Source organism: Oryctolagus cuniculus, chromosome 5 (genome assembly GCF_051225735.1).
Source record: "Oryctolagus cuniculus isolate XC-2025 breed Fujian yellow rabbit chromosome 5, ASM5122573v1, whole genome shotgun sequence".
NCBI classification, from domain to species: Eukaryota; Metazoa; Chordata; class Mammalia; order Lagomorpha; family Leporidae; genus Oryctolagus; species Oryctolagus cuniculus.
This window is the reverse complement of record NC_142871.1, coordinates 135867720-135936763: the sequence shown is the minus strand read 5'-3', so window position 1 is coordinate 135936763 and position 69044 is coordinate 135867720. Positions and strand designations below refer to the sequence as shown.

Below are 69044 nucleotides of genomic sequence, written 5' to 3'. Positions count from 1 at the left end.
ATGTTCTGACTCACTCAGTCTGCAATGCAGCCTGCGCTCTGCTCAGCACGCCCCGCGCCCTGGCACCGAGCTACCTCCTCTCAAAGGGGATGCCTCTGTGTCATTCACACAAGACAAGCACAAGGCCAGGGCTGGGTTCCCCAGTCTTAGAAGGGAAGCAGAAGGAATGGTCACGGCCTCCCTAAGCCACAGACGATACTGCCATCCCCCACCCCCACCCCACCCCAAGACACATGTGGTGAACACAAGGACCAAGTCTCCAGACTTCACCCATCGGCTCCAGGCCTCTCCGAACACCTCTCCGCCTACCCTAACTCCCCAAATGACAGGTGTGGGGGACGTGAGCCATTGCTGCAGGAAATAACCCCTCTTCTCTGAAATGCCTATCCCTCCGACAACAGAAATCCCTCTACCCAGTTCCCAACACAGAACGACAGACATTTAGAGTAAGAAAGAACTTCAGGGCCGGCGCCGCGGCTCAATAGGCTAATCCTCCACCTTGTGGCACCAGCACACCGGGTTCTAGTCCCAGTCGGGGCGTCGGATTCTGTCCCAGTTGCCCCTCTTCCAGGCCAGCTCTCTGCTGTGGTCAGGGAATGCAGTGGAGGATGGCCCACGTGCTTGGGCCCTGCACCCCATGGGAGACCAGGAGAAGCACCTGGCTCCTGGCTTCGGATCAGCGTGGTGCACTGGCCGCGGCAGCCATTGGAGGGTGAACCAACGGCAAAGGAAGACCTTTCTCTCTGTCTCTCTTTCTCACTGTCCACTCTGCCTGTCAAAAAGAAAGAAAGGAAGGAAGGAAGGAAGGAAGGAAGGAAGGAAGGAAGGAAGGAAGGAAGAACTTCAGGGCCGGTGCCATGGTACAGCAGGTGTCAGAGCCCCGGCTGGAGTCTGGCTGCTCCAATTCTGCTCCAGCTCCCTGCTAATGCACCTGGGAAAGCAGCCAAAGATGTTCCAAGTGCTTGAGCCCCTGCACCCACTGGGAGACAGGACGGATGGAGAATGAAACAGCAGATGGAAGATCTCCCTTTCTGCCTCTCCCTCTCTCTGTCACTCTGCCTTTCAAACAAAGAGTCTTTAAAAAGGGGGGGGGGGGCAGCGCTGTGTCGCATTGGTTAAAGCCCTGGTCTGAAGCAACAGCATCTCATAGGGGCCAGTTCGAGTCCCAGCTGCTCCATTTCCGATCCAGCTCTCTGCTGTGGCCTGGGAAAGCAGTAGAAGATGGCCCAAGTCCTTGGGCCCCCACACCCCCATGGGAGACCTGGAAGAAGCTCCTGGCTTCGGATCAGCACAGCTCCGGCCGTTGAGGCCATCTGGGGAGTGAACCAGTGGATGAAAGACCTCTCCCTCTGTCTCTATCTCTCTCTGTAACTCTTTCAAATAAATGAAATAAATCTTTAAAAAAAAAAAAAAAAACTTCCGGGTTGGTTTTCCATTCTGCCCCATCCTTCACAGAGAGGGAAACCAAGAATCATGAGATGAGCTGACAGAGTGCAGGTCAGAAACCTGCCCCCCAGGAATGGAGATAATTTGCTTTGTTCAAATCCCAGCGCTACTGCTTTCCGGCTGTGTGACCTTGCACAGGCTACTTAAACTCTGAGTCCCATTTTGTTCCTCTGCGAAATGGGCAGAACACTCTGCTTCCAGAGACGGCTCTAAAGGGAACGTGCCAGGCACCTCCACTCGCTTCCGTAGACAGGAGCTCTCTGCCAACTCCACTCCCTCCCACTTGCTTCGCACCACCCTCAAAGCCTTGAGTTCTGCAGGCAGTGCTCAGGGCGTGCTCCCCGGGCTCCAAGGCGGCAGGATGCAAGGAAAGGCGAGGCGCCTTCTTACCTGCAGGGCCGGCCCAGGAGCGGGGCAGCAGCCACAGAAGCTGCAGCAGTTGCAGCCGTGCAGCCCCCTGGCTCTGCCCACGATCCATATCCTCGCTCTGCACCGCAGGTAGCAGCTGCCAACCCAGGTCCCCCAGCTCCGAGAGACTCAGCTCGCGTTGCGCCAGCACCTTACCAGGGATCGCCCTTGTCGTGTTGGTTCAGCCAATCACAGAAAAGCACTGTTCAACATCATCCGTCACCGAGAAGAGACCCGGGGCCAGCAACCTCCTGGAGCTTGGGCGCGCAGAAGTAACGGGACCGGCAAGGCGGGCGCAGGAAGGCGCGCGCCGGTGGGGCGCCCCCTGCCGTCGCGGGCGGGTGGTGAGGGCAGCGCCGCCTGGCGGCAGGAAGCCAGCTCGTCCGCCTCCGCGACCGCCGGGCTCTGCAGACCCCGCCTCCTCCCGCCCCGGGGCCCCTCCGTTTTCTCCCCCAGGCATCAGCTAGGATTCGTTCTGCAGACATGTGCTGAAATTTTAGTAAGTGCTGGGCATTGGGCCCCGTGCTGGAAATGCAGAGAGGGGTACAGACGCCGCCCCTTATCCGAGCTTTCACTATCAACACTTTCGCTTTCAGTGATCTGGGATCACTTGCGGTCAGAAAATACTGAACAGAAAATTCCAGGAGTGAACGGCGAGACTTACACTGGGCTCCGTTCCGAGTGGCGCGATGAGTTCTCCCAACATTGCGCTGCACTCTGCCCTGGACGTGAGTCCCCCCCACCTTGCTCCAGCGCACCTGCACCGGCTGCACTGCGCGACTGTCAGTCATTTAGTCGGGAAGTTGCCAGGGCGAGGGTTGTGGCATCGCAACGTCTTATTTTATTTTATTCTATTTTTAATTATGTACTTATTTATTAGAAAGGCAGAGGGAAAGGAAGAGACACAGAGATTTTCCATTCGCTGGTTCAGTCACCAAATGGCCCCAATTTTTGGAAGCCAGGAGCCCAGAACTCCGTCTGGGTCTCCCACGCAAGTGCAGCAGCCCAGGCACTCGCGTCAACTTCTGCCGCCTTCCCAGGAGCTGGGCAGGAAGCCGCATCCCAAGCAGAGCAGCGGGCAGCCCCAAAGCACGGGCGTAGTAAAGTTGTCATTCAGACATAACAAAGAGTAGTCATAAAGTGCTTCCTTTACGTGAAAAGGTGAAAGTTCTCAACCTAAAAAATGCGGAGGGGGAAAATCGTGGGCGATTGCTGAGCGACAAGACTTTGAGAGAAAGAGACAGGGAGCAGGAGGGAAGGGGAGGAGGAGAGAGTGAGAGGGGAGAGGAAAGGAGGAGAGCGAGAAAGAGGGAGGGTCAGTGCAGGGAGGGGAGGGAGGGAGGGAGGAGTGGAGGGAGGTGGGGCAGAGAAGGTGGGGAGGGAAAGGGAGCAGTGATGGAGAGGTGGAGGATGGAGACAGACCGAAGGGAGGGATGGGAAGAGAAGGAGGTGGAGGAAGTGAGAGGAGAGGGAGGGAATGGGGAGGGGCGATCACAGTCACATAACTGTCATTACAGTATGATGAGGTTATTCTATGCTATTATTAGTGTTGTCACTGTTTTACTCAGCCTGATTTATAATTAAACTGTATCATAGCTGTATATGTGTAGAAAAAACATGATCATGGTTTATATAGGATTTGGTACTATCTGCTGTTTCAAGCATCGCTGGGGGTGTAACTCCCAAGGATAGGAGGCTGAAGATGCATTCCAAGGCATGCTCCAGGCTTCAGGGCTTAAAGGAGCGGTGGGCAGTGTTGGTGAATAAGTAATTACACAACAATGTGACGTATTCAAATTGCTAAGCGCTTTGGAAGCAATAAAAATGTTATAAGGATGGAGAAACAGGTGGGACATAATCAGGCAGGCTCCTAAGAGTCTTGGCCAGCAGAATATGAGGGCAAAGAACAACCTTTCCAGGTAAAGGGTGGACACATGTGTTGCGATCACAGGCATCCACGGTTCTGGGCTAGAAATTCTGGCCAGAGTCAGATCACATCGGCCCTGGTACCCCTTGAAGAGGGCCTGGCTTTCACCTACCAGATGACAAATGTTAACTTGGGGAATGGGGGCCAGCATGATGGCGCACCTGTTCAAGTCCTGGCTGCTCCTCTTTGGATCCAGCTCCCTGATAATGTTCCGAGGAGGACAGCAAAAGATGGCTCAAGTACTTGGGTCCTTGCTAACCATGTGGGAGACCTGATGGAGTTCCTGGCTTCAGCCTGGTCCAGAACTGGCTGTTGTGGCCATTTTGGGAAGTGAACCAGTAGATGGAAGACAATTGTCTCTCTCTTTCCCTTTTCTGTGTTTCAAATAAACAAATCCTTTGTTAAAAAAAAAAAATACTAGGGAATGACACAATCATTTTAGCATTTTAGAAAAATTTTTCTGATAGTTAAAACAATGGACTTGGAAATAATTGAGGCAAATCTGCTGGTTAAAGTCTGTAGCATATTATGTCAGGATTGAAAAGTTGCACATGCACACACCACCCTCTTGCAGCAACACAGCAATGATTTAAGGGAGAGATGACAGGTGCCTGAATTAAATCACAGTCACAGAGATGGGAAAGCTAAGTTGCTGAGATAATTAGGAAGTAGAATCTAAAGGATCTGGCTACTTCTTACGTGTAGGAAGGTGAGAAGATGGATAATACCCAGGTTTTGTGAGAAATACCCTCATCTGTCCACTCAAGAGATGGACTCGAACTCAGGAATTACAGTGAAAGCAAGTTTACTATCGGTTTTGAAAGATCAGGTGTCTGATGAGCAGGCACACCCTGAGCAGTTACAGCAATTTATATCCTAGCATGCAGGTCCCTCCCCCAGTTCCTCACTGGCTGAGTACTAGGCTGTGTACAACCTTCCCAAATGTTGCCTCTGTTACAAAGTTTCCTTCCTCCTGCCTTCTCTGGATTTATTTTCTTCTTGTGAGTTGGCTACTCCATACATCCTCTTTGCCTAGTGAGTTTTGTGCATCTGCAGCTCAGCTAACAGTAATTTTCCATTCTGTGTTGAAAATGGACCACTCGACATTTTCCTAGAGGTTTCCAGCAGGGGTGACTGGGTGGGTGGTCAGTGACAGACTGGATTGGAGCAAAATGGAGGGCTTTATAAAGGAGGAGGTTTAAACGGGAAGAGAGTGAGCTTGATCCTGTACCTGTTGAATTAGAGATGCCAATGGAACAGCCAGCCCAAGCCACACCGGAAGCTGTGAGGTGTAGGAATACAGACCCCAGGTGCAGGCTGAAGAACTTGTCCTTGGGAGTCAACGGCACAAATGCTGAAGCAGAGGCCATGGATAAAATCACTCGATAGACCACGCAAAAAGAGCATGAAGTGGAGACAAGGACCTAGATCTGCAGGGTTCAGACCTCAAGTCTCACACCAGTTATCAACCGGGATCCAGTCAGGAACACATCACCACTCAGGTACTTAAGACGGGAGAAGTTAATAGAATTAGATACAAAGGTGTTATAAGGGCAAGAAGCACAAAAGGGAGAAGGGGACTTGGCTGGAAGAGCCAATGGAAAGGTGGAGCCGAGATCTGAAATCAGATGCTCCTATGGCCCCTTGCTAGAATCCCTGGGTCTACACCTGCTGCTGCCCTGCGGGAGACACCACCTGAGCAGCTCTGATCTACTGAAAAGGTGCCACTGAGGTTCGAATCATTGCAAAGATCTGGCTGGAGTCCAGAATCACCCCTTCTTCCAGGTGCTACAACTGCCAGCAACTGCCAGCGGCTGTCCCCGGGTTAGAGGCTGAAGCAGGAGGCCCCCAGGTTTCTCCTGCCTGCTGATCTACCAGTGCCTCCTGTGGGCAGACTCCAACAGGAAGTCAGCAGGCCAGGAAGTCTGGGAGGCCGTACCTGGCTGACTGGTCTTAGGCAGGGCAGTAAAGAACAGGGTACAAAAGGGTGTGTGTGGCACTGAGAGACAATAGACAATACCCAGTACAATGGAATATGCTAATTTGTAACAGTCTAGTGGCACCAGGAGAAGACAGAGCGCCAGCTCAGAGAACAAGGAGATCCGAGAAATCAAGAGGGCGATACGCGTTAGTGAATGCTGCTCACAAGTCCAGGAAGGACTGGAGAATGTCGCTGGGCTTAGAGATTATGCGACGACGGCTGACAAATTTACTGAGAACAGTTTCAGTGTTGTGGTGGGAGTCGACTCCAGATTGTGGTGGGCTGAGAAGTAAGTGGGAGGTGAGGAAGAAACTGTGGTGGATTTGCTCCAAGTTTGATAGGGAGGAGAAGACAGAAGGGTGGGGGAAGAGGCAGTGAGAAAGATCTAATGTGGCAATTAAGTAACCTAAGAAATTAATCTATGCACATGTGTTCCTCAGTTTTCCTGAGACTTTCAGAAACTATACCCCTTTAGTAAACAAGTGACAGCAGCAATAACAGCCAAAACAAGAAGCAAAAACAACCCCGTGCTCTTCTGCATACTCTGTAGCGGCAATGTGTATTTATGTGTGTGTGTAGCTGGGTAGTGGGGACAGGCGTCAGGGGAGAGGGAGGGCTTAGAAATCGTTTCAACATTCCAGAAAACCAAAGAACATCTTCCCTGTGGACTAACCCATCAGTAGTTCAACGGGGAGACTCCGGCCCTTTGGATATTGGACAGGAAGCCTAGGGCAGCCCCAGGGCAGTAGGGGAGACTGGGGCACACAGCCACCCCTGGTTCTGTAACAGGGGTCCGCCAGCTCGTTCTGTAAAGAGCCTTGAAGACTTGCAGGCTTTGTATGTTAGCCAGTCTCTGTCCTGAGTATTCACTGTGGCCAGAGAACAGCCATGGGCAACGTGGAAGTCGAACAGTGGCCATGTTCCTAGCTCCCTCCAAGCTTTCTCTCCCTCTTTGTGGGCAGCTCCTTATGTCTCTCTTCTCTCCGCTGTTTTTTTTTTTTATTTTTTTTTTTTAGATTTACTTATTTATCTAAAAGGCAGAGTGACAGAGACAGAGAGAGAGGCATGAGATCTTTCATCTGCAGGTTCACTTCTCAAATGTCTGCCACAGCCCCAGCCTCAGTCCAGGGTCCTGGACCTCCATCCGGATCTCCCATATGGTGGCAGGGGTCCAAGAACTTGGGCCATGTTCCTCTGCTTTCCCAAGCGCATTAGCAGGGAACTGGATGGGAAAAGGAGTAGCCAGGACTCGAACCGACGCCCCATATGGGCTGCCAGCATTGTAGGCAGAGGTTTAACCTGCTATGCCACAACACCAGCCTCTCTGCTCCTCTTTAAATATCGGTGTTCCTTGGACTTTTGTCTCTAACACACTTTTATCTGTGGATGTTCCATTTTAAATTTCATATAATCTCCACGTGTTATAAAATATTCTTTTTTCAACCATTTAAAAAACACGAAAACCATTCTTAGCTCTTAGGCTATGTAAAACAGGCAGTGGGCTGGATTTTGCCATAGCTTGCTGAGTGCTGTCTATGTGTGGTCAGAATTGGGATGGAAACCTAAAATAAACCCACCCTTCAAAGAGGAGCCCCGGGACCGTCAACTGGGTAATGAACACTTGGTGCCCAGAGAATGTGGGTGGGGTGGAAGGCCTTAGGAACAGGTGGAGCAGCAGACACTGTGATAGCTCGGGTCGGGGGAATGAGACAGAGGGCTGAGTTCTCCCAAGAGCAGAGTGTGAGGTGTGGTCAGCTCCCTTGTCTCCCTTCTATTGTCCCAGCTCAAGCATTTGTAAGTAGTTTTCTTTTTTTTTTTTCTTTTTTTTAAGATTTATTTGGAAGACAGAGTTACAGAGAGAGGCAGAGATAGAGAGAGAGAGAGAGGTCTTCTATCTGCTGGTTCACTCCCCAGATGGCTGCAACAGCCAGAGCTGCACCGATTGAAAGCCAGGAGCCAAGAGCTTCTTCCAAGTCTCCCACGTGGGTGCAGGGGCCCAAGGACTTAGCAGAGAACTGGATCAGAAGAGGAGCAGCCGGGACTAGAACTGGTGCCCATATGGGATGCCGGCGCTTCAGGCCAGGGCTTTAACCCGCTGCGCCACAGCTCCAGCCCCAGTAAGTAGTTTTCTGTCCGTGCGCCTCTTCCTCCAGCAGGACCTCCCAGCAACCTCCAGCCTAGATCTCTCAGAGAGGGGCTCTCATCAGCCTGGGGAAGTGATCATCGTGGGCAAGAGCGGAGCAAGGCAGCCAGTTCTGCATCTCGGAATTCGCTGCTTTTGCATTAGAAATGTGACTGCCCCCGCAATCCAGGAGGCTGTGACTATCAATGCTCAGCTCTCCTGCCCTGTTCTGGCACTGCCCCATTTTTTTCCCAGCAGAGCCAAATTTCTTGAAAAGGTCATGGGCAGCCATGACCCTCGTTTCACACTTGCCAGTTAATCCTCAACCCTCACAATGAAAACTGCCATGGATATTTTGTGTGGCTGAAGCAAACGGACTCTTGACAGCCTCTGCAATATGGCCACGGCTGGCCATGCCCTCTCTCCTAAAAAGGTCTGTTTGCTGGCCCGCGGACGGCACTCTCTCCCACTTCTTGAGCGTCCCTTTGTCAGGCTCCTCTCAGGAAGCTTTTCTTTCCCTGGGGTCTTGTCCTCAGCCTCTGCCCTCCTTGCACTGCACACTTCCCTGCTCCGTCTCCTTTACTCCCCAAGATGCCACTTCCTGACATCTTCCAAACCCACTCTTCAGCTCAGCCCTGTTCTCCACTCACACCACCCCAAGTCCATTGCGTCCCATCATCTCCGCCTGGACATTGTGCAACAGTGGTTCTCAAACCACATTCTCCACAGGAAAAGTGTTCCTCAAGCATTAAAAAATATGTAAGTTTGGGGCTGGCCCTGTAGCGCAGCAGGTTAATGCCCTGGTCTGGAGCTCCAGCATCCCATATGGGTGCCGGTTCAAGTTCCGGCTGCTCCACTTCCAATCCAGCTCCCAGCTAATGTGCCTGGAGAAGCAGTAAAGGATGGCCCAAGTCCTTGGGCCCCTGCACCCACATGGGAGACCCGGAGGAAGCTCCTAGCTCCTGGCTTCAGAATGGCATAGCTCCGGCCGTTTTGGAGATGGAAGACTCTTCGTGTGTGTGTGTGTGTGTGTGTGTGTGTGTGTATGTCTTTACGTCTCTCTCTAACTCTTTCTCTTTTTTTTTTTTAATTTTTTGACAGGCAGAGTGGACAGTGAGAGAGAGAGAGAGACAGAGAGAAAGGTCTTCCTTTGCCATTGGTTCACCCTCCAATGGCCGCCACGGCTGGCGCGCTGCGGCTGGTGCACCGCACTGATCCAAAGGCAGGAGCCAGGTGCTTCTCCTGGTCTCCCATGGGGTGCAGGGGCCCAAGGACTTGGGCCATCCTCTACTGCACTTCCAGGCCACAGCAGAGAGCTGGCCTGGAAGAGGGGCAACCGGGACAGAATCCGGCGCCCCGACCGGGACTAGAACTCCGTGTGCCAGCACCGCAAGGCGGAGGATTAGCCTATCGAGCCACAGCGCCGGCCTCTCTCTAACTCTTTCAAATTAATAAAATAAATCTTAAAAATGTAAATTTGATGGTAGTAATCTTGCATCTTAAAATCCATTTCAACATAGACAAAACACCAAACATTCATACAATGTTTTTTATTATGAAATAATTTATTACATTCAATATGGCAATTTATATGCAAACAATAGAAACCAATTCTGGCGAACTTAAATTTTTGTTTTGTTTGTTTGTTTGTTTGACAGACAGAGTGGACAGTGAGAGAGAGAGAGAGACACAGAGAAAGGTCTTCCTTTGCCGTTGGTTCACCCCTCAATGGCTGCTGCGGCCGGCGCACCGTGCTGATCCGAAGGCAGGAGCCAGGTGCTTCTTCTGGTTTCCCATGTGGGTGCAGGGCCCAAGCACGTGGGCCATCCTCCACTGCACTCCCGGGCCACAGCAGAGAGCTGGACTGGAAGAGGAGCAACTGGGACAGAATCCAGCACCCCAACTGGGACTAGAACCCTGGGTGCCGGCGCCGCTAGGCAGAGGATTAGCCTATTGAGCCGCAGCACCACCCTAAAATTTTTTTTAAAGATGTAAAGGCTTGGGGCTGGCACTGTGGCACAGCAGATTAAAGCCCTGGCCTGAAGCATTGGCATCCCATTTGGGTGCCGGTTCTAGTCCTGGCTGCTCCTCTTCCGATCCAGCTCTCAGCTATGCCCTGGGATAGCAGTAGAAGATGGCCCAAGTCCTTGGGCCCCTGCACCCACGTGGGAGACCTGGAAGAAGCTCTCGGCTCCTGGCTTCGGATCAGTGCAGCTCCAGCCATTGCACCCATCTGGGGAATGAACCTGCGGATGGAAGATCTCTCTCTGTCTCTACCTCTCTTTGTAACTGTCTTTCAAATAAATAAAATAAATATTTTTTAAAAAAGATGTAAAGGCAGAGTGACAGAGAAAGGGAGAAACAGAAAGAGAGAGAGGGAGAGAGAGGTCTTCCATCTGCTGATTCATTCCCCAAAAGTCCAACACATTTGGGGCTAGACCAGACTGAAGCCAGGAGCCAGGAACTCCGTCTGCATCTCCCACATAGGTGGCAGGGGCCAAATACTTGGACCATCATCTGCTGCCTTCCCAAGTGCACTAGCAGGAAGCTGGAATGGAAATTTTTCAATAGGAGTCATTAGAAAGAAACTGAGCTAGCTCCTGGATTCAGAATACCCACAGGGGCCTCAGCAGCTGGAGCTGTGTTGCCAGTGATACATTCCCCTGCAAAGGTTTCCAGCCTTTCTGTCCTTCAAGCTTCCCATTGCTGGGGGATAACTTGACCAGCTCAGCTTGTGCTAGGTGCATTCGGCTGCATCTATTAGCTGTGACCAGGGATGACGTCACCTCAACTTATCAGGGCTATTCCTAGAAAAGGGAGAATCGTTATCAACCAAGCAAGCACTCAGTGCAGCTGTCTTCAACAGACGGCATCCCAGGCTGTATGAGGTCATCTGAGGCACAAACGCGAAGCTGAATCTGTGTGAAGGTGTGGGCGTTTGCTCAGCGGTTAAGACACTGCCTGGGATGCCTACGCTGCCCATACCCCCACCAGAGTACCTGGGCTTTGGTCCTGGCTCCCGTCCTGATTCTGGCCTCCTGCTGACCATTAGCACCCCAGGAGGCAGCAGGTGATGGGCTCAGGTAATTGGGTTCCTGCCACCCTCGTGAGTGACCTGAACTGAGTCGCAGGCTACCAGCTTTAGCCTGGCCCACACGTGGTTGCTGCATTTGAGGAGTGAATCAACAGATAGAAGATCGCTCTCTGTCTTTCCGCCTTTCCAATAATAAAATAATTATAACTCCGTGTTTCAATGCCCAGATCACATTTCCCCACCAGCTGTTTGACCGACACATGTTATCTACTTGAGGATCATCGCTCTGTCATATCTCTTACCGCATGTTTAAAGTATATGTATTAGATGATTCAATATTAATTTAGTAATAAAATGAATATTTATAATCCACTAATTTGCTTTACATATATCACTAAAAGAAGTACTTTTTGTTTTTTTTTAATCATTTTGCTATGAAAAATTTCAAACATAGACAAAAGAGAAGACCCTCATAAACCCGAATGTATCTATATACATGGGTTTAATTTTTTTTGCATCAAAATAAAGTTATCTTTAAATTTCCACAAACTTTTTAGGTACCTTCATATTTTCACAAATTTCAATAATTGCCAACATTCTAATAATTCTTCCATTTTCACATATTCTTCTGTTCTGCAACTTTCTTTTTTTCTTGGCATATTTTAAACAAATTCTGTCAAGACATTTCAGCAGCAAATACTTCTAAGTGTATCTATAATAAATAATAATGTTTCTTTTAACATAACTATAATACCATCACCCCAACCAACAAAATGAAAAACAATTGCTTAACTTCATTTAACTCAATCTGTGTTCATTTCCCCTAATTATCTCAAAAATGTCAAAGAGAATGAAGTTTTAAATGAAAAGTAGCATCTTGTGGCTTTCAAACTCTGCCTTTGGTTAACAAACAGATTGATGCCTTTCAGCTGGAACCGCCATCTTCCAGTAACTCACCAAGACGAAAACTCAAAGAGGAGATGCACCCGATGCTGTTCCCCACAGAAAGCGTGGAGCTGTTCCTCTGGCCACACATACACACGCGTCTGCACTGCAGACACCAGGGGAACGGGCACTGCTCAGACAGGACTGCGCATGTTACCAGGGCAACACTGGCGGGGTCTTCCTTGAGACCCAGCATGCTGTTGGCCTTACTGGAAACAAACCAGTCAAGGGCAAGATTCTCGCCAAGAGAATTCATGTGTGTGTTGAGCGCATGAAGCACTCTAAGAGCAGAGACGGCTTCATGAAACGTATGAAGGAAAAGGGTCAGAGAAAGAAGGAAGCCAAAGAGAAAGCTACACGGGTTCAAGTGCAGCGTCAGCCTGCTCTACCCAGGGAAGCCCACGCTGTCAGAACCCATGGAAGGAGCCTGAGCTGCTGGAACCCATTCCCTATAAGCCCATGGCATAATAAGTGTAAAGGGGGACCCCGGGGGTGGGGCAGCAGGTTAGGCTGCTGCTTCTGATGCCTGCACCCCAGAGTCCTGGCTGCTCGGCTTCCTATCCAGCTTCCTGCTGTTTCACCTGGGAAGGCAGTGGGAGATGGCCCAAATACTTGGACCCCTTCCACTCATGTGAGAGACCATGATGAAGTTCTAGGCTCCTGGCTTCAGCCTGGCCCAGCCCTGGCTGTTGCTGCCACTTGAATGGAAAATCTATTTCTTTTTTTTCTCTCTCTCTGCCTCTCTCCACCTTTCAAATAAATAAATTTTTTTAAAAGATTTTTTTATTATTTATTTGAGAGGTAGAGTTACAGAGAGAGGTAAAGACAGAGAGGTCTCCCATCCACTGGTTCACTCCCCATATAGCTACAACAGTCAGAGCTGGGCCCATCTGAAGCCAGGAGCCAGAAGCTTCTTCCAGGTCTCGCATGTGGGTGCAGGGGCCCAGGCACTTGAGTCATCCTTGGCTGCTTTCCCAGGCACATTAACAGGGAGTTGGATCGGAAGTGAAACAGCCAGGACACAAACCAGTGCCCATATGGGATGCTGGCACTGTAGGTGGCAGCTTTACCTGCTACGCCACAGCACTAGCCCCAGATCTTTATTTTTAAAGTATAAAAACATAATAAAAGACCTCTTGGCTATTAAAGTAAAACCAAATTGGTGAGTTTTCTATTTTACACTATGTCTCATAAATCTTAGTTTGATAATAAATTCTAGTTTTAGAATTCCATAGGCAAGCAAGCTCAGGAATTGCTACCCCAAGTGTATCTCCAACTCAAGATTTGCAAAACTAAATTAATCCCTTTCCTTCCCCACATCTTCCAGCTCCTACTGTTAAGGCCTCTGTAAATAACAACTGTGTAACCAGTCACTGAGTTACAAATGTGGAAGTCATCCTTGATAACTCCACCTTCCTCGGGGTTCCCATCCAAACGGCCACCAAATCTTAACAATTCTGTCTCTTTAAAACCTGTCCTTCCTTCTCTTTCTTTTTCTAAGATGCATTTATTTAATTGAAGGGCAGAGAGTCAGAGAGAGACTTTTCATTTACTGATTCACTTCCCAAATGACCCCACCAACCTGGCCAGGCTGAGGCCAGCAGCCCGGAATTCCATCTTGGTCTCCCACATGGGTGGCAGGGGTCCAGGTACTGGAACCATCACCTGCTGCCTCCCAGGACACATTAGCAGGAAAACCGTATCAAAAGCAGAGTACCTAGAACTCAAACTGGTACTCTAAACCAATACTAGGGGCACAGCAGCGGCTTAACTAGCTGCCCTGAGACGCTGCTCTCAGCCTTCTTTTTCTTTCCAAACCCATCGGTCCAGGCTCTCATTTGTTTTTTCCTTGGATTCTTGCAACTTTCTTTCATTTGGTCTCTCAGCTTCAAGTTGCACTATTTCTCATATGCTGCCAGAGGTAATTTTCTACTATGCATATTTGGTAGGACTGTACTTTTACATGAACACAGTGATTCCCCACAATCTGCTGTCCTTGGCATGACCCTTAGTGATCTGGACCCTTCTCACCTACTTCCCTCCCCCAGGAAGCCTTCTGAGAACCCAGAGTTCCGATTAGGAGCCTCTGCAGTATGTTTCCATAGTGCTCTGTGCCTGACGCCATCATTCAAAAAAAAAAAAAAAAAGATTAGTATATTATTTCTTTGAAAGGCAGAGCGACAGAGAGAGAGTAAGAAGAGATCTTCCTTGGGCCGGCGCTGTGGCTCACTTGGCTAATCCTCCGCCTGCAGCGCTGGCATCCCATATGGGCACCAAGTTCTAGTCCCGGTTGCTCCTCTTCCACTCCAGCTCTCTGCTGTGGCCCTGGAAGGCAGTGGAGGATGGCCCAAGTGCTTGAGCCCCTGCACCCACGTGGGAGACCAGGAAAGAAGTTCCTAGTTCCTGGCTCCTGGCTTTGGATCGGCGCAGTGGCGGCCATTTGGAGAGTGAACCAACGGAAGGAAGACCTTTCTCTCTGTCTCTCTCTCTCACTGTCTAACTCTACCTGTCAAATAAAAAAAAGAAGAAGAAGAGATCTTCCATCTGCTGGTTCACTCCCCAAACGCTGCAACAGCCAGGTCTGGGCCAGGCTGAAGGCAAGAGCCAGGAACCCCATCCAGTCTCCCATGGGGGTGGCAGGGGCCCAAATACCTGGGCCATCATCTGCCTCTTTACCAGGTGTGTTAGCAAGGAGCTGGATCAGAAGTGGAGCTGAGACTCAAACCGGTGCTCTAATATGGAATGCCAGCATTGCAGGTGGTGGCTTAACCTACTACGCCTCGATGCCTCCCTGACACCATCACTGTTACTACAGCATTCTGTTCTGTGTATCAGTTTGCTTCACAGTCACCTCACCTCCACTGCAAGGTCCTAAAAGAACGGTGTTTGCTTTTTTGTATTCCTAGTAACTACCAAGCAGTGGCCATTTGTTTGGTGAACAAATGGATTGCCAGTCACTGAAGGTTCTGAGGCTGAGACAGGGAGAGTGTTAAGTATTAGAGGGTGGTGGACTGTCCCTTCTTCTCCTTTTTTAAAATATTTTATTTATTTGAGAGGTAGAGTTACATATAGTGAGAGGGAGAAACAGAGAGAAAGATCTTCCATCCACTGGTTCACTCCCCAAATGACAGCATAAGCCAGAACTGGGCCAATCTGGAGCCAGGAGCCAGGAGCTTCTTCTGGGTCTCCCATGAGGGTGCAGGGGCCCAAGGACTTGGGGCATCTTCTATTGCTTTCCCAGGTGATAGCAGAGAGCTGGATTGGAAGAGAAGCAACTGGGTCTCAAACTGGTGCCCATATGGGTTGCTGGCACTGCAGGTGGAGGATTAACCTATGAACCACAGCACCAGCCCCCAGACTGTCCCTTCTAACAGATGTTTCAGCAATGAACCTCAGTGGGTACATCTAGTGGCCACCTAAAAAACACCTTGTGGCCCTCACTGCATTCACAATGCACCCCACCACCCTTCCAATTCCATTCTAGCTCCCTCCCAGATTCCCAGTCCACTGCTATGCCATCTCCTACTTCAGAGGGCAAACCTAGCCACCCAGCTCCTCATTTCCAGTTCAGTTTCTTGCTCCACATTTGTATTCATCTTTCCTTTTTAGCTGTAGTAATATGAAGTAGCAATCTTCACAACTACTTTATAAGGTAAGAACGTATTATCCTCAAATAAACAAGAAAACTATGGGGCCGGCATTGTGGTGCAGCGGGGTAAGCCACTGCCTAAAATGCCAGCATCCCATAGGTGCACCGGTTCCAGTCCCAGCTGTTCCACTTCTGATCCAGCTCTCTGCTAATGAAGCTGGGAAACAGCAGGAGAGGCTCAAGTGCTTGGCCTCTACCTCCCACGTGGGCAACCCAGATGGAACTTCAGACCCCTGGCTTCAGCCTGGCCCAGCCCTGGCTGTCGCAACCATTTGCAGAGTGAATCAGCTGATGGAAGATCTCTCTCTCTCTCTCTCTCTCTGTCTCTCTTCTATTACTCTGCCTTTCAAATAAATAAGTAAATAAATATTTTTAGAAATCTGCAGCTAAAGAAGCGTCATTCACTTAGTTACTTAGTAAATACGTATAAGCCATGCTCTATGTGCCTGTCAGTATACTGTGCATCAGACACCTGCTACCGTCAAACTTGCATTCTTAGGGAAACAGAGACATTAAACATGTAAACACACACATCTATAATAGTAAGAGATACTATCAAGGAAAGGAACTGAAATCCTCAGACAGACTAACTAGAGTGGGGAGCCTAGGCGTCTTCAGGTGAGACCCGAAGGGTGAGCAGTGGTTAGCCTGGGGGAAGGTGGGCAGCAGAGTTCCAGCTGAGAGGAGGACACACGTGAGGCCCTGAGGCAGGGAGTGGACCAGCTCCTTTAGGGAAATGAAGGCAGACCAGTGCAGCTGGAAGACAAGTAGTGAGCAGGAGAGGACGGCAGATGAGGCCAGATAGGCAGAAACCAGGCCACGTGAAGCCTTAGGGATCACAGTGGGAAGTCTGGGTTCTCTTCTAAGCACAACTCATTTCAATGCTGTGTCTGTTGCTTCTCATCTCCTGGCTGAGTGCGCGCTAGGTTCCTACCTGACCAACCTGTAATCTCTCCAAAGCCACTCCACAGTTACCAATGAAAGGAAGAAATTCTACAAATAAAGTTTCCTGCTTTCATTTCCCCTCTCAAAAAATATAAATCCCCTTTTGACTATATTCAGCCTGAATGACTTAGCCTGGGTTTTAGGTCCTGTGTGTTTTGTTCTGGATTCTATCCCCACACTATAGAAATTGCTATTCAGGGGCCAGCACTGTGGCACAGAAGGTTAAGCCTCCACCTGCAGTGTCAGCATCCCATTTGGGCATCGGTTCAAATCCCGGCAGCTCCACTTCGATCCAGCTTCCTGCTAATGCACCTAGGAAAGCCGTGGAGGATTGCCCAAGTCCTTGGGCCCCTGCACCCATGTGGGAGATTGGGAAGAAGCTCCTGGCTCCTGGCTTTAGCCTGGCCCAGCTCCAGCCATTCCAGCCATTTAGGGAGTGAACCAGTGGCTGGAAGATCTGTCTTTCTCTCTTTCCCCTCATCTGCCTTCTCTCTCTGTATCTCTGCCTTTCAAATAAATAAATATATTTTTAAAAAAAGAAATTGCTATTCAGTATCAACAACGCCCCCCATTATGACCTCTCTTAATCTGTTTTTCTGTTGCTATAACCAAATGCCACAGACTGGGTAATTTATACAGAACAGAGCTTTACTAAGCTTACAGATCTGGAGGCTGGGAACTCCAAATGCACGACACCATCCTCTGCTCAGCTCAGCATCTGGTGAGGGCCTTTCACTGGGTCATGGCATGGCGGAAGCATGGCACCACAAGATAAAACAACACAGGCCGGCGGGGGCAGGGGGTTTGTTTTAAAAAAATTATTTATTTATTTGAAAGAGCTACATGGAGAGAGAAGGAGAGGCAGAGAGAAAGAGAGAGAGAGAGAGGTCTTCCATCTGCTGGTTCACTCCCTAATTGGCAACAACGGCCGGAGCTGCATCGATCCAAAGCCAGGAGCCAGGAGCTTCTTCAGGGTCTCCCATGTAGGTGCAGGGGCCCAAGGACTTGGGCCATCTTCTACTGCTTTCCCAGGCCACAGCAGAGAGCTTGATCAGAAGTGGAGCAGCCAGGATTCGAACAGGCGCTCAGAAGTGGAGCAGCCAGGATTCGAACAGGCGCCCAAATGGGATGCCGGCACTGCAGGCGACAGCTTTACCCTCTAAGCCACAGCGCCAGACCTGGTTCCACTTCTTAACACCTCACAGTGAGGATTATATTTCCACAGGAATTTTGGTGGGGACACTCAAAGCATGGCACCAACCCAGTGAGTTTTTCCTTTTTCTTTCCTTCACAGCTATCTATAGACTCTCACTTCCTCTTTCAGTCAGAACCGATCTTTTTTTCCCTAAAGATTTATTTGAAAGGCAGAGTGATGGGGGTTGGGGAGGCAGAGAGAGAGAGAGAGAGAGAGAGAGAGAGATAGCATCCATCTGGGAGCTCACTCCCAAATGGCCCTGACAGCCACCTCTGGCTAGACCCTGAAGCCAGGAGCTAGGAACTCCATCCTGGTCTCCCACATGAATGGCAGGGATCCAAGTACTTGGGCCATCTTCTGTTGCCTTCCCAGGTGCATTAGCAGGAAGCTGGATTGGGAATAGAGTGGTCAGGACTGGAAGCAGCACTGTGATAAGGGATGCTGGAACCCACTGTGCCACAACATTGACCCTAGAACAGGGATTTTTTTAACCTACAGTCCACACACCCTATAAACCAGAAGTTCATGAATTTAGATGGAATAAAAAATAAGTCATCTTTACTTTCAATAAACTGTAACTGAAATTAAATCTTGTGATGTAGAAAATAAACTTCAGGAGTACAGGCAGTACATATGACATTGTCATTGATAGCAATTACCATCAATTAATATTTTCAAATCACATTAAAGTTGTTAAAACATTTCAAAATATCTCTACTTTACAGTGATGGCAGAGTTAAGCCCATGATCATGACTTTAAAGTTTTATTGTTTTATTTATTTAAAAGGCAGAGATCTCCCATTCACTGGTTCACTCCCAAATGCCTCCAGCAGCTTTGGTTGGGCCTGGCCAAAGCCAAGACTTGGCAACTCGATCTGGGTCTCCCACGTTAAGTGGCAGGGACCCACTCTCTTGTACCATCAGCTTCTGCCTTCCAAGGTTTGCATTAGTGGGAAGCTGGATTTAGGAGGGCTAACTCAATCATGTTATTTAATGTTTTAGTAAAGAAATGGTACAGGCCGGCGCCATGTCTCACTAGGCTAATCCTCCGCCTGCGGCGCCAGCACACCAGGTTCTAGTCCCAGTCGGGGCGCCGGATTCTGTCCTGGTTGCCCCTCTTCCAGGCCAGCTCTCTGCTGTGGCCCGGGAATGCAGTGGAGGATGGCCCAAGTGCTTGGGCCCTGCACTCCATGGGAGACCAGGAGAAGCACCTGGCTCCTGCCTTCGGAGCAGCGCGGTGCGCTGGCCACAGCGCACCAGCCGTGGCGGCCATTGGAGGGTGAACCAACGGCAAAAGGAAGACCTTTCTCTCTGTCTCTCTCTCTCACTGTCCACTCTGCCTGTCCAAAAAAAAAAAAAGAAAGAAAGAAAGAGTACAATAGTATAAAAATGCATACTGCTAGATGAATACACATTTCTTTAAATATTGTGATAAATGTATTTTATATTTGATTTTATCCAAAGCTCAATCCCTGACCCTCAGTTAAATTATTGTATACTTCCTTATATCTCACCTACCTTCACTATCTCAAACACTACCTCGTAGATGACTCTCCAAGATACCTCTCCTAATTTTTTTTGCTCCAACTTCAGTCCTGGATCTTAACCTCCCTGCTGTGCTAACCAGGATAAGATGCTATGCAGCAGCAGTCTGCCTGGGTTCGAGTCCCAGCTCTGCCACTTACCAGACGCATGCCCCTGTGTAAATGATTTAACAGCTCATATTGCAGTTGCTTCATCTCAAAAGGAGTTAACAATAGTATCAACTCATTAGCATTATCAGAATTAAAAGTCAACATGTGCAAAACACTTAAAACAGTGCCTGATACATTTTAAGTACTCAATAAATGGTAGCTATAACAAGGCACATCTTCAACCAACCCGATATATTTTTCAAAGACATCTTTATTTGTGTATTTGAAAGGCAGGGTGACAGAGAGTGGGGAGAGAGTGGTGGGGGTAGGGAAATCTTCCATCTGCTGGTTCACTCCCCAAATGGCTGCAACAGCCAGGGGTGCACAGGCTGAAGCTAGGAGCAAAGAACTCCATCTGGGTCTCCCACATGAGTAGCAAAGATCCAACACTTGACCATGATCTGCTCTCTTCCCAGGACAGTAGCAGGAAGCAGGAGCAGATGGAAGCAGAGCAGCCAGGACTTCAACTGTCTGATATGGGATGCTGATGTCCCAAGTAGCAGCTTAACTCCCTATGCCACAACACCCACCCCAACATTTTAATTTGATGTGTATTAACAGGTACAGTGCTAGCCACTGGAAGACACAGTTCCAATCTAATGACAGAATTCTGATGAAGTTATTGCTTCAAAACTTTCAATGTCTCCCCTACCGGCTCCAAACTTGGTAGCCTTGGAGACCCTCCACAAATAAATCTGCTTTCCCATTTTCTCATCTCCTGCTCTACTTCTTGTAGCTGATGTTCTGGCCAGATTGGACTGCACTGCTTTGAGAATAACCTGTGTTATTCTATTTCTGTATTTCCTCACACATTCCAATGCCTCAAATATGTACCTGAAGGCAAAGATTTCTATGATTATTTCCTTGTGCTATGCACGATGCCGTAATACACATAATTGCAATCTTACCTAAGTCACATACTTGCTTCCTTCAACCTTTACTCAATTTGTGAGCACTTCATATAGGCCAGGCCCTGTGTCAGGTACTTTCAAAACAAAAAAAGAAGAAGAAAATGAGGGTACTTCAAAAAGTTCATGCAAAATGGAATTAAAAGATGTACATTTTAGTGCAAAAATTTTTTTTTTTTTTTTTATTTTTTGACAGGCAGAGTGGACAGTGAGAGAGAGAGACAGAGAGAAAGGTCTTCCTTTGCCGTTGGTTCACCCTCCAATGGCCGCCGCGGCCGGCGCGCTGCGGCCGGCGCACCGCGCTGATCCGATGGCAGGAGCCAGGAGCCAGGTGCTTTTCCTGGTCTCCCATGGGGTGCAGGGCCCAAGCACCCGGGCCATCCTCCACTGCACTCCCTGGCCACAGCAGAGGGCTGGCCTGGAAGAGGGGCAACCGGGACAGAATCCGGCGCCCCGACCGGGACTAGAACCCGGTGTGCCGGCGCCGCTAGGCGGAGGATTAGCCTAGTGAGCCGCGGCGCCGGCCAGTGCAAAAATTTTTGAAATCTATGCATATAAGGAGACTTCAAAAAAGTCATGCAGGGGCTGGTGCTGTGGCGCAGCAGTTTAAAGCCCTGGCCTGAAGCGCCGGCATCCCATATGGGTTCCAGTTCAAGACCCGGCTGCTCCATTTCCCATCCAGCTCTCTGCTGTGGCCTGGGAAGGCAGTAGATGATGGCCCAAGTCCTTGGGCCCCTGCACCCACGTGGGAGACCCGGAAGAAGCTCCTGGCTCCTGATCGGCACAGCTCCGGCCATTGTGGCCAATTGGGGAATGAACCATTGGATGGAAGACCTCTCTCTCTCTCTCTCTCTGCCTCTCTCTGTGTAACTCTGACTTTCAAATAAATAAATAAATCTTTAAAAAAATTATGCAAAGGGTATACTATGAAAAAACTGTGCATGGATTTCAAGATATTTTGCATCCAAATAAACTTATCTTTTAATTGCATTTTTCCACAAACCTTCTGAAGTACCCTTGTACATAAAACACAGCTGTGCTCTCAAGGTCAAAGTCCAGTTCTGGAGTAAAACATAATCGCATACATGTCCTTCCCTGTGAAAGGTATGATCAGAACAGGAACGGGCATCAAGAAATGAGCACTCAGGAGGCAAAACTAGCATTTCAGAGATGTTGGCGTTTGGGCCTAGATAAAGGAGAATATGTGTAAAAGAGAGGTATGAAACAACGTCTGGGGGCCAGCGCTGTGGCGTAGCGGGTAAAACCGCCGCCTGCAGTGCTGGCATCCCATATGGGCACTGGTTCGAGTCCCAGCTGCTCCACTTCTCATCCAGCTCTCTGCTATGACCTGAGAAAGCAGTAGAAGATGGCCCCTGCACCTGCATGGGAGACCCGGAAGAAGCTCCTGGCTCCTGGTTTCAGATCAGCACAGCTCCAGGCACTGTGGCCAACTGGGGAGTGAACCAGCGGATGGAAGACCTCTCTGTCTCTGCCTCTCCTTCTCCTTCTGTGTGACTCTTTCAAATAAATAAATAAATAAATAAATCTTTTTTTAAATGTCTAAAAAACAGTTCAATACAGCTGGAGTTCAAGGCTATACATGAAGCTGGAGAGGTAGCAGGGCTTTCTGGCAGGCACAGGAATTCGGACTTATCACACAAGTAATGAGGAAATGGGGCTTAACAACAGCGTATGGCCATTTGTTGTTTGGAAAGCTCACTCCTGGCAGTATCCTGGCAGAGAGGAAAGTCCAGAGCAGCAGCACTGTCCAACAGAACTTTCTGCGATGACAGGAACTTTCTATAATCTGTGCTAGCCCTTAGGAGAGCCACTAGCTAGCTGCATGTGGCTACTGGGAACTTGAAATATGGCCAGTGTCACTGTTGTCTGAACCAGAGACAAATTAGAGAAGCTGTGGCCCATCCAGTGAGATTAGCTAGAGGAACAGAATTAGAAGCAAACGGGCAGAATCTTGGCAAGTTTAAAGGCAAAGGAGGCTTGTGAGGAACAGTTTGACAAGTAGGTAAAGGAATGGGGGCGAAGGGTCACAGAAATCAAGTGTGACCTATGTCAGGAAAGAAGCATGATCAAATGTCAGATGCTTCTGTCGGGTCACGCAAGGTGAGAGCTGAACAAGTTGACTTTGCCAACTGGGAGGGCCCTGGCGATCTCTGCCAGAGCAGCCTGGGTAGTGGGAGCTGAAGAATGGGGACAGCGAGGGAAAGAGAGAACGTTTAGGTGAGTACAACTTTAATTCCAGGTCGTAGCTGTGCAAGGGAGCTGAGTCTATATGGAGGCTGTGAAATTGAGAGGGTTTTGTTTGGGGCTGGGAAAACAGAAAAGAGGTTACAAACGCCAAAGGGCAGCGAGCGGACAGTCTCTGAGTAATACAGGAGTGTCAGCAGGTCAAACCTAAGGGGATTTCCTTGAGCCCAAGGGAGGATCCCTCGTCAAAGGTGGCCCGTTCACAGGTGGGAGGTGGGCAGGGGCGTAGAGGTTAGGCAATGCGCAGTGAAATCTGGACCAAGCTCTGAGGGTTCCGGGAGAGGCGAGCGGCTAAGAGCAAATTAAAGAATTGCTTTCCCCGCAGTATCTCTGTGTGAGCGTGTGTGAATCACCATAAACTACCAGCACCTCTATTTTTATGGCGTTGATTCAAGATTGAGAGTAGAGGGCAAAGCTTAGTTAAGAGTTTCAACTTAAGTGTTCGGCCGCGGGATCTGTAGACAAGCCCAAGCCCTCTGTGGGGAAGGGGAAGCGTGCAGCGATTAGTGAAAGACAGGAGCACGGCGCCTAACAGGCCTCGACCGAGAGACCAGGGTAGGTGCAGGGGGCGGGAGCCCGCGCTACACTAAGGCTAAGAAGCCGGAACAAAACGCCCACGTCTACAGCGCGCACCTCCTCTCCCCGGCGCGGGCACCACCGGGGCGCAACACGCCGGGGAGAGGCCCCACCCCGCAAACCCCGGGCTCGCCGGTGCCAGGACCCGTTCTCCCTCTCTGACAACAGCTCCCAGGCGCGCGCTCCTGCTGGACCCCGGCCAGGACGTGCCAACCTGCGATTCACACCCGCATAGGCGGACCCAAGCCGGGCTGCCCCAGGCCGCCGACGAGGCCGCGGGCAGCGGGGGGAAGGGCTGCTCGACTGCAAGGTCGGCGCGCGCCGCCGGCTTCCGCCCCACCCACTGCGCGCGCTCCCAGCCCGGCCCCGGGAGCCGCGGCCCCGGCTCGGGCGCCTGCGCAGCGCGGCTCTGCCCGCGGCCTCTGGCACTCCTTTCCCCTCCCCCAATCCGGTCGCACCCTTGCGCCTGCGCTGTGCGTGTTCCGGGGCTGCGGCAGCCATGCTGAACCCGTACCGAGAGGCGAGTGGGGGGGATAGGGTCGAAGACAGCGGGCTAAGAAGCCGGGGATGTGGAGAAGCGGCAGCTTTAGAGAGCTCTGGGTCTCGGGATTTAGGCCTGGGCCACATGGCCCCCTTGGCCCCCTGCGCGACCCCCAAAAACGTACGGGAGACTGGCCCTCGTGGCGAGGGGGGGAGGAGGGGAAGCGGACACGTGACCGCGACCAGCCAATCTGGGTGCTGCTGACGTGGCCGCGCGGCCGGGGTGCTCTCCCCACCCCCCCAGCCCGCTTGGGAGGGGAGGGGCTGGGGGCTACGCCCCCTCCCCCAACACAGCTTCAGTTTCCGGGGGGGGTTGACACCCCGGATTACGTTCTCCCCCCGTACCAAGCCGCGGGCAACATTGGAGCCCCCCTGGAAGGTGCCAGGATCCAGGTGAGAAGGGGCCTTTGGGGAGGCGGGGATGTCAGTTCTTAGGTGCTTAACCAGTGGCGGGGAGTCCGGGAGGGGGGTTCTTGGGGTGCAGGATAATTCTGAGGGTGAGAAAGCCTGCCCATCTAACACTTCAGTGACAATGGGAGCGGGGAGGGGAGCGAGCAAGAGAGGGCCTCTGATGGGGGGAGGGGGACGGCCAATCTCATGCCACATGGCAATTGGAGGGCAAAAGGACGAGGGGGCGGTGTGTCCCCCCCTTCCAGTCCTCCCCTGGGGGTACGGGAGCCCAGAGCCAGGTGAGAAGGGATCTTTTGGGGTGGCTGGTGGGGGTGGCCTGGCAGGCTGAGGAATGGGAGTGGTGGCTGTAGTTGCTACCCTGGGATGTGAATGCTTTTACAGTTGGCAACCTCGGTTGTGAACTGGGAGTGTTCCCAGATGCCAACTCCCTTTTCCCCCGAAACTCTGGAAGGAGCATTTCTGAGCTCCCTTTGTGTTGGGGTAGGAAGCTCGCAGCCATCACATGGCATGCTGGAGGTTACGCTTCGAGTCGCTTATCGCATTGCTGTGCATTCACGTGGACACGGCCTGTGGGGCCTTCTGCGCAAACCCTCCTAGGGTCTTACCTTCACGCTAGTCTACTCCGAGCTAGAGGGGGGGTTACAGGCCGAGGCTGGGGTCTGCTTGGGGGTAGGAAGCAGGCCCAGCCTGGGTGCTGGGAGGGGGCTTAGAAAGCACGGCTCGAGTCGCGAGGGAGTCTGACTTGGAATGCTTTCACACTCCCAAGGATTCGGGTTTCTCCGGGGTGGCCTCTTCTCTGGCCGCCTCGGCCCCCTCCCCCAGTCCTGAACAGTCCTCTCCTTGTGTACTGCGGGGGAGGGAACGGAAAGGAGGGAAGAGTTACTTTTCCAAATTACTGAGCAGCAGTAGCCTCCCCTGTGACTCATGTAGGGGAAGGGAGGACGGGGAGGGAGCCGGGAGCGGTGATTTTCCGGAATGCGGGGACATAAACGAGAGTCATGTCTGGCTGCCCTTTCTCTTTCTGGGGCTCAGTATTTTCTCAGCCTCCCGAGTTTCTTCCCCTGGCCGGCCCCCTGATGGGCCTCTGTGCTGACCTGCGAAGCCCCGGGTGGAGGAAAGCGGCCGGGAAGGCTGGGCCGCTGGGGGGAGGGAGAAGGCCTCTGCAAAGCTGCTGTGTCATTGCCCTCCCCGCTGCAGCCGCCGGGCGGGGCCGGGCCCGCTCCCGCTCCCGCTCCCCGGCGTGGGGGCAGGGGACGGCCGTCCCCGAGGCGCGCTCCCCTCGCGCGGCTTGTGTGTGTTGGGTGGTCGAGAAGACGGAGGCCGGCGGCCATGTTAGATGCAGTGACCGAGGTTCGGGTTCAAGGCTCCTGCGACCGAGGGAGGGCGGCGAGGGTTGGAGTTCCAGGACCTAGGCCCTTTGAGACCTCCCGAGGGAAGGGAGAGCTTTTCTTGAGTTAGTTCATCTACAGGAACTCCTTTCTCAGGCACACGAGTCTGTTGGCTTCCTTGGGAGCGAGGGAAGGGGAAATGGGCGGCCGCCGCCCCGCCGAAGCCCAAGCATGCTCCAGTGGCGGGAACCCCTGTACTCTCTAGTTAAGGGGCTGCGGACGGCAGAGACGCTTTAGACTGCCTGACCTTGGCCTCTGGTTCTTTATTCATAGGCTGCTACCCTATTCAGATAACCAAATCGAGAGGAAGACTTAATAGCGAGTTGGGGGAGGGGGCGAAACGGCTCCCAAAATGGCTCCTGCCCCTCCTCGGAGGCGGACGGCCCGGGGGGAGGGGAGGAGGGGAAGAAGGAGGGGGAGGGCTAGTCTGAGCCGCAGCCGCCGCCTCCTCCGCTCGCCCTCCTCCCTGGCGCTGACCGATGGACGAGCCGCTCCGTGGGGAGGACTCCGGACCCTGGTGGGGGGATGGGGGCTCTCCCGCCCCTGCGACGGGGGGACCCTGCGAGGGGGGCGCGGACCTGCCTGGGGAGGGGGGCGGGGAGCATGGGGAAAGAGCCGAGCTCGCCGGCGAGGGGAGGGTGTTTCCCGATTCGCCCCTTGTAGGACCTGTTTTTTCCGCCCTGAGCCAGACGCCGGAATGAAGTTTTGGGAGGAGGTGGGTGACATTTTGTAGGGCAGGTGGGTGCGTGTGGCGATTCTGCCTCCACTTAAGGGCTGCCAAGGTTTTGCCGAGCGGCAGATGTGTGTTGGTAACTAAAGGCGTGATTGGGGAGGGACTGGAGAGGTGCTTGGGCGCACGAGTTGGAGAATGTAGTCCAGCTTTGGTGGCCTTGTAAAAAGCCTTTGGGAGTTAACAGAGTGTCTCTCTCTTTGTCTTTGGACTGTGTGGTTTGGGAGAGGGAGGGGAGGATTTTGAGACTCTGGCAAGCCGGTGTTGTGGATTGGGGAGGATGGTAACGTTCGAGCCCTTCGTCGCTGCATTCGGAGCCCTTAGCTGTCCGCAAAGACGAGCAGGCCGCGGCTTCTAAGATGGCGTCTTTCTCATTTCAGAATCTCCTGCAGCGGCCTCACTGCCGAGAACAACAGCCCGACGGGCGTCCTGCCGCCACGCCCCTGCCGCCGAGGCCGACTACGCCCACGCGACCCCTCCCGGCTCCCTGCGGTCTGGCCAATGGACGAGCTACGAATGGCACGACCTGCTCAGGCCCGGCAGTCGCCACTCGCACCGAGCTTGGAAGACTGGAAAGACTTTGTTGGAGGGGGAGGCGGGGAGCGGGTGCTGGAGGCTCTGGGGAGATGGCTTCTGCACCCCTTCCAGCCTCCCTCTTTCCCTGGAGTCGCCGAGCCGCAGCGCAGCCAATTGGCTCGGAGATATGGCGGGCTGCCGCTTCCCTGTGGGTCTATGCGGCACTCTTGCCTGGTGACTGACGCCTTGGAAAGGAGGTTTATGACGTCATTGCATCGGCCGACCAATGGAAAAGGCTCCCGCGGAGAGGTGTTCCTCCCCTTTCGACTTGGCCTCTTCACGCGCGTGAGCGAGCGAGTGCGCGCGGAGGGGGTGGGGGAAATCTCGGGCAGGGTGGCGCGCATGAGCGGCGAGGCTCCTCCCCCCCGCCTATATATAAAGGGCTGGCGCGGAGCTCGGCGGCGCCATTTCGCGCTGGAGTGGAGCAGCCTCTAGAACGAGCTGGAGGATTCTGCCTACAGAAACAGAGCTTTCGAGTCGTCGGGGGCCGCCATTACAATCCACGTCCATCCACTTGGAAATGGCCTTCGGCTCGGCCTATGACCGGTCCCGGCGGACAGTACAGACCCTATAGAAGCCCCCGGAGCTCCCCTTTTTCGGGCCCCGCCCAATCCTCGGAGTCTGTCCACCCCCTCTACTCCGCCCTCAAGAGGATTTCAAAGATGGAGGCGGCGTCTCCCTAAACCACTTTTCGTGTTCATCCGCCTCCATCCGAAGTCGAAACGGGACTTCGTCCATCCCGGACGATCCCGACAGGAAGCGGGGACCCCTGCAAACCAGCAGCGGGCTGTATTGTCGGCGGTGTCTGGGATCGGGGCCGTCTTTGGGTTTGAAGAGCGCGTCCCCCGTTGCTTGCCCGCCTAAGCTGAGGCCGCCGCCATTTTCTTGCTGTCTGCCGCCTGCGAAGCGCGCCAAGCTGCCGGGAGCTCTCCGAGAGGTAGCGGAGGAGACTGTGTGTGTGCCAGCTCGGCGGAGGGGTTATCGCCTGGAGGGCCGACGGCAGCGGCCTCCCCCCCACTTCCCGGGTTATGCCGGGCCGGGCGGTGAGGGGAACCGAGGCCACCCGGACTTTCTGCGGCTGAGGGCAGCGCCGGTTCCCCGCGGTCAAGATGTTGCAAAACGTGACTCCCCACAACAAGTACGTCCTGGCGAGCCGCGTGTGGGTCGGGGACGTTGGGGCGGCCGCTGCGGGGGGAGCACGGAACGACGCCGGCGCGTTGCTGGTCGGCGGCGCAGCTGTTGACTCGGGCTCGCGGCGGGTGGGGGTGGACGACGGTTTTGGAACGGGGGCGGCGGCGCGGTGGCTGCGGACGGGGAGAGTGCAGGTTGTCACTTTGTTCATTAGCTTCCCGCCGGGGCCCGGGTTTCTCCGAGGCCGAGGGAGCGAGCTTGGTGGCAGAGACGTGGGGATGGGGGATTTTAAGTGGGCGGCGGGCCTGGTGCCCAGCGACGGTTTGCCACCGTCTTCGGGGGGACTCACGGCCACCTCCAGTGCCATTTAGGGTTGCCATGGTGATGGAGCTTCGGGCACTGACAAGGGGGGTTCCCAGCAGAGGGGAGAGGGAGCACTCGGCCGGCTAGATTGTATCCTTAAGTTCCTGCTTGTCTGGGAGTGGCTGCATGGGATGTTTTGGGGGTTGCATTGAGAGTTTCATTCAGGGCGGGAGGGTGGAGCTAAGGTTTCCTTAGCTCTGCGGATGTAAACAGTGAGATTTCGGCGGTGGGAAACACCTGGTCCAGAGGAGCGCCAAAGGGACTGTAAACTGGAAGCATTATTGGTGTTAGGTAGCCGAAGTTGGAATCAGATTTTCAGCGAGGCGGCGATGGGGCTCTCACACACAGGGAGAGGAGACTTGCTGCCCTTGACTGTTGAAACTGTTCTTAATTCCTTGCTAGAAGGAGACTTTTCAGTTTGTGGGCTGGGGTTCAGGCTGTGGAGCCTGACAAACAACAGTGCTCTGGGGTCTGAATTTGAGTTGGTATGATTGTTGTGTTGGATTTTTGAGTCCATTTCCTAATGTGGAGTTAACTGCATCAGTTGGTGGAGGAGCTAATGACCCACCTAGTTCAGTTCTTGGGTATCTAATTTTATGAAAATTTCCTCCATTATTCTTCCTGTTTTCACCGGCTTCCCTCAGGTCCAACACCATGGCAACCACCAAACCCCTAGTGATGAAGCTTAGGCTTGAGTTTTTGAACTCCACCCATTTTATTTAAGCGCCATCCCCACAGGGCTGTAGTTCCCAGATGCTCTGCTATCCTGCAGCCCCAGTTTCAGCTGAGTGACCTTTCTAAGGTCCAAACACAGAATTGGGCATGTAGTGCAGATTACGATTTTTCCTGATGGTGTTTGTATGTGTGCGCGCGTGTGTGCGGGGGCGAGCGGCAGAGAGGGATTACTGCATGTAATTTTGTTTCCCATCTTACAGGCTCCCTGGGGAAGGGAATGCAGGGTTACTGGGGCTGGGTCCAGAGGCGGCAGCACCAGGGAAAAGGATTCGAAAGCCCTCCCTGTTGTATGAGGGATTTGAAAGCCCTACGATGGCTTCAGTGCCGGCTTTGCAACTGACCCCTGCCAACCCACCACCCCCGGAGGTGTCTAATCCCAAAAAGCCAGGACGAGTCACCAATCAGCTTCAGTACCTGCACAAGGTGGTGATGAAGGCTCTATGGAAACATCAGTTTGCCTGGCCATTCCGGCAGCCTGTGGATGCTGTCAAATTGGGCCTTCCGGTGAGTAGAGACGGGATTGGGGGGTAGGGAAGTGAGAAAGAATGCGTGTGAGTGGGGGTGGGTGGCCTAGTGTAGGTGCTGCGGCCCCTAGGGAGTCCCCATTTCACCCCTGTAGGGCAGCTAGCCACCAGAGCTTTGGATTCTTGGTCCTTTGTGATTGCTCCAGCGCTTGCTCTCTTATCTTGGCATCTCTTATTGTGCCCTCCATGTGTCCTTCCTTAACTTTTGTGCCCTGGCTCCATTTTACAGATTCCCACCCCAGGTTGGGAGAGGACCACGGTGGCCAAAATTCTTAGCTTCTTCCTTTCCCTCATGCAGTCCATGGATAGCCAGCCCCAGAGGTAATGTCACAGGATGGGAAGTTTCCAGAGTGGGAGGGAGGTGGGTGGTTAGAGAAAGGCAGTAGGGGCCTCCCAGTGGGTGTTAAAGAGTCCACCATTTTTCTTTCTGTCCTGTAGTTTTATTAGGGGCCGCAGTTTAGGAACTATATTCATTTGATGCATAGAGGGGAATGTGTGATTGAGAGTTGGCTGGTAGTTTCTGTAGGAAAGTAAGTTTTTTCATGGCTCTGATTTGAGATTTTTGTTGTTGTTGTTGTTTAGGACTATCACAAAATTATAAAACAGCCTATGGATATGGGTACTATTAAGAGGAGACTTGAAAACAATTACTATTGGGCTGCCTCCGAGTGTATGCAGGATTTCAATACTATGTTCACCAACTGTTACATTTACAACAAGGTGAGTATTTCTTGGTTTACTTAACAGGTGGAGAGGCAATATTGCTGTTGCTAGGTGTTTTGTCCATGTAGCGTTCTGTGTGTGTGTGTGTGTGTATGATTTAACTGTGGAAGGTGTTGCCCAAGTAGTCAGGGTTCTAAAAAACCTGAGATGCAGGTGGTAGCTACTAAACACAGTGGTTGTCTTCAGAGAGCCTACACTTAAAGGTTACTTAAGTAGAACACATTTTATACTTGGAGATGGTGGCCCTGTTTCTCAAAAAGCTCTGGAGACCAAAACAGCAAAATCTCTTTTCTGTCAGCTCTCAGTTCCCTGGTTTCTGAATTTTAAGGGGCAAAGACAGTGTGGCTTTGGGATTTGTTAGTGGCCTTGCGTAGGTAATTTTCAGCATTTGATGATGAAATGCTAAGAGGGTTGGTGACCTGGGACTAGGAATTCCTCAGAGATAAGTCTTTTCTGCAGACTTTGAACCTTATTTGTTTGTGTTTTAGCCCACTGATGACATTGTCTTGATGGCACAAACACTGGAAAAGATCTTCCTACAGAAAGTGGCGTCAATGCCCCAAGAAGAGCAAGAGCTCGTGGTGACCATCCCTAAGAACAGCCACAAAAAGGGGGCCAAGCTGGCAGGTAGGGAGAATGGGTTTTGCAAACAAAAACCTAAGCGTAGGAAGGAGAATTTTAAACTAAATTTTTCCTCCCTTTTTCTAGCACTCCAGGGCAGTATTACCAGTGCCCATCAGGTGCCTGCCGTCTCTTCTGTGTCCCACACAGCCCTGTATACTCCACCGCCTGAGATACCTACCACCGTCCTCAACATTCCCCATCCGTCAGTCATCTCTTCTCCCCTTCTCAAGTCCCTGCACTCTGCTGGCCCTCCGCTCCTTGCTGTCTCCGCAGCTCCTCCAGCTCAGCCTCTTGCCAAGGTATAGATCAGTGATTTCTTTGGGAGTGGGGAGGGAGAGGTTTTGAGTGAGATGGACCTGAGGTAATAGGCTTCTGTGTCATTTTTCTCTGCAGAAAAAAGGGGTTAAGCGGAAAGCAGATACTACCACCCCTACACCTACGGCCATCCTGGCTCCTGGTTCTCCAGCTAGCCCTCCTGGGGGTCTTGAACCTAAGGCAGCAAGGCTTCCGCCTATGCGCAGAGAGAGTGGCCGCCCCATCAAGCCCCCACGCAAAGATTTGCCTGACTCTCAGCAGCAACACCAGAGCTCTAAGAAAGGAAAGCTCTCCGAACAGTTAAAACATTGCAATGGCATCTTGAAGGAGCTGCTCTCTAAGAAGCATGCTGCCTATGCCTGGCCTTTCTATAAACCCGTGGACGCTTCTGCTCTCGGCCTGCATGACTACCATGACATCATTAAGCACCCCATGGACCTCAGCACTGTCAAGGTACCCACTGCATGGGGCAGATGGGATGCTCAGGCAGTGGTTGGAGCCTAGGGATCACTAAAGCAAAAGTCACACTTCGTTATGGGCACACAGCAATCTTTGAATCTTGGTACTTTATGAAAATGGTAGGGCAAAAAGAGGTCAAGTGCTTGGTGAGAGTCCATATTTCCTGGAGTTCGCTACACCAAGGATGGGTTTTATCTTCAGAGCAACACTACTTAACATCTACAATTAAGTTGTACTTATTTGGAAGTGTTTGAAATCAGGGAAAAGGGTGGGAAAGGGTCCAAGACCACCTCCCCCTCCCCTACACCTGATTTTTTTTTTCTAGACATAAATGTTTCTGCAACCCACCCAAATTCTTTTGACTTGAAACTTGAACTCCAGGGCACAGATCCTTAAAGTCATCCGCACTGTGCTCTCAAGAAGAGGGCTCCTCTTGTGGTGTCTGGGGTTGGCAGGGAAAGGTGAGTCTCTCTGCCTGTGCAGCTTCTGATGCTGCCTCCTTCTGCAGCGGAAGATGGAGAATCGTGATTACCGAGATGCACAGGAGTTTGCTGCTGATGTGCGGCTTATGTTCTCCAACTGCTACAAGTACAATCCTCCCGATCATGATGTTGTGGCCATGGCCCGAAAGCTACAGGTGAGTGAAGAGTTGGGCTTTGAAGTGTTAAATGGGTATGGGCAGAGATTTTGATTTCAAGTGCCTCAACCTAGCGCTGTGTGGAACTCTGCTCCCTGTTCTTTTGTAAATTGGAGCCATACCACTGGGTAGTTGGGTTTAGTCAGGCTGTGTATTGGCATAGTTTTAAGTCTACCTCTGTTTCCAGGATGTATTTGAGTTCCGTTATGCTAAGATGCCAGATGAACCACTGGAACCAGGGCCTTTACCAATCTCAACTGCCTTGCCCCCTGGCCTGGCCAAATCCTCTTCAGAATCCTCCAGTGAGGAGAGTAGCAGTGATAGCTCCTCTGAGGAAGAAGAGGAGGATGAGGAAGAGGAGGAGGAAGAAGAGGAGAGTGAAAGCTCGGACTCAGAGGAAGAAAGGGCCCATCGTTTGGCAGAACTACAGGAACAGGTATTTTGTCACTCTTCAGTCTTTACTGGGTAAGAGGTTAATGCCCTGCCTTTGTCCTAATTCTTTCTCTGAGTCTTACTTTACTGTCTACTTTACCTAACTTGTGTCTGATTTTCTTCAGCTGCGGGCAGTACATGAACAACTGGCTGCCCTATCCCAGGGCCCAATATCTAAGCCCAAGCGGAAGAGAGAGAAAAAGGAGAAGAAGAAGAAACGGAAGGCAGAGAAACATCGAGGCCGAACTGCAGTTGACGAAGATGACAAGGGGACTCGGGCACCCCGCCCACCTCAGCCTAAGAAATCCAAGAAAGCAAGTGGTGGTGGGGGTGCCGGTGCTGCTGCACTAGGCCCCCCTGGCTTCGGACCTTCGGGAGGAAGTGGCACCAAGTGAGTTCTGACAGGGTAGGAGGAGAAGCTAGCTTGGCTAATTTGCAGTCTCCAGAGGGTGCCATCTTAGATCCTTTGCATAGTGTTTCTCTAAACTAGGTTCAGTAGACTTTATGCAAATGGCCAGGTAATAGAACAGGCTTTGGCTCTCCAGGGTGGTATGAAAGCAGAATGTAAACAGGTGACCACAACTGAGGTCTAGTGAAACTATCGGAAGAACAAGCAGTAGTGGCACTTGTTTTCTGGGCCAGTTCACTGCTGCCACCTCTAAAATTAATAAAGTTAGACTAGTGTGTTAGTAGTGCTTTAGGGGACAAAAAGGTAAGAGCCATTCCAGTGTATCTATCTAAATTTAGTTTTCAAAGCCCAAAGTAAATATGAAACGATTGGCCTGCCAAGAGTTCAGTGAAATGCTCTGCTTCCCTAATAATGCTCAAGGAGCCCACCTGTGGTTCAGTCATTGTCTGAATGCAGTAACAGAAGCTCCCCCCTCTAAGCAGGAAAGGAGGACTGTTGGGTTGAACAGTGGGCATGTGTTAGGAGAGGCTCTTTCTCTACTTGACAATTTGCTTTTGCCTATAGGCTCCCCAAAAAGACCACAAAGACAGCTGCACCTGCCCTGCCCACGGGTTACGATTCAGAGGAGGAAGAAGAGAGCAGACCCATGAGTTACGATGAGAAGCGACAGTTGAGCCTGGACATCAACAAGTTACCCGGGGAGAAACTCGGTCGAGTTGTACATATCATCCAGGCCAGGGAACCCTCTTTACGTGACTCAAACCCAGAAGAGATAGAGATAGACTTTGAGACGCTCAAGCCCTCCACTCTGAGAGAGCTTGAGCGCTACGTCCTTTCATGCCTGCGAAAGAAACCCCGGAAGCCCTACAGTAAGTGTGATGAAGGGCAGTGGGTGTGTTTAACACTCGATGATCAGCTCCCAGGATGTAGGAACCCGTTGGCTGATTCTTGATCTGATGTTCAAGAAAGGAATTTGGCAACCCAGGGGCTGATTACACTAGGGTGCTTAAATAATTGTACTGAATCCTATTAAATTTTTTTTTCCTAGCCATTAAGAAACCTGTGGGAAAGACAAAGGAAGAATTGGCTTTGGAGAAAAAGCGGGAACTAGAAAAGCGGTTACAAGATGTCAGCGGGCAGCTAAATTCTACCAAAAAACCCCCCAAGAAAGGTGGGTGTGGTTTCAGGCTGCTGCAGACTGTGTTCTTCTCTCGACTGCTTTCACATCTTTAACCTTGGTCTTTGTCCTGCAGTGAGTGAGAAAACAGAGGCATCCTCTGCACAGCAAGTGGCAGTGTCGCGGCTCAGTGCTTCCAGCTCCAGCTCAGATTCCAGCTCATCCTCTTCATCTTCCTCTTCTTCAGACACCAGTGATTCAGACTCAGGCTAAGGGGCCAGGCCAGATGGGGCAGGAAGGCTCCGCAGGACCGGACCCCTAACCCACCCTGCCCCGCCTCTTTCCTCTTGGTGTGACACTTCATCTCACCTTCCCTCCCCCCTCTGTAGGAGAGCTGGCTCTGCAGGGGGGAGGGATGCAGGGACGTTGCTGAAGGAGGAGCATGGACAGCAAACTATGGAAATCCCAGCCCCATTGGGAGTGACCTCGGGCACAGAGGGCCCCCCTGCTCAGAATTCCTGGGATGGGGCAGGGCCGCAGGGTGGGAGTGGGCAACAGCCCTATTAGGGATTACCTAAGGTCATGGCTACCCTGTTCACTTCTAAGGACCCTGTTGTGAGGTTGATAGTTCTAATTTATTTTAAGCTAGGTAAGGCTGAGGGGGTTACGGCCATGATCCCCCTTAGCCTCCATGGGGAGGGGAGAAGGGGGAGCGCTTTTTTTTTTACGTTGACTTTTTTTTTTTTTTCTACTCTGTTTTCCCTTTATCCTTCCGCACCATTTGGGGCCCTGGGAGTTTCAGTCATCTCCCCATTTGGTCCCCTGGACTTTCTTTGTCTGTTGATTCTAACTTGTAAATAAAGAAAATATTATTCAAGTTTTGAGTTACCTTAGTAACAGATGTTTTCATAGTCTTTCTAAAGGATTGAAGGTTTGGATCTGATCTAGTTTACAAGAATACTTGACTCTTTGCCTTAAGAGTTTAAAATTCGAGGTTTGAGGTAGACTTTGAGGTCCTTACCAGCTGAATATGTGAATTGTCTCACACAAAAAGTGGAAGTGGGGTAGAGGTAGCAAATTTGTAACTGCCTTAAGGCAGTTGAGTCTACTAAGTTAAATTTCACTGCCTTTGCTTCACTTTGCATGTTTACAGAACACTTAGAACATAACTGTCATTTTGGCAACACCTGTTAACTTGTTAAAGGGACGAGACGGGATTATGTGGTTCAGCTAGCCAGGGTGCATGGATTCCGAGATTTCGGACTTTACGGCAGCTGTCTGACTGTAAGGGATGATAGAAGACCTAAATTTGGGAGGTGAGGGAGCGCTTAGTAGTGTTACAATACAGCAAATTGTGTGTCCTGCCATTATAAAGATTCATTTAATTGAAAGGCATAGTTTGAGAGGGAGAGACAGATTTTCATCCACTGGTTTACTCCCCAAATGGCTGCAACAGCCAAAAGCTGGGCCAAATCAGAAGCCAGGGGGCCCAAACACTGGGAGCATCATGGGCTGCTTTCCCAGGCCATTAGTGGAGAGTTGGAAGTGGAGCAGCCAGGACTCAAACCAGCCCCTGCACTAAAAAACTGCATGAGGGAGATTAGTGGGGTTGGTGGATTGTTGAGAATGGGTAATTAAGAAAGCAGTTTGTCCCGGCACAAGTCAGGATGGTGTTTAGCAACCAAGAGGCAGCAGGTAAGTGAATAAAAAGCATGGAACTTGTTCTCTAAAGGTTAACTTTGAATCTCTACATGCTGAAGGGTAGAATTTGTATAAGGGTATCCTGTGTCACATCTGTGTTTAGGATCCCTAACAGCTTTCCAGCAGTGGAAGCTTGACCATTGATGGGGTGCTGTGTTTAGTGGCTGGTTTCAATGCAACTCCAGCGGCTTGTACGTACAGGGTCAGGAGCCCTGAGGCTCCTGTGTGCTGGTGCCAGGACCTGCTGGACACGTAACCCACAACTTCCTCAATCTATTGTCATTTCCTTTAGATTTCTTTTCCTGTAGTCAAGGTGTGAGCTTTTTTTTTTTTTTAAAGATTTATTCATTTGAAAGAGCAAAGAAGAGGCAGAGAGAGGTCTTCCATCCACTGGTTCACTCCCCCAAATGACTGTGATGACCAGCGCTGTGCTGATCTGAAGCCAGGAGCTTCTGGGTCTCCCACGCAGGTGCAGGGGCCCAAGGACTTGGGCCATCTGCTGCTTTCCTGGATCGGAAGTGGAGCAGCTAGGACTTGAACTAGAGCTCATGGGATGCCAGCACTACAGGCTGCAGCCCCAGAGCCCCCTTTATTGTGATGCAGAGGATGCTGGAAGGACAGAAGACCTTTCTAGTCCTTGTCATCTCCCTTGATCTCACGGGGCCTGCCCAGGTTTCTCACCACTTCGCTAGTTCTTGTAGTTTTCAGACAATGCGGCCTTCACTGCTCTAAAGTTCCTACCTCAGCCTGCCTTGGTCTTTACCTTCTGTGCACCGTACTTCTAAGCAAGTTTACCCACTTCTCTGGAGACATCCCCCTCCTATAAAAATGTTTAGACCTTGTGCTGAAGTTTCAAGTCATTTTTCCCTAAGAAGGATCCCATAAGCTTGTCCAGAAAAGATCCTCTTCCCAAGTACATCTCAGTTCTCTACATAACACGTGCTTATGTTACACTTAACCATGTACCAAACACTCAGACACCTTTACAAAGTCCAGTTCTCAGAATCAACACATCCGCACTCATTCCTAGACAAGGAAGCGGGCTTGGAGACATTTAGTAACTTCAGCAGACCAGTAGCAGGGCCAGGGTTAGTAATGTGTCATTCTCCCAGTCACCCTGCCAGAGGCTGGAGATCTGCCTGGTCTTATCTTCAGTCCACCTCTCCCTGTTGAGCCTTGGACTATTACGTCTAGCTCTGTCCCCAACAAGCTGGACTGTCACCACTGTTTGACTAAGAAAATCTTGGGCCCATCACCCACTTTTTCCCTCATGCCCTGGCCCATCCTCACCATACCTGTAAAGAACCCTTCCTGGGGTACCAGCCTGTCCCTGTGAGGCCTCAACTTAAGTTGGTCAAGGTCAGGGATAGTTCCTCTAAATCTTTACTGACCTTTAAACTCCCCAAACTTTGTAGTAAGTAAATACTTGATGTTTCTGACATCTGTTTGCCTGCCAGTCTTGTTAGATAAGCTGATGTTTGAGGGTGGAGGACAAAAGAGGTTTATTCTCAGTAAGGATTTTTGCCAGGTTTAAAAAAAATTTTTATATTTAGAAGTGCTCTACTAGGGCGGGTGTTTGGCACAGCAGTCAAGTCCCTTCCTGGGATGCACACATCCCAAGGGGAAGAGCCTGGGTTCAAGTTCCATCTCCACTTCCCACTCTAGCTTCTGCTAATGCACACCCCGGGAAGCAGCAGGTGATGCACAGTCACCCACATGGGTGACCTAGAGTGAGTTTGGGCACAGTTGCAGTGGCTGTGGGCATTTGGGGAGAGAACCAGTGGATGGAAGATTGCCCATATCTGTGCCTTTTAAATAAAACGAAGGTGAGTTCAGTTGTTTCCTTTAAAAAGGACTCTCAATGGCTGCAGCAGTCCTATCTGAGTGGGTTGCTATTGTGATAGTGGAGAGGATGAGAAGTTAACACTTCTGTTCAACCCTGCAACTTGTGTGTTGCCCTGATCCCTGGAGGTGTCCTGAATGCTGCCTTTGGTCTCTCCGAGCCCTGCAACGATGGAACCAGTTATTTGACCAGTGTGTGCCCAAGAGAAAATGGAAGGCAGGAAAGAGTAGTGGGCAGCTGTGGGAGCAGCATGGGGTTGAGACAGTAGGGGGGGGGAGTGGCTGCTGCCACTGCAGGAGGGTGACATCTGTCCACAACTTCAGCCAGGGAGAGTGTGGAATTGCTGCCAAGCCTTGTTCTGCCAGGCATTTTGATGGTCCTTTTCATAGTGGCCTCTTCTCCATACAGTGTCCCTCCTACATGTGTAGCATTCCAGCTTTATAGATAGATTTATTGCTTATCTGAAAGGCAAAGTTCTAGAGAGGGAGACAGATCTTCGATCTGCTGGTTCACTCTCCAAATGACTGCAACAGACAGCTGGGCCAGCTGAAGCCAGGACCCTGGAGTTCCATCCAGGTCTCTCTCCCACATGGATGGCAGAGCCTACTTTCCCAGGTGCATTAGAAGGCAGGTGGGTGGATAAGTGGAGCATCTAGGACAAACACTGCACTACAATGGCCCCTCAAAGTTTATATTCTATAGCAAAGCTTTCTGGTTATATTGTGGACAGCAGAAAAGGAATTTAGAAGAGGATTAAAAGTACTGTTGACTCCATTAACCTAAAGAATGAGGCTGGGGACACAGATACACCCTTTTTTGTAGGAGAGCTTCAAAATGTGGAAAACAAAAGCTATAAATTTGCCTTAAACTTTTTACAGTTCTTTTTTTCTTGTTTTTTTTTTTTTTAATATTTATTCGAGAGGCAGTTACAGAGAGAGGTCTTCCATCTGCTTGTTCACTCTCCAGATGGCCGCAACAGCCAGAGCTGGGCCGAACAGGAGCTGGGAGCTTCTGGGTCTGCCACATGGGTACAGGGGCCCAAGCACTTGGGCTGTCCTCCTCTGCTTTCCCAGGCCATTAACAGCTGGATTGGAAGTGGAGCAACCAAAACAAACTGGCATCCATGTGGGATACTGTTGCCACAGGCAGAGACTTGACTGCTACGCCATAGCGTTGGCCGCAAGTATCTTTAGATTTAGCTTCTGCCAGAATTTCCTCCACACTATAAGGATTTGATTTTCACCAAGCCAAAGTAATTGAGCTTAGTGAAAACCATTATGGGGGCTGGTGCTGTGGTGTAGCGGGTAAAGCCACCACCTGCAGTGCCAGCATCCTATATGGGCACCAGTTCAAGTCCCGGCTGCTCCACTTCCGATCCAGCTCTCTGCTGTGGCCTGGGAAAGCAGTACAAGATGGCCCAAGTCCTTGGGCCCCTGCAGACTCCTGGCTTCGGAAGACTCTGCCTCTCTCTGTTCCATAGCATAGGTGAGGGCAACCCCAGTGGTGGCTTCTGTTGTACGAGGTGGAGCAAGGCTGATTGGAAATACCCTCTTTGGACTGAGAAGTAGCTGTGTGAACCTATTCATAGCTAATGTTCTAACCACAGCCTCAGGCAGGCCTTGGACCCTGGGGCTTTTGTGAAGGAAGAGGTGTGTGGGGACTTGGTTGCACCACATGGATGGTGAGAGAAAAGCTAGGCAGGAGCAGCAGCTGTGCATTCAGGCTTGAATGGACCATGTGAAGAATGAGAGCCAAAAATGCACCAGAAACAAAAATTATGCTGTGTACCTTCTCCATTTTCACTATTAATCACGTCTTCTGATTGGAATTGGCAATAAAATCTCTAACATGGGAAAGTTCAATTATAAAGGATCCTAACATGTTTACAGTTAAACTTTTTCTTGGTGCTTTGGGAGTGTTTATAGACAGTGGTCTATATATCTTATGTTACAGACTAACTTCTGACCACAGAACATTTTTTAAAGGATAAGATATTGATGAAGCAATTGTAGATCTGCCCAAAAAAAAGAATTTTGTGCTTTGAACCTATAGTTGAAGAAAATACTAGAAGAAATGGTCAAACTTGATGTATCTAATAATTAATGGAATAAGAAGGTATATATCCTGCTTATTAAAAGAATAATAAATTATAAAATGTTACAGAACAGTAGTTACTCAGTGGTGACATACATCAACTTAAAGAGTTCAGGATTCCAGTGGTCATTTAATTTCCTGCTATTTTCAAGTGTGGCATAGCATTACAAATATGCACATGCTTTTAATTATGACACTTACCAAACCTGGAAAAAGTACAAAGACGACTTGGATGCCTATCACCTACATTCAACAAATGTCAAGATTTCGCCATATTTGATTCAACTCCATGTATATTCTGAATCCATTTCAAAGAAAATTTACAATATAGAAGTTTATCCCAATTACTTTAGCATACAGATGTCTTCGACGTACCCATTATGCTGAACCAAACAACTCCCTGATATTTACCCAGTCTATATTCAAATTTTCCCATTTGTCCCAAAAATGTTTCCATGTTTTCCCCCAAAGGTATTGTTGAGGATCATCCATTTAGTTTGATTTTAATATCTCTTAATCCTGACCCTCACCACTACCCCCATCACCTAGAAACCTCAGTTACCTGTAGAAGAACCCATATTCTGAATTTGACTATTACTTCCTAGTTTAATTTGACTTACTCCTCTACGCATTGTATCTCCTATAGACTAGAACTTGGAGCTAAAGTTTTGATTGAGGCAGATTAAAGAATTTTGACAATGATTTCACGGTTGATCCATGTACTTCACATTTCATTTCATCAGGAAGAGATGATTAACATCTTGTCCAAGGCTTTGCTCATGGGCGACAGCCAGATCTTTTCCTCTGTAGAGGTAACTTCTCCCAGCAAACACTGTGGGCGTGATATTGTGGCACGAGGCGACTCCAGTTCCCCGTCTCCTGTCTTCCCAGTGGCTTCCATCCATCCGTGATGCCTTCCTTGAATCCATGAGCATTTGTTAGCTGGCACTCATACAGAGGAAGAGCTTTTCTCGTCAATGGAATACTAGTTCCTTCTGAAATGTCAGGATACGTCCTTGTGTTCCTTAAGTACCTATTTCCTGGGAATTGGGTATCAATATCACATCTAGAGGTGATAGGAAAGGGTTATTTTTGCTTGTTTATCTGATTGCTAATAGGAACTCACAAATATTTATATACTCAATGTGTTTATGTCTATTATAGTCATTTCTTTGGTATTCAAATTGTCTCAACATGGCCATAGGAGTCCCTCTGAGCTGGCTGCTCTGTTCTTTTGACATGAATCTATGAGTCTTTAAATATTGCCTTGTTTTCTGTTTTTAAAGATTTTATTTGAGAGGTGGAGTTACAGACAGTGAGAGGGAGCTACAGAGAGAAAGGTCTTCCTTCCGATGGTTCACTCTCCAAATGGCCACAATGACCAGAGCTGTACCCATCCGAAGCCAGGAGCCAGGAGATTCCTCCGGGTAGGAATCTGGGACAGGAACCAGCACCCATATGGGATGCTGGCACTGCAAATGGAGGATTTATCTACTGCGCCAAAGCGCCGACCCCACCTTGCTTTCTGAAACAAAAATCTATACTTGCTTTGGGTTTTCTCTGACCCAGACCTGGAACCAGTCACTCCTCCAAGAAGCTCTTTTTCCGTGGGAAATGGTACTTAAAACATCAGTCTGTGCAGTGAGGATGCTCATGGCTGCGGAGCTAACAATAGATGCTTTAATTTTCTAGAGCAAGGAGGCAGATACATTACTTAAACTCGACCTTTTTTAAAGATTTATTTATTCAAAAGGCAGGGTTGCAGAGATAATCTTCCATCTGCTGGTCCACTCCTCAAATGGTCACAACAGCCAGGACTGGGCCAGCCACCAGCACCCATATGAGAATGCCAGCACTGCAGGTGGTGGCTTAATTGGCTGCCCCTAAAGTTGATATTTCTAATTCAAATTTATTAGTAATATTGGCTACTTTTACCTCCTTTTTCTATACTAACAGTCTTGGTTCCTCAATATGTTATAATTACTGGTTTGTTTACCCTATAATACATATAACACAGTTTCAAATAATAATAGAATATTACTTAACAATGAAACTGTGGCACAGTGGGTTACCGCCCTGGCCTGAAGCGCTGGCGTCCCATATGGGCGCCGGTTCTAGTCCCAGCTGCTCCTCTTCTGATCCAGCTCTCTGCTATGGCCTGGGAAAGCAGTAGAAGGTGGCCAAAGTCCTTGGGCCCCTGCACCCGCATGGGAGACCTGGAAGAAGCTCCTGGCTGTTGGCTTCGGATTGGCACAGTTCCGGCTGTTGCGGCCAATTTGGGAGTGAACCATCGGGTGGAAGACCTCCCTTTCTCTGTGTAACTCTTTTAAATAAATAAATAAATCTTTAAAAAAAAAAAAAAAAAAGAATGTATTTCACGGGGCCAGAGCCGTGGCGCAGCAGTTTAAAGCCCTTGCCTGAAATGCCAGCATCCAATATGGGCGCCTGTGCGAGTCCTAGCTGCTCTTCCAATCCAGCTCTCTGCTATGGTATGGGAAAGCAGTAGAAGATAGCCTGTGGGAGACCCGGAAGAAGCTCCTGGCTCCTGGCTTCGGATCCACACAGCTCTGGCCATTGCGGCCATCTAAGGAGTGTACCAGCGGATGGAAGACCTCTCTCTCTGTCTCTACCTCTCTCCTCTGTAACTCTGTCTTTAAAATAAATAAAATAAGTCTTTAAAAAAAAAAAAAAAAGAATGGGGCTCAGTGCTGTGTGTTGCACAGTGGGTTAAGGCCCTGGCCTTGAAGCACCGGCATCCTGTATGAACACGGGTTCGAGACCCAGCTGCTCCACTTTCGATCCAGCTCTCTGCCGTGACCTGGGAAAGCAGAAGAAGATGGCCCAAGTCCTTGGGCCCTTGCACCTGCGTGGGAGACCCAGAGGAAGCTCCTGGCTCCTGGCTTCGGATTGACACAGCTGTGGCCATTTGGGGAATGAACCATCGGATGGAAGACCTCTCTCTGCCTCTCCTCTCTGTAACCCTGACTTTCAAATAAGTAAATAAATATTAAAGAAAAAATAATGTATTGCACTAAGAATATACAGTACTGTCTTTTATCAATTCTTACTAAAAATTATAAAGTATATGGTTTCAAATGTATCCCTGTTGCCTCAAACCCATTCCCTGACCCAGTCTCTTCCTCCCAATAAGTAACCAGCTTTGCTTGTTTTATATTTCCAGTATGACTTTTTGTTTTAAAGATTTATTCATTTATTTGAGAAGCAGAGGCTGAGAGAGAAAGAGGTCTTCCATCTGCTGGTTCACTCCCCAGATGGCAGCAACAGGCCAGAGCTGTGCTGATCCGAAGCCAGGAGCCAGGAGCTTCTTCCCAGTCTCTCACACAGGTGCAGGGTCCTGAAGACTTGGGCCATCTTCTACTGCTTTCCCAGGCCATAGCAGAGAACTGGATTGGAAGTGAAGCAGTCAGCCCCGAACCAGCGCCCACACGGGATGCCAGCACTGCAGGCAGCAACTTTACCCGCTACACCACAGCGCTGACCCCTCCAGTATGACTTTTTTTTTTTTTTTTTTTTTTTTGACAGGCAGAGTGGACAGTGAGAGAGAGAGACAGAGAGAAAGGTCTTCCTTTTTGCCGTTGGTTCACCCTCCAATGGCCGCCGCGGCCGGCGCGCTGCGGCCGGCGCACCGCGCTGATCCGATGGCAGGAGCCAGGAGCCAGGTGCTTTTCCTGGTCTCCCATGGGGTGCAGGGCCCAAGCACCTGGGCCATCCTCCACTGCACTCCCTGGCCACAGCAGAGGGCTGGCCTGGAAGAGGGGCAACCGGGACAGAATCCGGCGCCCCAACCGGGACTAGAACCCGGTGTGCCGGCGCCGCTAGGCGGAGGATTAGCCTAGTGAGCCGCGGCGCCGGCCTTCCAGTATGACTTTTTGCAAATATGTATCTCTTTGCTTTCTTACCACAAAGGTAGCACAGGATATAGTCATTCTTTTGCATTTTCTACTGCATTCCAGAGATTCCTCCACATCAGTTCAAAGAGCTCATCCCCATTCTTAACTGCTTTATGTCACCCACTCCGTTGTGTAGGTGTCACAGTTTTTTCTTGCTGGACAAGTTTCCAATCTTTGCTATTACAAATAATGGCAAATTTTAAAAGGCAGATTGCTGTATAATAAAGATATATAAACATGTTTAGCATACATAGTAAATTATTTTAGAAGGAAAAATTACTTGATTTTTAAAAAGTTATTAACACTTCTGAACACTCGGGTTTCAAGGAACAATCCAGGAAATGCCAGGTGTGCTTAGTTAGGGTGCTGATTTAGACAAAAGGAGGTGGCTGGACTCAGCCTGGCATGCCAGAAGTGCTCACTAAGTGAAAGGTAACAGCAACAGTAAATAATAACAGTAGGCCGGTGCCGCAGCTCAATAGGCTAATCCTCCGCCTGTGGCGCCGGCACCCTGGGTTCTAGTCCCGGTCAGCGCACCGGATTCTGTCCCGGTTACTCCTCTTCCAGTCCAGCTCTCTGCTGTGGCCCAGGAGTGCAGTGGAGGATGGCCCAGCTCCTTGGGCCCTACACCCACATGGGAGACCAGGAGAAGCACCTGGCTCCTGGCTTCAGATCAGCGCAGCACCACAGCGGCCATTGGAGGTGAACCAACAGCAAAGGAAGACCTTTCTCTCTGTCTCTCTCTCTCTCTCACTGTCCACTCTGCCTGTCAAAAATAAATAAATAAAAAATAATAACAGTAGGGAAATTTTAACGTATCTTTCTGTTGGACATGTCACCAAGGAATTTGACAAGATTCCTACATTTTATTCTTCACTCAAGTCTTTAGATATTTATTGAGCAACTGACCCTGGAGCAGCCCCACATACCAAGGGCCTAGGGAAGGAACCGAGGGCGATGCGGACCTAACCAGGCCTCAGGAGTGGTGTTGGGACCCCAGGGAAGAGGTCTCCAGGGGGCAGAACTGCCAGGCAGTCCCCTCCTTGGGAGACTTGGCCTGTCCAGAGGTGCAGTCAAACCACACAGCAGCGGTAGCAATATCCTAACACCGGGATGAAAGGAGAGGGAGAGACTGAGCGTGACCTGCCCCTCTGCATGCCGGGCCACTTCCCTGGGAGGTGAAGGAGAAAGGGAGGTGTGAGAAGAGGCTCAGGATGGCATCTGTAAGCAGAGCAGGGTATGTGTCGGAGCAGACCCGGAGCTGGACGTCTATTTAGCAAAGTTGGTCAGAGAAGCCCGTCTGAATGGACGCCGCGCCAACGGGCGTCCTGCCTCGTGTCTCACAAGCTGGTCTCCGTGTGCTGCTGAAGTTAACGATGGTGCAGTGGACAAGACGCGGGCTCTAGCACTGCACCGACCTTGCAGCCTCCCTCTAGCTCTCTGACCTCAACGTCCCCCTCTGGAAAATGGGGATAATTATGAGAGGATGCATGCACAGAGGGACAAAGCTTTCTGCTTCCTTGTAGTTAGGGTGGTGACACCAGGCAATGGCAGATGTCACCTCTGAGACCCTCCTGCGGCTTTGAATTTCCCGAAGCCTGAAGCGTGCTTGCCCTTGTGCCAGGTGTCCCAGACATTATACCTGGGGAGGCGGGGGAGGCCTTGGAAAGGCAGAGAGCGGAGGTTCTGCCAACGTGAGGAGGGGTGCATGGTCTGTGGGTCCTGAGAGAGCCCCGCTCCTTTGCAGCACCCAGGGCAACTGAGGAAGGCTTGTGGGGGGGGTATGGGTGTTGCATCTTTGCAGTGCTGCACCCAGGTACTGGGATCACCCAGCAAAGATTCCCTGCCTAGCCTGGTGCAGAGCAGCCGAGCTGCCACTCAGAAAGCACTGTGCCTTTAAGACCTGGGCATGCTTGCAGTAACCAGGCTGGACAAAGGGGCTTCTCCAAGGCTCAGCACCTTCAGATACTCACAAGAGACAGAGCCTCTTTTAAAACCAGCCTCAAGGCAGGAGTCCTGAACAGGTTTTGAGTCAGATTTAAGATTATTTAGGGCCGGCGCCGCAGCTCACTAGGCTAATCCTCCGCCTTGCGGCGCTGGCACACCAGGTTCTAGTCCTGGTCGGGGCGCCGGATTCTGTCCCGGTTGCCCCTCTTCCAGGCCAGCTCTCTGCTGTGGCCAGGGAGTGCAGTGGAGGATGGCCCAAGTGCTTGGGCCCTGCACCCCATGGGAGACCAGGAGAAGCACCTGGCTCCTGCCTTCGGATCAGCGCAGTGCACCGGCCACAGCGCGCTGGCCGCGGCAGCCATTGGAGGGTGAACCAACGGCAAAGGAAGACCTTTCTCTCTCTCTGTCTCTCTCTTTCACTGTCCACTCTGCCTGTCAAAAAAAAAAATTATTTAAAGAGGGCCCAGTGCTGTGGCATAGTGGATAAAGCCACCACCTGCAAGTGCTGGCATCCCATGTGGGTGCCGGTTTGAGTCCTGGCTGCTCCACTTCCAATCCAGCTCTCTGCTGTGGCCTGGGAAACCAGACCAAGATGGCCCAAGTGCTTGGGCCCCTGCACCCTCATGGGAGACCCAGAAGAAACTCCTGGCTCCTGGCTTCAGATCAACCCAGCTTCGGCTGTTGCGGCTATTTGGGGAAAGAACCAGGGGATGGAAGACCTCTGCCTCTGTAACTCTGCCTTCAAATAAATAAATAAATGTTTTTTTAAAAAAGAGATTATTTAAAGAAATCTGCTATTTCTTGCACTGCTTTATCGATTTTGTGGACCAAGACATAAGCCTACTACACATGAAAAGCACTTCCCACAAGGCCTGGCACATTTTACGTGTGCAGTAGACAGCCAATGTTATTGCAACCAGCTGCGGAGCCATGGGAGCAGCCTGTCTATAAAGCAAATGAAATAGAATGAAATAGAACTCTGCGAATGTCTCAGCACCTCTTATGTCCCAGGCGATACGACAGGCACTGGAAACACAAGTCACAGACTTGCCTTGCCCTGGAGGGGCAGTTACGGTGAAGGCAGACACGTGCATGCTTAACCCTGACACTCGGCACAACGTGGATTCTGTCATGAGCAGACAGAATGCTGGGTTGGGGGTTGGCATCTAATCCGCACCTGGGGAGGGACACGGAGAAATTTCAATCATTAGCAGAAGGCAGGGCCAACACAGAGAACAGGTTGTGTGAAGGCAGGGTAGGGTACACTGGTATGGGGAGTCCAGAAGCTTTGATGACTCTCAGGGGAGCTGTCACAGTAAGATTACAGGGGCTGGAGCTGTGGCTCAGCGGGTTAAAGCCCTGGCCTGCAGTGCCAGCATCCTATATAGACGCTGGTTCGAGTCCTGGCTGCTCTACTTCCGAACCAGCTCTCTGCTAATGCACCTGGGAAAGCAGTAGAAGATGGCCCAAGTGCTTGGCCCCTACACCCATGTGGGACACCCAGAAGAAGCTCTTGGCTCCTGGCTTTGGTTTGGCTCCAGCTCCAGCCATTGTGGCCATTTGGGGAGTGAACCAATGGATGGAAGACCTCTCTCTCTCTCTCTCTCTCTCTCTCTCCCTCTCTTCTCTCTATAACACTGATTTTCAAATAAAATAAATAAATCTTTTTTTAAGAAGAACAAATAATTAAATCTTTTCTAGAAAATCAACCAAAAGATTGCATTCCAAGTTTCAAGACCCTGAACATACCCTGGCTTATCGATGAGAAAACTGGGAGTGGAGAGACTGTGGACGAGAACCTTATAAAATCTGATGGGAGTGGTTTCAGCCTTGCACTTTATGCCCATGCAAGCTATCAGAGAACAGAATAAATGCACTTCCAGCTTTCACCAAGGGCAACAAGGTTGACTCCAAGGCACTTTCTCAGGGTGTAAAAGAACGAGCCTCACTAAAATAGCAAAAAAGAGTGGGAGCGAACCAGTGCACGGAAGAGACATCTCTCCCTCCCTCCATCCTCCATCAATAAATCAAGGAAAAAAATAAAATAAAATAACAAAAAGACCCCAAAAGGGTAATTACAGGGTGCAAGAAACAGGAGAACCAACACAGAGAACAGGTAAATCCTGACAAGGATGGTGGAAGGTGTTCCCAGAACGATAGCTGTGTCACTGAGGGAGCTACTTAAGACTGGGATGGGGGGCCGATGCTGTGGCATAGTGGGTAAAGCCACCACCTGCAGTACCAGCTTCCCATATGGGTGCCGGTTCGAGTCCCAGCTGCTCCACTTCTGATCCAGCTCTCTGCTATGGCCTGGGAAAGCAGTAGAAGATGGCCCAAGTCCTTGGGCCCCTGCACCCACATGGGAGACCTGGAAAAAGCTCCTGGCTCCCAACTTTGAAACAGCCCAGCTCTGGCCATCTGGGGAGTGAACCAGCAGATGGAAGACCTCTCTCTCTCTCTCTCTCTCTCTCTCTCTCTCTCTCTCTCTGTCTCTGCCTCTCTGTAACTCTGCCTTTCAAATAAATAAATAAACCTTTAAAAAAAAAAAAACAGCTGGGATGAGCAGGAGGTTCTGGGAGGGTTTCATTTGATGATAAATTTGCTAGAGCACCTGCTGTATCTGTTTGCACTGCGAGGAAATTTGTGATTTGTTAATGATAGGTATGAACCAAGTAAAAGGGAAGACAGGACCATGATTAACTCCAGGAGAAATGAAAAGTTGTCTAGGAAAGAAAGAACAAGTGTGGTATACCAGATGACACGCCACTTACGTGGTCATAATACTACAAACACTAAGCAGCAACCTAGCCAAAATTGTAACATAACTATCTTAAAGGGAGTGGGCGTGGATATCTTTGGAGAGTGAAGAAAAGCTGAGTCCCTCTTCCATAGTGGGAAGTAGAGACAGAGCCTAAAGCTGGAAACCAAGATGCAGCCACACAAGCTTAGAGCTGGACGGTCAATGCCAACAGTCCTGTGAACAGCTGAAAGCCTTTTTTTTTTTTTTTTAAGATTTATTTATTTTATTAGAGAGCCAGAGGCCAAGAGAAGAGTGTGTAAGAGAGAAATCTATCCACTGGTTCACTCCCCAGTTGGCCACAGTGGCTGGAGCTGCGCCAATTCAAAGCCAGGAACCAGGAGCTTCTTCCAGGTTCCAAACATGAGTGCAGGTGCCCAAGGACTTGGGCCATCTTCCACTGCTTTCCCAGGCCACAACAGAGAGCTGGATTGGAAGTGGAGCAGCCGGGACTCGAACCGGCACCCATAAAGGATGCTGGCACTGCAGGCGGCAGCTTTACCTGCTACGCCACAATGCTGGCCCCACAGTTTAAAGTTTTGAGGGCTGGCCGGCGCCGCGGCTCACTAGGCTAATCCTCCGCCTGCGGCGCCGGCACACCAGGTTCTAGTCCCGGTCGGGGCTCCGGATTCTGTCCTGGTTGCCCCTCTTCCAGGCCAGCTCTCTGCTGTGGCCCAGGAGTGCTGTGGAGGATGGCCCAAGTGCTTGGGCCCTGCACCCCATGGGAGACCAGGATAAGTACCTGGCTCCTGCCATCGGATCAGCGCAGTGCGCCAGCTGCAGCGCGCCGGCCACAGCGGCCATTGGAGGGTGAATCAATGGCAAAAAGGAAGAGCTTTCTCTCTGTCTCTCTCTCTCTCACTGTCCACTCTGCCTGTCCAAAAAAAATAAATAAATAAATTTTTTTTCTGAGAGCTAGCACTATGGTGTAAAAGGTTGAGCTACTGCCTGCTGTACCAGCATCCCATATGGTTGGCTGGTTCGAGTCTCAGCTGCTCCTCTTCTGATCCAGCTTCCTGCTAATGTGCCTGAGAAAGCAGCAGAGAAGATAGCCCAAGTGTTTTGACTCCTGCACCCATGTGGAAGGCCTGGAACAAAGCTCCTGGCTCCTGGCTTCAGCCTGGCCCTGCCCCAGCTGTTGCAGCCACTTGCAGCGTGAACCAGTGGATAAAAATTTCTCTCTCTTATGCCTCTCCTCCTCTCTCTGTGACTCTTTCAAATAAATAAATAAATCTTTTTAAAAAATGAAAACAAAGTTTTTGCCTCTTGGGCAAGGAACATAGTGAGAGAGGGGCTGGAGACAGGGACTTTTGTAGAACCATTGGACTCTAAACCACATGTGTAATGGAACTTTGTTAAAAATTATAACTGAAAGGGAGTGGTTAGGAGGATGCCGCAGCCCATGCCTGAGGGTCATGACGTGGAGACTGGAGCAGCTTGTCCTGGGGCTGGGTTACAGAACAGAGAGGAGCTGACTTTCCCCACCTGCGGGAGAGACAACACGTTTACTGTGGCGCGGGGCTCACAGGGAGGGAGAGTAGAAGAATGTAGAAGCACAATTCTTTTTTAAATAAGACTACATGCCTTGATACTAGAAGGGGAAAAAACATGAGTATGAGGGCATACACATAGATCTAAAAGATTCGGCACTGTTCCAAGAAGTTTCAGCAACTTCTGGTTAATCCATACATGGTGACAAAAAAAAAAAAAAAAACTTATTTCAGTCACAATTAGACACTTTCCATGACTTTATTAAGCTTTAGGACAGAACTCAGAGAAACACCTTAGCAATGGTGCATCCAGTTAGCTTTTAGGCAAAGGATCAGCAGAGACCAGGGTGTCTCGGGAACAGGAGTGTCCCATGGTGTCTCCTCAGAACCAACCCATCCTTCTCCCTCTGAGCATAACTGAACCTTCACTCGGAGGCATGGCTGGGCAGCCACGTGGGTGACATGAGATCCTGTACCCCTTCCCTAAGAGCGTTGGACTGGGAGGAACACCTGCCCCACACTTGGCCCAAGCCAAGCCTTGTACGTGGTAACGGAGACAGCCCCTGTGGGTGGGCAAAACAGAGATGCTGTGAACTCAGGAGTTGGAAGGCGCACCTGTTAGCAGGAAAGTCAGTCCCCAGAGAAGGTGGCCAGCATGCCCAGGTGTCAGAGGACACAGACCACACGACCCAGGGGTGCCCGGGAGGGGCTGTTCCAGGTGCTGCTGGCTTTTCAGCGGTAAGGTCTGTTCCCTGCACAGCCTGGCCAAACCCACCCTTGGTGTCTGTGCACCTCCCCTGTATCTTCAGTGCAAATGTCCTGCGCTTTGTGATGTATGTGACGGTTCTAAGGGGGTTTGTGTTACAAAAAAAAAAAAAAGGCCAGGAACCTAACATGGGCTCCTGCGATGCCCCCACACTTACTTGCATCTGATCAACTTCAACTCCGTCTCCCACTCAAGTTCTCCACAAAGCCTTCCTGGCCCTCCTCGGATCTCAGCTCCCCTGCCAAGGACCTCCAGCACGCCAGACCACACCAGGGGGTCCTGGTTACTAGACCTCAGCTTAGAACCATGGGGAGTATGTTAAAAATGACAGACTCCTGGGGCCACTGCTGTGGCGAAGCAGATTAAAGCCCAGGGCTGCAGCACCAGCATCCCATGTGGGCACCGGTTCAAGTCCCGGCTGCTCCACTTCCCATCCAGCTTCCTTCTAATGGGGAGGATGGCCCAAGTCCTTGGGCCCCTGCACCCATATGGGAGACCCAGAAGAAGCTCCTGGCTCCTGGCTTCAGATCAGCTCAACTCCTGCTGTTGTGGCCTTTTGGGGAGTGAACTAGTGGATGGAAGACCTCTCTCTTTCTGTAACTCTATCTTTAAAATAAATAAAATAAATCTTAAAAAAATAAATAAATGGCAGGCTTCTGCCACCACTACCCCCTGCCACAGGTGTCTCCTTGGGCAGCTCTGGGGGGCGCCTGTACTTACTGGAGGGCTCCTGGGTGATTCTCTTGTGTGTTCAAGGTTGACATACACCTCCCTGTATGATTACTCATCTCTTTGCGTGCATTTTTAATTTTGCTCACAGTAAAATTAAATCTTCCAGGTCACATAGTTAGAGCGCTCGGGGGGTCTTAGCCTCTGTTTCTGCCAGAGACCACCCTCCTACCTAAAGTGATGCCATCGAGGGGCGTCACCCCCTGCCCTTCTCACTGCCCTTTCTTTGGCATGCCTAGGACTCTAGGAAATGTAGCAAAGGGGGGTGGCACCCCAGAGGAAGGCTGGGTGGATCCGGACAAACACGAAATCCTCCAAACTGCCGTGGGGTGCAGGGGCTGCCACAAACCGGATACTCTGCCTCCCTCTCAAGGCCAATCTGAATTCAGCAGGGAAATCTCACACAGTCCTTGTCCAACACCCATTCACATCATACACTCAAGAAGCCGAGTGGAGCAGAGCACTGCTGGACTGGCTGGGACACGGCTGCCCTGCTCAGGGGTCGCCACCCAGAATCCCCTCTGCTGGGTCCCAGCGTCCCCCACACCCTGGGAGAATTAGCCAAGAGCTGGTAGAAAGAATATATTGCGAACAGCATGAAAGAATTCAGGGCTGCTAGCCAGAGCTTTGGGCGTAGCAAGAACGTGTGTGTGTGTGTGTGTGTGTGTGTGTGTGTTGGGGTGGGAATGGGAGCTAAGGGACGTGCTGGGGCTGAAGCAAAGGTAGTTCCCACTCAAAGCCAGCACAGCGGGGAGGGCACGCGCTCAGCAGATGCCAGGGCTGTCGGGAACCACAGGGGGTCTGTCCGGGGCCTCCCACAGTCTGTTTCTCTTGGGAGGGTCATGACCTAGAATAGGAAAAATCCTGTGACCGGTGTTGCTCCAGCACAGTCTGGGGATCCTATCTCATGGCGCCCCTCCCCCATCCTCACTCCTTCCCCGCCTCCACCTTTCTCATCCTCATCTGTGACTGTCACCCTTGCTGAACCCCTTCCTCCCACCGTACTTCCCCACCCCCATCCTACTCAGGGTCGTCCACCCTCCTCCCTCCACCCTGTAGCCTCCCAAGACCCCCGCACCTGGGGGCAGCTCTGGACACGCGTGTGCCAGTGATGATGAGGATGGTGCCCACAAGGAAGCCCAGCAGGCCGAAGGCGAGGCCCAGCACACAGACCAGGGTCTCCGTGGTGTCTGGCAGTGGGGTGGGCACCTGTGGCTCTGGGAGAGAAAGAGGGGTCAGAGGTACCGCCAAGGGGTCTCGGAGGAAGCGGGTCTGAAAGGATGGGGCGGGGCAGGGGCTCTGTGGGGAAAGCCGGTATGGAGGGGAAAGGTGCCGGGAGGAGCGGGCTCCGGGGGGAACAGGCAGAGGGCAGGGGCTCTGTACCCCAGTGCGTGAGGAGCGGGGCGTCCAGGCCCCAGTGCTCCACCCTGCAGTCGTAGACGTCCTCAGCTGAGGGCACGAAGGCCAGGTAGTGGAACTTGCGGAACAAGTGGTCGGGCCGGGAGTAGAAGCTGGTCTGGGTCACTCCCAAGGTGACCGTCTCGCCATTGCGCAGCCAGCTGATGTTGATCACAGGGGGGAAGATGTTGTCCACAACACAGATGAGGGTGTTGGGCTGGCCCAGCTCCACTGGAGACTTGGGGAAGACGGTCACGCTTGGGCGCACTAGGAAAGAATGAAGCCCTGAACGCCCAGACTTAGCTCTCGTGGCTGGGCCTCACTAGGAGTGGGATCCAGGGACACCTCCTCCTGGTTGGCATCTGCGGGCAGGGGAGCTCGGGCTGGTAGGGAGAGGCAATGACTAGAGGGAGGACTGCCGGCGGAGGGGTCTTTCCTCAAGGTGGAAGGGGGTGCTGAGGGCGTCTGGGAAGACTTGGAGCCTCCAGGGAAGGAAGGGGCTGAGCTGCAGATTCAGAGACAGCCTGCACTGGAGCATGAGGGGTGGGGGAGGCGGGGCAAGCTGGCTGGGTGGGGCAGGGGGTGCGTAGGTACCGCTGGTGGCTCTGGTGCGGTTGGAGCGTTCCACCAAGACATCTAGATGCATCTGGATCATGGCAATGCCGGCCAGCCCGCCCTGTGGGTCAAAGCGGGCCAAGTCGCCAAACTCAGGCAGACGCCACACTGCCTCCTTTTCCTTCAGGTCCACGGACAGCAGCTGCTCCCCGTCGAACTCATAGGTGAACTGGCCCGAGGCATCGTAAGACTGGTAGAAGGCTGGTCCGTAGGAGCCCATGTGGTCAGCTGCACAGGGTGAACACAGGGTCAGGGGGAGTGTGTGGAGTCGGCCTGGGCGCTGTCTGGGGTTCTGCTGGGGCGGGGGGTACAGAGCCCAGCTCTGACATGGAGCTGTGCCTCCCAAATCACCAGGGCTGCAGAGGAAATAAGGGAGCAGACGGAGGGAAACGGAGATGTGTCCAACACGTCGCAGCCCACAGAGAGGATGCCTGTCATCCAGCCTAGCAGGCTGGACAGAGGAGAGGTGCTGACAATCGTGCCTGGGGTTCCCAGTGTTAAATCCTGATGGGGGCGGGCCGCGCTGTGGTGTACCCAGTAAAGCCTCCGCCTGCAGTGCCGGCATCCCACATGGGCGCTGGTTCTCCTGGCTGCTCCATTTCTTTTTCTTTTTTATTTCTTTTTTTTTTTTTTTTTTTTTTTTTTTTTTTTACTTACTTACTTGAAAGTCAGAGTTACACAGACAGAGAGAGAACAGAACAAAAGAGAGAGAGAGGGAGAGAGAGAGAGGTCTTCCATCCACTGGTTCACTCCCCAGTGGCTGCAACAGCCAGAGCTGTGCTGATACGAAACCAGGAGCCAGGAGCTTCTTCCAGGTCTCCCACGCAAGTGCAGGGACCCAAGGACTTGGGCCATCTTCTACTGCTTTCTCAGGCCATAGCAGAGAGCTGGATCAGAAGTAGAGCAGTCAGGACTCGAACTGGTGCCCATATGGGATGCCAGCACTGCAGGCGGTGGCTTTACCTGCTATGCCACAGTGCTGGCCTCTGCTCCACTTTCAATTCAGCTCTCTGCTATGACCTGGAAAAGCAGTAGAAGATGGTCTAAGTGCTTAGGCCCCTGCACCCATGTGAGAGACCCAAAAGAAGCTCCTGGCTTCTGACTTCAGATTGGCCCAGCTCTGGCCATTGCGGCCATTTGGGGAGTGAACCAGCTGATGGAAGACCTTTCTCTCTGTCTCTCCCTCTCTCTGTCTGTAACTCTACCTCTCAAATAAATAAATAAATACCAATCCTGACGGTGATCATCTGCTCCAGCTGGGTCACCAGGGCCCATGTGGGAGACGAGGGCATGTGGGGGCAGAAGGAGGAGGCAGTGGTTGGGATAGGAGTGGAAGGGAAGCCTAGGGCACAGAGGACGGCGGCGGGGGCGGGGGGGCGGGCGGGCAAGGACTGGCAGGAAGAATGCAAATGTGTGAAATGTGTGACTCGGAGAGCAAGGGGCTTGAAAGAGGCAGCCCGAGGCATCGCACAAGAGCACTGGAGAAGAATCAGTAGCTCAAGGTTCCCATCCCAGCTCTTCCATCTGAGGATCACGCTGACTGTGTCCCCTCCCATAAAGGAGGCTCAGCTCTCTGGGAATTAGGGGCTGGGTTTTACTGGGTATGGATCCTTTAGCATCCAGGGAAGTTACTTGCTCAGCCCTCTGGGACTGTACTGTGTGCGCAGCATGATGCACCAGCAGGTGCCCATCTGCCTGGAACAGACCCGCAGCTAACCCGGCTCGGTGATAACCGCTGCCATAACTGCTGCAGTGGCACTGGACTTGAATGAGCCACCCCGAGCCAGGAAGTGGTAGAGAAATCCGGTGCAGGGCAGCAGTGGGGTGGCGTTTGGGTCTCAGAGAGAAGGAAGGCAGGGGGAGGAAGCTGAACTTGAAGGAAAAAAAAAAAAAAAAGCCAGAAGGAGACCCTGGCCCAGCTGGACTGAGCCGTGCTGCATTTAGATCCAGACCAGATGTGGAAGAGGTGAGAGGGAGGTGAGAAAGGTGAGAGGATCTGCAGGTTTTGGCGAAGGAAGTTGCACATAAACAGACCCTGGTCTCCCCTCCTCCCGCAGCGCCCTCTGCACTCACCCGTGATGGCACCTGCTCCCTTCGGGCTCAGGAGGATCCTCAGGGTGTGCAGTCCCAGGACCAGCCCGGCACGGAGGGCCATTGCCCTCTGTGCTTTAGCCAAGTAAGTCTTAGTCTGTGTGGGGAGTAAAGGAACAGGCGGAGATAAAGAGAAAAACAGACTCAGGGCCCAGGAGAGTCTGCTAGGGTCAGCCAATCAGAGCGAGCCTCTCAGTACTCCGTCTGTTGCCGGGTAAAGAAGTGAAGGGCCTGGGTCCTGCGCCCGGGAGACTCCATCTGCAGGGTGTGGAGGGAGTTTCCTTCTGGGGTGCTGGAGGGACTTGGGTCAATGTCCTCCAAGAAGGGGCCTCTGAGGGGGCGCAAGGCCCCCGGAGCGCCCCACAGCTGCGCTCACAAATCCTCTCACCCTCTTGATCCGTGATGGGGGAGTCCTAGCCTCCCTGGAACTTTGTGCAGACAAACTTGGAGGTGAGACAGGAAATACAGTTTATCAAGAGACGTTGAAAGGGAAACACTGGGCACGCAGTCCAGTGAACACCCTTCAAAACTTTAAATCAGTTTCAAAATGTTGTTTTACTTCACTGGGTAAGAAAAAGGCTGAGACCCTTGGAGATGCTCTGTGTGAAGACTCGTGAGGCCCTTCACTTCCGGGGACTGCTGTGTGGTGGGTGGAGGCCGCTGGCCACCTCCATCTGCCCACCCCACTGCCCCGGGGGCTGACGCATGGGGGCTGGGCCACCCTTGCCTCTGCCTTCTTGGCTAATGGGAGACCCTGAAGAATTTAGCTCAATTAAAAAAAAAAAAAAAAAACTCAACATTGTCTATCCAAATTCTAACCAAATATCTGAAGGCCATTTGTCAAAGATGATGAGATCAATGACTTTCAGCCTGCAGGGGATCTGACAAATCACTTGGGTCTGTGGTTTCAAACTTGGCTACTCACGAGTGTCTCTCGGAAGGGTCCCTGCTGACCCGATCAGTGAACCTCTCCAGGGCGGAGCCAGTAACCCATGTTTTCAGCAGGCTGGGTCTGTGCTGGGGCATTCCTGGGAAGCCTGCAGCCTACTCTCAGGTGGGAACTGCTCCGACACCCTTTCTCCCACGAATAAAGGATTCCTACCCTGGGTGAAGCAGAGCCCGGCTTCTGGCTGCGAATTAACCAAATTACAGCTGTTCACGGATTTGGGTGGCTCTGTCTATGGGGAGTCCTCACCTTTTTTCTTTTGAAAGATTTATTTATTTATTATTTGAGAGGTAGAGTTACAGAGAGAGGGGGGATATATATGTATTCATACACACACACACACACACACACACACACACACACATATATATATATATAGAGAGAGAGAGAGAGAGAGAGAGAAATTTCCATCTGCTGATTCACTCCCCAAACGGCCAGAGCTGGGCTGATCCAAAGCCAGGAGCCAGGAGCCTCCTCCAGGCCTCTGGGTCTTCCACGTGGATGGCAGGGGTCCAAGCACTAGGGCCATCTTCCACTGCTTTCCCAGGCCATAACAGAGAGCTGGATTGGAAAAGGAGCAGCCGGGACTTGAACCAGCGCCCACATGGGATGCTGCCGCTGCAGGCAGAGACAGCCTCCTACACCACAGTGCTGGCCCCGAGAGCCCTCACTTTGGCTACTCTGTTTCCGAGCCCCAGTGTCTAGAATGATACCTAGTGCACAGTAGGTGCCCAGTAGACATTTGTGCAGGAATGAACCTTCTCCTCACTGCCCAGGTCCTGCCCTGCTCAGGTGCCTCACCATCTTGTCTCTTCCCAAGCAGGGCGGGAGCTGAAGCCATGTTTGAGTTCCCAAACTATACAGTACTTGGAATTATGTTGTTTATGGCTATAGTGTTGGTAAAGCATGAACATGTAGGAAATAAAAGAATAATACAGTGAAATAAGAGAAACAATTGGATATTGAGTGGTTTTTGTTTCAAAATATAGGGAGCATTTAAAAAATGTTTTGTTATTAACTTAAAACATAATCACAGCCGGCGCCGCTGCTCAATAGGCTAATCCTCCGCCTGCAGCGCCAGCACACCAAGTTCTAGTCCCGGTTGGGGCGCCGGATTCTGTCCCGGTTGCCCCTCTTCCAGGCCAGCCCTCTGCTGTGACCCGGTAGTGCAGTAGAGGATGGCCCAAGTGCCTGGGCCCTGCACCCCATGGGAGACCAGGAGAAGCACCTGGCTCCTGCCTTCGGATCAGCGCGGTGCACTGACTGCAGCACGCCGGCCGCAGCGGCCATTGGAGGGTGAACCAACAGCAAAGGAAGACCTTTCTCTCTGTCTCTCTCTCTCTCTCACTGTCCACTCTGTCTGTCCAAAAAAAAAAAAAAAATTCAAAGGACCTGTCATTCTGATACATTGTCTTTGAAGCTTATCAAGACTTGTTTTATCACTTGGGATGTACTCAATTTCTATAAATATTTCACAGTGCTCTAATTATTTGGACACAGAATTTTTTTAAGATTTATTTATTTATGTGAAAGGCAAAATTACATATACATACAGAGAGAGAGAGAGACATCTTCCATCTGCTGGTTCACTCCCCAAATAGCCACAATAGCTAGACCTGTGCCTATTGGAAGCCAGGAGCCAAGAGACTCTTCCGGGTCTACCATGAGGGCACAGGGAACCAAGGACCTGAGCCATCTTCCACTGCTTTTCCAGGTGCATTAGCAGGGAGCTGGATCTGAAGTGGAGCAGCCAGGACTCAAGTCAGTTCCCATATGAGATGCCAGCACTGTGGACAGTGGCCTAAAGCACTAAGCCACAGCACCGGCCCAAAGCACTAAGCCACAGCACCGGCCCCTGCATGACAAATTTTATGCATGTGCATGTTCATTGGACCACAGGTGTTGAATTTGCCACTCTCGTTTATTATATATCTTTCCTTATTTGGGGACTGACCTATAACTAACTAAAAGTAGTATATTTAAATCTCTTTAGGTTTTTCAATACATTTCTATTTCCCTTTTGCATTTCAGTTAATTTGTTTATTTGAGAGGCAGACAGATGGAGAAAGGGAGCTCACATCTCCTGCTTCACTCCCCAAGCGTCCTCAGTGACCAGGACTGGGGCTGGGGGAAGCCAAGAACTGGAAGCTCAATCCAGCTCTCCATGTGGGTGACAGGAATCTGGATCAGACTGCTTGAGCCATCACCACTGCCTCCCCAGGTCTCAGCAGCAGGAAGCTCAAGTCAGACGCTGGAGCTGGAACTCAAACCCAGGTACTGCTACATGTGATGGGGATCTCAACCAGCATCTCAACCAGCAGGATAAATGCCCGCCTCCTGTTTTACTTTGGTTTTTTGATCAATTTTTGTCTACTACATATGTAAGTTATTAAGAGCTTCCTGTTTGGAATTATTATCTTGGTGAATTTAGCCTTTTCCCGAATCCTTCTGACTATCTTCCTGGGTTTTTTTTTAAGATTTTATTTTATTTTATTTTATTTTATTTTATTTTGAAAGGCAGAGTTACAGAGAGAGAGAGAGAGAGAGATCTTCCATCTGCTGGTTCGCTCCCCAGATGGCCACAACCACCGGATCTGGGCCCATCTGAAGCCAGAGCCAGGAGCTTCTTCCGGGTTTCCCACGCAGCTGCAGGCCCATCCTCCTGGCCCATCCTGGCCCATCCTCCGCTGCCTTCCCAGGTGTATTAGCAGGGAGCTGGATTGGAAGTGGAACAGCCAGGATGTGAACCAGCGCCCATGTGGGATGCCGGTGCTGCAGGCGGCGGCTTTCCCTGCGACCCCACAGCGTCAGCGCCTACCTTTCCGTCCTAAAGTCAGTTTTGTCTGACAACGATATCCACAGCATCTCTTTGGGTTGGTATTTGTTTGGCATATCTTTTTCTATCCTTTTGTTTTCACTCTTTCTGTGCACTTAGGCTGTAGATGTAGGTCTTGGAAATAAATGTCACAAGCGTGCTTCTGCAGCAAACACTGAAGTCGCGGTGGTTTAACAAAATACAGTTCAAAGCAGGCCGGACACTGCACAGCTGTCCCCCAGGCGCTGCCTCGCAGGCCCAGGCTAGCTCCGTCTTGCATCCGCTGTTGACAAGAACTTTGCTTTGAGCTGTGCTGGTAGGAGAGTGAGCCTGGGGAAAGCACACCTGCTGGTACGGCTTCAGACCAGACAGGACATGTCAGCCCTGCTCACATTCCACTGGCAAGCAGTAAATGATGACCCCAGATAGCAGCACGGGGGCTGGAAAAATGTCGTTTAGCTGTGTGCTCAGGAAAACAGAAAGACGCGGTGAGCACAAGACAATGGCTTTTCTCCATTCCTGCTTTATTTATTATGACTATTGGTGTATTTGGACTTGTTTGTAATGACTTACTTATTTCAATATTTCTGCCTTTAAGTTTCATTTCCCAGCCTTCATCATTCGTTTTTAAGTGTTACCCGTGCCTTCCCTGTCTTCCCTCTCCCTGGGGAAGAGCTTCAGCTTACAGAAACACCCACGTTCTCTCTCCCTCACCCAAGCACTTGGTCAACCTTATTCTGAGATTTTTTTTTAAGATTTATTTATTTATTTACTTGAGAGGTAGAATTACAGACAGTGAGAGAGAGAGAGAGAAAGGTCTTCCTTCCATTGGTTCACTCCCCAAATGGCTGCAATGGCCGTAGCTGTGCCAATCCGAAGCCAGGAGCCAGGTGCTTCCTTTGGGTCTCCTACACTGATGCAGGGGCCCAAGGACTTGGGCCAGCTTCCACTGCTTTCCCAGGCCACAGCAGAGAGCTGGACTGGAAGTGGAGCAGCCGGGACTCGAACCGGCACCCATATGGGGTGCCAGCCCTGCAGACGGCAGCTTTACCCACTACACCACCGCGCCGGCCCCTCTTGCCACGTTTTCAGTGTGACTACTAGAAAATCTGAAGCTGAGTGTGTAGCTCCTGCTGTGTTTCTCTCGGGCAGTGCTGTCCAGGTTGCTCTTGGTTGGCTTTTCACTGGACACTCACTCCTCTGAAGTTCTTCATTTTTCTTTTTTTTAAGTAATCTAAAAATATTTAATTCTGATATAATTTATTAACATATTTTTCATCTTTTAAATAGTAATTAATTTTTAACAGATTCGATATGATTTGTAAATACAAGAACATAATGATCGTCCCTGCCTCCCACCCTCCTTCTTTCTATCTTTCTTTTTTTAGATAACATATTCAGATAATATGTTTTAAATTTATATTATAGTAAAAAGCCTTAATACTTTACCGAATAATAAGTTTAACGAGTAAAAAGCAAAAAGACCCTAGTTTAGCGAGGCTCTTCGGTTTAACCAGCCTGTTTGCTAGTGACTTATTGTCCTTTCCTGTTACTTCCTGTAGACTCCACCAGAGGGCAGCCTTATCTTTGGATTATTTCAATTTTTAATGATTTATTTACTTATTTGAAGGCAGAGTGGGAGAGAGAGAGGGAGATCTTTCATCCACTGGGTCATTCTCCCAAATACCCCAGGGTGGACCTGGCCGAAGCCAGGAGCCAGGAACTCCATTTGGGTCTCCCACATGGGGATAGGACCCCAACTGCTTGGGCCATCTGCTGCTGCTTTCCCAGGCACATTAGCAGGGAGCTGGACTGGAAGTGGAGCAGCTGGGACTCCAACCGGCACTCATATGGGATGCCGGCACCAAGGCAGCAACCTAACCCCCTGCGCCACAACGCCAGCCCCAATATTTTAATTCTAGACTTTATTTTTTAAAGGTTTATTTATTTATTTATTTGAAAGGCAGAATTACAGAAAGGCAGAGAGAGAGAGAGAGAGAGAGAAAGGTCTTCCATCTGCTGGTTCACTCCCCAAATGGCCACAATGGCTGGAGCTGGGCCAATATGAAGCCAGGAGCCAGGAGCTTCTTCTGGGTCTCCCACATGAGTTCAGGGGCCCAAGCACTTGGGCCATCTTCCACTGCCTTTCCAGGCCATAGCAGAGAGTTGGATGGGAAATGGAGCAGCCAGGACCCAAACCAGCACCCATATGGGATTCTGGCAATGCAGGCAGAGGCTTAGCCCTCTACACCACAGTGCTGGCCCCTAAGTACCTACTTTTAATCTTTGTTGCTTCAACATTGTGTTAGGCTTGGACCACAGTTATGGTTCTTGCCATGAAGGATATTCCAGCTTATCTTGGAAATCTGTATATAGACCTAAACATGATGTTTAGAAAATCCATTATATTAACTTACTATGTAAATGCTTACTGGTCTTCAACTCCTGGGGTGATGTTTTCCTTAGTGGTGAATTAAGTGGTTTCAAGTGCCCAATTCATTTAACATCAGAATGTTAAGTGGCCCCGGTGCCTTCCCGAGAATCTCTGGGAATTCCGGGACAGAGCAGTGAGGCCAGTGTGTGCTCACCTGTGCCGGGTGGCTGATGTCATCTCTTGCTCCAGCCTCCGACTCTGGACGCGCTGTTGTGGTCATCAGGGCTCTTACTGGCCGTGAGCTTCAGGCTCTGCACATCTGCTGTTTCCTGAGGCTGCTCCCTCCCTTAGAACTTCCTCAGCCTGCCTCTTGACCTCTGACCCCCTGAACCCCAACCTCCACCTCCCAGGAGGAAATCAAAATTTCTAAGCTGAAAAGTACTGCTCCTTTCTATCTGTAGATAGTCTCCAATTTACACATTAAAACTCATATGTGGGAGGTGGGGAGTAATTATTTGAAAATTTATAAGACAGCTTCAATAAGTTGTGGGAAAATGTAATTAAAATGTTTAATTTGAGGCCGGCTCCGCGGCTCACTAGGCTAATCCTCCGCCTTGCGGCGCCGGCACACGGGGTTCTAGTCCCGGTTGGGGCGCCGGATTCTGTCCCGGTTGCCCCTCTTCCAGGCCAGCCCTCTGCTGTGGCCAGGGAGTGCAGTGGAGGATGGCCCAGGTGCTTGGGCCCTGCACCCCATTGGAGACCAGGAGAAGCACCTGGCTCCTGGCTCCTGCCATCGGATCAGCGCGGTGCGCCGGCGGCCATTGGAGGGTGAACCAACGGCAAAGGAAGACCTTTCTCTCTGTCTCTCTCTCTCACTGTCCACTCTGCCTGTCAAAAAAAAAAAAATGTTTAATTTGGTGCAAAAAATTTTGAAACACAAATGAGGAGAGTCTTCAAAAGGTCCTGGAAATGCATATCATGAAAAAAAAAAACAACTATGCACAGGTTTCACAGTTTTCTGCATAAACTACACGTACCTTTGAATTCCATTTCCTGCTTCCCTACAATCATGGGGTGACTTTTGATCCAAGGCTGTCTGTCCACCACTTTTTTTAAAGTGTGACCTTCAGGGCAGGTGCTGTGGCATAGTGGACTAAGCCTCTGCCTACCGCATCGGCGTCCCATATGGGCACCAGTTCACGTCCCAGCTGCTCCATTTCTGATACAGCTCCCTACTATGGCTTGGGAAAGCAGCAGAAGATGGCCCAAGTCCTTGGGTCCCTGCACCTGCATGGGAGACCCGGAAGAAGCTCCTGGCTTCAGATCGGCCCAGTTACAGCCGTTGCGGCCATTTGGGGAAGTGAACCGGCAGATGGAAGACCTTTCTCTGTCTTCCCCTCTCTGTCTGTAACTACCTCTCAGAGTAAAGCGTGTGTGTTCCTTTCACTTCTCATCCCTGTAGCCACAATTGCTGTCGCCAGCCAGCGGGAGGGGTCAACAGCACCACGTGCTCAGCCCGCGCTCTGATGCTGGCCCTGCACCCAGCAGCCTTGTCTCTGTTCTGCTTTCCTCGCATCAAGCAGTGATGCGTCAAGACCCTGACCACTTTTCTATCTCCATTTCCATACCTACACACATCCAAATACATCCTTGATAACGTCACGAAACTCGGGCCCCTCCTTCAAAGCAGCCAGGTGCTGCCTAGATGATGTCATTGATCCATAGCAATAGGAGGCGCGAGGTCTCTGCTACTATTTCCATCTTGTAGTCCTTGTAGTCTCTGGAAAGTCACTTCCAGTCCACGCTCTGCCCACAAATCACTCACAAATTTCAATGCCTAAAAGTAGCCCTTGTGTCCCTTTATTCACTCCAACTGAAAGCGTAACCTGAGATTCTCACTCCTGCAAACCCTCCCAGATAACATTTGTATCAGCTCTAGGGTAGGCATCTGTCCTTTGGACGCCAAGGGTAGGGGGCTTTAAAACAGTCAAGGACTGTCTCTGTCTCAGTAACTCTGCCTTTCAAACAGACACATAAATCTTTTTTTTTTTTCAAGATTTATTTATATATTTGAAAGTCAGAGTTACACAGAGAGAGGAGAGGCAGAGAGAGAGAAAGAGGTCTTCCATCTGCTGATTCACTCCCCAATTGGCTGCAAAGGCTGGAGCTCCCAAAGCCAGGAGCGTGGAGCTTCCTCTGGGTCTCCCATGTGGGTGCAGGGGCCCAAGGACTTGGGCCATCTTCTACTGCTTTCCCAGGCCATAGCAGAGAGCTGGATCAGAAGAGGAGCGGCCAGGACTCAAACCAGAGTCCATATGGGATGCCAGCACATCAGGCCAGAGTGTTAACCCACTGCGCCACAGCACTGGCCCCCAGATACTTAAATCTTAAAACAAACAAATAATAACAATTAAAAAAACAAGGGGCTCAGGTGGCACAGGTGAGTTGGGGTGGGAATTCTGAGGAATGCCTGATGCAGACAGGCAACTTCTGCCTGTCCTCAAGGGCTGTTCACAATCCTCCGCTTCCTCAGAGTGGGGGTAGCAGAGCCGGCAGGCAGGGAAGAGAGCAGAGGCTGATCCAGGAGGAGGCAGTGAAAGGTGAGCCCCTGAGCACCTGTGCCGTAGCCTTTCACGTCCTGTGCGAGTGTTTTTATCTCTGGAAAGTCACTTCCAGTCCAGGCTCTCACCACACATCACTCACAAATTTCAATGCCTGAAATCATTCAAAGTGGCAAGCGAGATGGCCACAAATTAACTTGTATTCTCTCTCTCTCTCTCTCTCTCTCTCTCTCTCTCTCTCTCTCCTCCCCCTTCCCATACCCCCATCGCAACTGACAAAGAATGGATACAGAAATGCATAACACTCCCCTCCCTCCCACCCCCTGCTACCTGGACTTTTAGAGGAGGGTGGGGGTTATGAGGTTAGCTTTCTTTTAAAAAAATTTTTTTTTATTATTTATTGGAAAGGCAGAGAGGCACAGAGAGCGAGAAAGTGTTCCAACCACTGCTTCATTCCTCAAATGGCTGCAACAGCCAGAGCTGTGCCAATCAGAAACCAGGAACCAGGAGCTTCTTCCAGGTCTCCCACATGGGTGCAGGGTCCCAAGGACTTGGGCCATCTTCCACTGCTTTCCCGGGCCACAGCAGAGAGCTGGAGCAGAAGTGGAGCAGCCGGGACTTGAATTGGCGTCCATATGGGATGCCCGCACTGCAGGTGGTGGCTTTACCCACTATGCCACAAGTTTAGCTTTTAATTGGAGAGAGAAAAATGGCCAGCAGAACTCCCCAGAACAGAGTTTCTTTAAATCTCCTCCACGGGGGCAGGGGCAGGCATTTGACGCAGCAGCTGGGATGCTGCTAAAGATGCCCACATCCCATATCACGGTTGCTTGGGTTTCAGCCCTGACATCCGATTCCAGCTTCCTGCTACTGTGCACCCTGGGAGGCAGTGAGTGATGGTGCAAGTGGTTGAGTCACTGCTACCCACATGGGAGATCTGAACTGAGAGAGAGAGAGAGAGAGAGAGAGGAGGAGGAGGAGGAGGAGGAGGAGGAGGAGGGAGAGGGAGAGGGAGAGGCTTCATGCACTGAAATAGATCCTTTCTCCCTCTGCCCCAGTCTCCGCAGCCCGAAGCCCTTCCCCACCTGTCCCTTCAGAGCAGTACAGCATGACGGGTGGAGTCTCCAATCCACGGGCAGACTCAGCTGAAGGTGACAAGGAAAGCGTACAGGAAGAGGGGAACGTGCGCCCCACAGGCCTTTGAATCTGCCACAGCCGCAGTGAAAACCGGTCCCCTCGGTCAGGCTCTCCTCTTCTCGGGCCCTAAAGTCTGCCCCTGCTCCTGCCGCTCAGCCTTCAGCCTTCCACTCTCCACTCCTCACCCCTGCTCTGGAGGTCCCTGCGGGCCTGTGGCTTCCTTCCATGCGCTGGTCACCCCCAGATCCGCCTCCACTCGCTCTTGGCCTCACCTCCAGCTGGCAATTGGGAACACACACCTGTCTATCTCAACATCGCCCCAAACTCCTAGTTTTTGCTTTTGTTTGTTTTTAATCTTTTCACAGGAAAATCTTTCCCCGAAATTGATTATGGCTGAGGTAATCTCTGTTACCTGCTTTCAGTATCATATATTTCTTTTTTTTTTAAGATTTATTTTAAGCCGGCGCCGTAGCTCACTAGGCTAATCCTCCGCCTTGCGGCGCCGGCACACCGGGTTCTAGTCCCGGTTGGGGCGCCGGATTCTGTCCCGGTTGCCCCTCTTCCAGGCCAGCTCTCTGCTGTGGCCCGGGAGTGCAGTGGAGGATGGCCCAAGTCCTTGGGCCCTGCACCCCGTGGGAGACCAGGACAAGTACCTGGCTCCTGCCATCGGATCAGCGCGGTGCGCCGGCCGCAGTGCACCGGCCGTGGCGGCCATTGGAGGGTGAACCAACGGCAAAGGAAGACCTTTCTCTCTGTCTCTCTCTCTCACTGTCCACTCTGCCTGTCAAAAAAAAAAAAAAAGATTTATTTTAATTATTTGAAAGACACAAGTTACAGAGAGAGGTAGAGATAGAGAAAGAGAGAGAGAGAGAGATCTTCCATCTTCTGGCTCATTCCCGAAATGGCCGAAATGGCTGGAGCTGAGCTGATCTCAAGCCAGGAGCCAGGAGCTTCTTCTGAGTCTCCCACGTGGGTACAAGGACTTGGACCATACTCTGCTGCTTTCCCAGGCCATAGCAAGGAGCTGGATAGGAAGTGGAGCAGCCGAGACTCGAACCAGCATCCATATGGGATGCCAGTGCTGCAGGCCGGGACTTTAACCCACTGCCAGGCCCCATATATTTATTTTTTTTAAGATCTATTTATTTACTTGAAAGAGTTACACAGAGAGAGAAGGAGAGGCAAAGAGCGAGAGAGAGAACAAGAGAGAGAGGTCTTCCATCCAATGGTTCACTCCCCAACTGGCCACAACAGCTGGAGCAGGGCTGATCCAAGGAGCTTCTAGGTCTCCCATGTGGATGCAGGGGGCCCAAGGACTTGGGCCATCTTCTGCTGCTTTCCCAGGCCATAGCAGAGAGCTGGATCGGAAGTGGAGTGGCCAAGACTCCAACCGGCACTCATATGGGATGCCGGCACTGCAGGCCAGGACTTTAACAGGCTACACCACAGCTCCAGCCCCGTGTATTTCTTATTTCCTATCATCTTCTTCTAACACAATCTTCAGTTGTATTAAATGCATAGAAGACGCCTCCAGATTACCCGCCACCGAATGAGTTTCCAGGCACTCGCGTGAGCAGGTGAGGTGGGGGCAGGCATCCCTCCGCTCACCGGAGCATCCGTGGACTGTGGGTAACGGGCTCCTCCTTCCCCTCAAGGCGGAATGCAGCTTTTCCCGTGGTCAGAACCAGTGTCTCCTCTCAGCCCTCTGAAAGCTTAGCCATAAATTCATGGTATGCTCCGTACACCCCATAGCACAAGATAACACTGCGCTTGCGCTGCAAGAAGTGCAATACAGATACACAGAAGATAACTGACAAATGTCGCAAATTTTCTCCCTTCAAACAGCTTTCTTCCTTTCTAGCAGTTTTGGTGGGGGCAAAACATAAAGCGATTACAATACGATGCCTGACGTCTCCACTTATAGTGTAATGTATAATTACTTGGACTACATATTCCAGAGTCTCCAATAAATGAGTGTTTAGTTTTTGTCCTGTAAAAATTAAAGCAGCAATGACCAGGGACACATTATGACTTTTGTAGGCCATAGGCAACTTTATTTTCTCTCTATGAAAATAAAACTTAGAGCCCGCTGTGATGTAGCAGGTGAAGTCACTGCTTCTGATGCTGGCAACCCATATGGGTGCTGGTTCGTGTCCCAGCTGCTCCACTTCCGATCCAGCTCCCTGCTGATGTGCCTGGGAAAGCAGTGGAAGATGTCTCAGGTGCTTGGGCCCCTGCTACCCACATGGGAGACCCAGGTGAAGCTCCTGGCTCCTGGCTTCATCCTGGCCTAGCCTGACCATTGCGGCCACCTGGGAAGTGAACCAGTAAATGGAAGATTTCTCTCTATATAACTCTTTTTTTTAAATACTTATTTTATTTACTTGAAAGACAGAGTTACAGAGAGAGGTAGATACAGAGAGAGAGGTCTTCCATCCACTGATTCACTCTCCAGATGGCCGCAATGGCTGTAGCTGCGCCGATCTGAGGCCAGGAGCCAGGAGCCAGGAGCTTCCTCTGGGTCTCCCACGTGGATGCAGGGGCTCAAAGACTTGGGTCATCTTCCATTGCTATCCCAGGCAATAGCAGAGAGCTCGATCAGAAGAGGAGCATCCGGGGCTAGAACCAGCATCCATATGGGATGCCAGCACTTCAGGCCAGGGCTTTAACCCACTGCGCCACAGTGCCAGCCCCTCTCTACCTGTTTCAAGTAAATAAATAAATTTTTTTTAAATTATATTTTGTGGGGTAAGCATTTGGCACAGTGGTTGAAATACTGTTTGGAGAGCCGGCACTGTGATGTAGTGGGTTAAAGCTCTGGCCTGCAATGCTGGCATCCTATATGGACGCATGTTTGAGTCTCGGTTGCTTCACTTCCCATCCAGCTCTCTGCTATGGCCTGGGAAAGCAGTGGAAGATAGCCCACGTGCTTGGGCCCCTGCAGCCACATGGGAGATCCAGAAGGAACTTCCGGCTCCTGGCTTCAGATGGGCCCAGCTCCGACTATTGTGACCATTTGGGAAGTGAACCAGCGTATGGAAGATCTGTCTCTACCTCTGTCTGTAACTCTGCCTTTAAAATAAATAAAATAAATCTTAAAAAAAAAAAAGTTACAGCCAGAGCAAGTCCTTAATAAAGAGAAAAATAAACCTGAGACAGGCTAACTGCTGGAGTGCACACAGGGCGAACCCGTGGCAGAGAGCAAGGACTTAGCTACTGCTGGGTTTATATAGCAGAAGCCAGCTGAGGGCCACGACGGGGAGGCCATGGCTGAGCTGGCTTGTGCGGGCTTTTTTTCTTTATTTTTTTCCTTTTCTTTTGGAGGTCTACAGTCTAGGGGAAGCTGAGCTGGGTGAGGGGGAAGCTGGGGTGAGCTGAGTTTAGCGTATTTGGAAAAGAGAGCAGGACATCTCCGTGGGGCAGGGGGCTGGGGTCCGCTTCTTCAGTCGCATGGGCTGTGTTTGCGGAAGATGGCAGAGAAGGGCAGAGGTCTCTTCCGTCGCTAAGCTGGGGTACCCTGACTCAGCGGGCTGGGGCAGAGGGGAGGGACGGTGCCTCAGGAATGCAGGGGACGTAGCTGATTGAGCAAGATGACAGGGAAGCACCCCGAGGAGCAGGGC

General features: G+C 50.9%; 3 protein-coding genes and 1 long non-coding RNA gene across 16 annotated transcripts in view; 2 read left to right on the top strand and 2 right to left on the bottom strand.

Moving 5' to 3' along the window:
• The window catches only part of RLA-DMA (histocompatibility antigen DM heterodimer heavy chain-like), a gene marked incomplete at its 5' end in the record, with an annotated part of 4154 nt that extends 2187 nt beyond the window's left edge, over window positions 1-1967 (bottom strand). Inside the window, 1 exon segment of the mRNA NM_001190432.1 lies at window positions 1837-1967. Within this exon segment, the coding sequence (NP_001177361.1) occupies window positions 1837-1924 (88 nt within the window).
• Window positions 1968-22420: 20453 nt separating this feature from the next.
• BRD2 (bromodomain containing 2) lies at window positions 22421-35086 on the top strand. Of its 12 annotated transcripts, none has more exons than XM_070074701.2 (14): window positions 22421-22492; window positions 26545-27878; window positions 29170-29473; window positions 29723-29814; window positions 30076-30213; window positions 30705-30843; window positions 30925-31139; window positions 31234-31608; window positions 32123-32251; window positions 32439-32687; window positions 32809-33074; window positions 33657-33961; window positions 34141-34263; window positions 34346-35086. In XM_070074701.2, exons 5-14 carry the CDS (start codon window positions 30103-30105, stop codon window positions 34480-34482), a joined length of 2049 nt encoding a protein of 682 aa, XP_069930802.1. In that variant the 5' UTR covers window positions 22421-22492; window positions 26545-27878; window positions 29170-29473; window positions 29723-29814; window positions 30076-30102; the 3' UTR covers window positions 34483-35086. The 12 variants fall into 12 exon arrangements, 11 of the variants coding, with proteins under 11 accessions (XP_069930802.1, XP_069930799.1, XP_069930800.1 ...); XM_070074699.2 differs by lacking the exon at window positions 22421-22492 and adding an exon at window positions 23566-24028; XM_070074700.2 differs by lacking the exon at window positions 22421-22492 and adding an exon at window positions 25255-25396.
• Window positions 35087-36231: 1145 nt separating this feature from the next.
• Window positions 36232-40166, top strand: LOC138849811 (uncharacterized). The gene is made up of 2 exons (XR_011389028.2): window positions 36232-38175; window positions 38291-40166. It is a non-coding gene; the product is annotated as an uncharacterized LOC138849811 (long non-coding RNA).
• Window positions 40167-50232: 10066 nt separating this feature from the next.
• LOC100352672 (HLA class II histocompatibility antigen, DO alpha chain) lies at window positions 50233-55694 on the bottom strand. 2 transcript variants are annotated; one of them, XM_008262767.5, is made up of 5 exons: window positions 55574-55694; window positions 53480-53728; window positions 52871-53152; window positions 52566-52704; window positions 50233-52334 (listed from the first exon to the last, which is right to left on the bottom strand). In XM_008262767.5, the coding sequence occupies exons 1-5, from the start codon at window positions 55653-55655 to the stop codon at window positions 52328-52330; spliced, it is 759 nt and encodes a 252-aa protein (XP_008260989.4). In that variant the 5' UTR covers window positions 55656-55694; the 3' UTR covers window positions 50233-52327. The 2 variants fall into 2 exon arrangements, with proteins under 2 accessions (XP_008260989.4, XP_089190228.1); XM_089334102.1 differs by lacking the exon at window positions 52871-53152.
• Between the last annotated feature and the right edge of the window lie 13350 nt (window positions 55695-69044).

Bases quoted from the DNA above. Each gene is read 5' to 3' on its own strand.
- BRD2 (XM_070074698.2), top strand. From the start codon at position 27,850: ATGTTGCAAAACGTGACTCCCCACAACAA. The intron at 32,688-32,808 runs GTATTTTGTCAC...GATTTTCTTCAG, and splicing joins TGGCAGAACTACAGGAACAG to CTGCGGGCAGTACATGAACA. The intron at 34,264-34,345 runs GTGGGTGTGGTT...TTTGTCCTGCAG, and splicing joins CAAAAAACCCCCCAAGAAAG to TGAGTGAGAAAACAGAGGCA.
- LOC100352672 (XM_008262767.5), bottom strand. From the start codon at position 55,655: ATGGCCCTCCGTGCCGGGCTGGTCCTGGGACTGCACACCCTGAGGATC. The intron at 53,153-53,479 runs GTACCTACGCAC...ATTCTTTCCTAG, and splicing joins CCGCACCAGAGCCACCAGCG to TGCGCCCAAGCGTGACCGTC. The intron at 52,705-52,870 runs GTACAGAGCCCC...TTTCTCTCCCAG, and splicing joins CCCGCTCCTCACGCACTGGG to AGCCACAGGTGCCCACCCCA.